This window comes from Nicotiana tabacum, chromosome 19 (assembly GCF_000715075.1).
Source record: "Nicotiana tabacum cultivar K326 chromosome 19, ASM71507v2, whole genome shotgun sequence".
NCBI lineage: Eukaryota > Viridiplantae > Streptophyta > Magnoliopsida > Solanales > Solanaceae > Nicotiana > Nicotiana tabacum.
The window spans coordinates 30,145,321-30,217,409 of record NC_134098.1 but is presented as its reverse complement, the minus strand read 5'-3'; the positions used below and the strand labels follow the sequence as shown (position 1 = coordinate 30,217,409).

Sequence of the window (72,089 nt, the reverse complement as noted above, 5' to 3'; positions counted from 1 at the left end):
GTGTCTAAGCTGGTCCCACTGGATCAGCAATATCCGGAATCTGGTCCTCTACTCGGGTACCTGGTAGCTCCATAGGTGCAGCTCTAACTGTAGTGCGAGCCCCACCTCGGCCCCAGCCTCTCGCGCCCTGACTGGTGGTACTGGTGCTTGCCCCCCCGATCCCGCTGAACGTGTCCTCACCATCTGTGAGAAAATAGAAGAATAAAGATTCAAACTTCGGAATTAATAGATCTGCATGACAAGAATGCAAGAAAGTGATGTTTTTTCTAACAGTTCAATAGCCTCTCGAAGATAAGTACAGACATCTATGTACCGATCTGCAAGACTCTACTAAACCTGCTCATGATCTGCAGAATCTATGAACTTGGGGCTCTGATACTAACTTGTCATGACCCATAACCACCTACTAGTCATTATGGCGCCTAATGCACTTGCTAGGCAAACCGAACATAACAATGACGAATCATAATAACAGAAATGACAAATATTATACAAGTCTAAAGCCATAAATATAGCATAACAGCATCGATACATAATAAATCCCCATGACTAGTAAATACAGAGTCATGAGTTCTAAAATGGAAATACAAGTCTGAAATGCCAAATAAAAATATTGTTTGAATGATAGACAACAGTACAAAAGTGAAAAGAGACGCCAAGACTGCGGTCGAGGTACAACTCTACCTCGTCTCTCCACAGATAATTCAGCAACAAGCCTCAGCTACTGGTGGCTCGGGGGATCTACACAATTAAGTGTGGAGTGTAGTATAAGTACAACCGACCTCGTGTACTCAGCAAGTATCATAACTAACCTTGGAAAAGTAATAGAAGTAAGAATTATAAATGATACTCGCTAATCACCTGTACAGTTCATAAATACAAAACGTATAGAACAATAATATGATCAAGTCATGAATCACAAAAAGAACTACCTTGGTGCATAAAATATCATCCCAAGACACGTTATCCTAGGGTTCAAGACCAAATACACAAGTTGGTAAGGTGATTTCTCTCTTGGAAGATCAAGATCACCTAGTTATCTCTCTACTTTATTGTTTGGGGTAAAGAGCTTGTTTGAGCTTGAAGTAAAGCTTAGTTGGACAAGTATTCTTGCTGCCAAGGTAAGGTTTAACTTCTCTTATATGTATTTAAGATCATCTATGTATATCTAGTTGATTTGATAAAGGGAACTTGTGAAGTAGGTTAAACTTCATGTTGATGTGTTGTAGTTGCTGGACTATTTTGGAGTTGAATTCTTTATGTTTTATGGCTGGAAATCAGTAGAAATAACTTAAGAATACTATTTCTATTGTGGTTGATGTGTTTGGAAGAAGAGAAGGCTTGGAAAAGTGCAAGTTAGAACTTGGTTGTTGGGTGAGATGGTGTAGATTGTTTTGGGGATGTATTGTAATGAATGTGTGTGTGTGTGTGTGTATATATATATATATATATATATGTGTGTGTGTGTGTGTGTGTGTGTGTGTGTGTGTGTGTGTGTGTGTGTATGTGTGTTTATTGACATTCTGGACATATTGGTCTTGTTGTTTGATTTGAGGAAAGTGAAAAGAATAAGGGGAGGTGTTGTCCAAAATTTCGTACACGAGCTAGTCGCTCATTTGTGTTGAGTTCTAGCTTCCGTAAGATTAATAATGATCCCTTATTATTTTTTGTAGATTGAAGTATTAATGGGCTGAACCGATATTGTATGGTTAAGTAAACTACAAAGGTATGTTAAGGCTATCCCTTCATTCCTTTTGGCAAGATCCATATGATACAAATGAATCGAGCAAACGCACAACTTTCACAAATGACACGATTCTTAGAAGTATTAGGGGTGCCTATGTTCTTGATTGCACATGTGTCCTACTATTCTATCGTCTGTTCATGGGTCTCAAAAAATATCATAAGTTGATAAAGTTTATTTCATGATATTAATTGAAGGCATATTGATCTTATGACATCCCGAGAGATCTTATTGACTTGCTTCTTATGCATTGCATTAATTTATACATGTACATTGACCCATGATCAGATGGTGTTATATATTCGTATATTATATGTATATGGGGTATGGGGAAAGGTTATAGTGTTATATACGCACCACCACCTGATCAGCTGGTATACGTAGATGATTTCTCCCACTGAGGCCGAGATGATATGATGAGATGCCCTTAGAGGCTTGATGATGTTATGTACGCATATACCTATACATGATATGACATTTATATGCATATGCATGACATTATAAATGTTTCTTGATTCACACAGCTGTTCAGACTTACAGGTTGAGTCCTTTACTCCATGTTTCTTTCGTATCTTTTATATACTAATTTTCATGCCTTACATACTCGGTACTTCATTCGTACCGACGTTCCTTTTGCCTGGGGACGCTGCGTTTCATGCCCACGGTCCCGTCAGGTTGGAAATCCTCCTAATAGGCTATCAGCTCAGCGAAAGGTATTGGTGCACTCCACTTGCTCCGGAGTTGCCTATTTGGTCAGTATGCTTTGGACATGTATTGATTGGTATAGTAGGGCCCTGTCTAGGCCTTTATGACGCTTATGTACTCTTAGAGTCTTGTAGATAGATATCATGTATATGGATGATTATATGGCCCTGTCGGCCTATGGTTTGAGTGTACAAATCATCATGTCAGCCTTATAGGTCCGTATATCACATGTATAAGTTTGTATTTCATGTTGGGTCGTCTTATGTCGAGTATTCCCTTATGTTCTATGTTGGTTATATTATGACGCCCCTTTTGGCCCATTTACCCATGATGGTATGATAAGAAAGATACGTTACGTTGGTACTCGGTTGGGTAAGGCACCGGGTGCCCGTCGCGGCCCATCAGTTTGGGTCGTGACAAAAGTGGTATCAGAATAGTTCTGTCCTAGGAGTCTACAAGCCATGTCTAGTAGAGTTTTTTTTATAGGTGTGTTGTGCACCACACTTACAAGCAAGAGGCTACAAGCCATTTAGGACTGTCACTCTTTCTTCTTACTCTAAATCGTGTGGTAGAGCTCAGTTGTAAGAATTCAAACTCCTAAATTCTATTTTATTCGTAATACAACGATACCTACATCCAGAAAGATAGTTGGTAAGAGAATGCATGTGGCTGTGGAAAAGTTAAGTAAGAGGAACTCGATTTTGCATCATGCTTATGATGAGTAAATGTTAGGTCTTCAGCAGATCATGTGTGTACTAAGACGTGTAAGCTTCTTGATAAGGAGCCCTAAGGTAAGAATATCTATCCACCCATATGGTAAAAAGAAATAAAAGAATCAGAAGGTAGATACAAGCTTTAGCAAGTAAAAGAAGCAATGTGAAGAAGGGTACGAGGTACCCAGTTAATGAAGATTATCAGTATTTATAATTCAGGCAGAGAAATATAAGCATTTTAAGTTACCTTCAACAGTAACAGAGGTATGTACAATTGGCCACACCCGTCTCAGTTATGCCCTAGGGGAGCTAACAGATATAGTTTATGAGAAGGATGGGATAACAACATCCAGTTGAGGTCAGAGTAACCCTAAATGGTGGATGGATTGTTAGCTGACATTTTCGAAGGTTATTGCAAACGTGGTAATAGTTCTCCTTGTGAGACACCCAGATAGTGCACTCTAGAATAATACAGTTAGATATGAATACTAGAATGTTCAGAAAATTTCAGAAGATAGGCATTGGAATCCAAGAAAAGGATAAATATTTACCTTAGTATGGCTCCCATCCCTAGTCAAGAGAGAATGTTAGGCAACCCGAAAAGCCACTGGATGGAGCAAGGGGAGCTAAAAGTGAAAGAATATTTTGTTGAAGTTTTCAGAATAAAGTGATAGACAGAAATATTAGCAGGAGAATAAGAAGAGAGTAAATCAAGCATTATAAGCAAGATGTGATAAATGAGTGATAACGGTAAATAAAAATATGATAGTATGACAAAGTTTATAGTCAAGTGAAGGGAAAGACAAGAGTGGACATGCCTTGAAACAATAAAAGAGTATAAGCCATAAAGTCATATCCTCATTTCAAGAAATGAGTTGGTGACTCCAACGTGATTACCAGAAGGAAAAGTTAGACCTCCGGAGTAATAGAAATCAGTATGGGTTAGTGAACAAAATAAACTAAATATGAATTAGGGGCCGAAGGATTTTATAATAGTCAGCATCGTGAGAATTTCAGAGATAGCATTCCGGTAATAATAGAATGGACAACAAAAGAATAACCTTTAAAGTTCATTCACGAATAGGCTTCCCTAAAGCAAGCACTGTGAGCAGAGTTAAGATTAAGGGACTAAGTGTGCCAGTTACACTAGGTGTCACCTTCGTGAGTAAGAAATTTCATCATCTTTGGTACAGAAGGGCTACCGCAAGGCGAGCAAGAGTCGATGAAGATGTGAAAAGACGCCAAAGATGAAAAGAGGGGGGAAGATGGTGTGATATGGTATTAAGTCGGAGTTATGTGGTTCGAGTAACTATTGAATAGTAAAGGAAGAATGTGGTAAGAAGGAGAAAAGAATGAAATTGCGTTTATTCAGATCCTGCATATATGTTACGTCTCCAGAACATTATGCAAGCATACGTCGGGAAGAGGCAGTAAGGGTTCCCGCCCAGGATATTATTGATAAATAAGTGTGAATGAACACTTGATACATAAGGAGTTAGTGTGAGAGGTAATCTAAGACAAAGGAAAGAACCCAAGAGAGATTATGCGAAAGACAGATATGAGAATGGACCAACGAGTAGTTAGTAGTTGATTCAGGAAGAGTCTAGTTATGGCTAGACAAGAGGATACAGATAAATTAATAGATCATGCAAGATAAATGTAGTAAACCCCAACATAGGGAATTCAATCTCGCATATATGACATCGTGATCCTTGAGAAATATTCAGATAGGAGTTAGGGTAGTTAAAGGTACCGTACTCTTTTCTGACGATTCGAAATTCTCGTCGTCGGCACCCCCTATTTTACTAAGGCTAGAAAGAATGCCCACCAAGTTCAGATAAGGTAATGCTTTCCCCAACCATTAAAGGAAAGGTTTACAAAAATAATAGAGAGCGACTCTGGGGAGATAGTCAAAATTTAAGTTCAAAAGCAACCCTACTAGCACAAGGGCGTGGAGGTAAGTAACTAAGGATAATTATAGGCGAGGAAGAACATCAAAATTGTCGTCGGGTAAACGATGTAATAAGCTCGTAGCCTTACAAGAGTCAGAGGGTCTTCCCTAAGTAAGACTAGCTGAGAAAATAAGGAGGAAGGCTTCAACCTAAGCATAGTAACTTGAAGAAGAAATGGTCTTGTAACAACAGTCTCACTAAAACATTGGATGCACTCCATAAGAAAGTGGCACCTATCGTGACTTATGAATGGGAAGTAAGTGATATTCGAGATCATATGGGTTGCATGGAATTCCAATATGTGAGGGCACAAAGATAAGCCAAGTATCCATGCAGCAAGTGGCAAACGACCAGGAAAAGTAATTGTTTATGTTTAAAGACAACTGAGAAGGCATGAAAGGAAATCTATGGTGCTAGCGAGTTAAAGGAAGGTTATGAATAGTATAAATCGATATGTGCAGGTCGCAAGCTAAAGTATGGTAGAGCGACAAGGTTTTAGGTAGATAAGAGTAAGTATAAAATAAAAAAAAGAGTGAGAAGGTGACAAGAATAGGTAAGGCCTCGGGATTAAGCCCATCAAAACAAGAGAGTTGATGGTTTCCATAAGTTATAGAAAGCTTAGTATAGCATGAATGAACTTAGAAGAGTCCAAGACTATGAGCATTAGAAGAGACGGAATGCTGCCCTAGTAGTAGAATAAGGGTGTAATTGTGAAAGATAATAGGATGACGTTTAGGCATTTGATTGAGTAATGATCTAAAGAAAAGGGATTTCATGAATTGCACGGGATTATAATACCCCCATAAGATGAATCACATTGGGATGCTATGAAATACAGTTATTGAAGTATAGTATCGTCCCTAGGTGGATAAGGCAAATCACTTCAAATGCTCCTCGATGCGATGTGAGCCCTAGTGACGATATATTACGTAAGAGGTTTCAAGTTATCGGTGGTAGATTATAAATCAACATTGAGGTGAATCAACAATTGATGGATAAAAGTTACAAAGTATGAGATCAGATTAGGCCGACATTCGTAAGATGAACAATAATGAGGAAACATTAAAGGACTTAGATTTATACATATAGGATAAGCAACGAGAGTAACTTGGAGTTAAGTAGCAGGCATCAGTAATAATAAACCGAAGTAAGAGTTATGGTATAGTATGACCTACTTAGAGGTAGTAAAGCCATAAGCATAGATAATCGACGCTATGAAACAAGATATAGCAATAGTCGTAAGTTTGACAAAGTACCGAGTGGAGAACTTCAGTACACCTATAGATGCCCAGAGGGACAGCTTGTCATAGTTCTGCATATGTTCCCAAAGTGAGGCCTAGAGATTGGCTAAAAGCTAGAGGAAAAAGAAGATAAGAGTCTCATAGGCGTGCATATAAGGTTAGAGTCGTACATGTTGTATGACAAAAAGTAGCAACAGTTATGAGATTGAAAGAATTCCGACTACAAGTCGTGGTGTGAGAAAGATATAAAGCGGGGAATATCCTGGCCTTTGGATTTATTCACACAACAGTTGCCTAGATGGAAAGGACAATATTAAAATATTCGTAAGGGTTGTAGGTTATGAGACTGATAAGTGCATCAGTCAACATTCGAGGACGAATGTTCCAAATGGGGGAATTTGCTTAAATTGTGATAACTACTCGATAGGGGTTCAAGAATTACTAAAGAAAAAAAATAAGAAAATCAAGAAACGTGCGGAACCTAAAAGAAAGTAGAGAAACGAAAAAGAAGACAGAAATTAAAGATAGATTGAATTCAAGAAAGAGTTTCTTGAATTCAAGAAGTCAATTCTTGAAGTTGAATCCTAAAAATAACAATTAGCTAACAAAGAACTAATCGCCTTTGATAGAGAATTAAAACAAGAGATAGATTATGAAACTCGATCCTTAGAATAACAAGAACAACAATAAGCCTAAACTTATCACCTTTCTTGGATATCTAGAAGTGATCTAAGATTTCGAAGAGGGTTAATCTTACCACCTTAAATTGAGTCTTGAAGGTTAAAAAATAAATCCAAGAGTAGCCACACACAAGAGTGCAAGAAATAACTCACATTTTTTATTGATAATAGTCTATAATAATATAAATCCAAAAACAAAGAATACACCCCTTATATAGGTAAGGGTTCACGAAATTGAGCCTAAAAAATAAGGAAATAAAGTCGTAAACTAATTTGGACAACATGTCCAACTACATTAGGAAAAGGAAAAATACTAGAAAATAAAAACCAAGTCAATCTTGGAAAGTAACTCCAATAATATTAGGAAAAGGAAAATATAACCTTAAATACCTAGGAACGAAATAAATCTTGTACCAAAATATATGAAAATAAGTTAAAACCAATCTAGGATAGGATCTTGAAAGTCCCAAACTAATCTTGGATAGGATCTTGGAAATCTTGAAGGCAACTTGCAAGCAATTTGGCACCAACTTGCACCGTGGCTTTATGTTAGACTTCTTAGGCTAAAAGTTTGGACATATTTTAGGTGCCAAATAGGTCCAACAACGGCCTGATTTGGACTTTCTTCAGAGGATGTCTCTTGGGATCTAATCCACATCTTCTTGGACATGCATTTGGGCCATAAAATAATTATAACACCTAGACAACTCATATCCTTTATCCTTAAGCTCTTCCTCCCCACTAACAACTTCTTTGTTCGCTCCTGAAGTCCAATGACCTTGTTTTGTAATTTTTTAGCTTGAGATCTTATTAAAGGCCCTCTTTGAGATTCCAAAGCTTCATCCTTATCCTTGAATAGATTTGTGATTCCGAGGATGCTATAACACCCCTTGTTTTCGTACGTAAAAGTACGTCGTAAGTCAATTGATGTAAGCTCGGAAATGAGATCCTCTTTGAAAGTATATAAACATCCCGTATTTCTGCTCAACATACAAATGACTAGGTTGAGGATGAATGCACTTAAACGTGAGAAGGGAGATTTTGGACAAATAAAAATGAGTTGTTTGCTTACCCGACGTGCCTGCTTCACCAACTTACTTTCCTTCCTCCTTGCTTGAGCTACTCGACATATGTCTAAATTATTTAATAAAGATGAGACACGTGTTTCAAAATGGAAAAAAACCAACATGTATCACCTGCTTGATTAAGTAGGTGACAAGTAGGTACATCACCTACTTAGAGTTTGTAAGCCAAATTAAAAGGAAAAGGAAAAAGGATAGAGATGGGTAACACAACCCATCTGCCCAAGCCCTTTAGTAGGGCCATATATACGTAGATATATCTCTATTTCACTTAGAGAACAATTTAGAATCCCTCTCTCTCTATTGCAACGTGAAGAAGATCCAAAATATCATCCCAAAACCTCTCTCAACGTTATCCTAGGGTTCAAGACCAAATCCACAAGTTGGTAAGGTGATTTCTCTCTTGGAAGATCAAGATCACCTAGTTATCTCTCTACTTTGTTGTTTGGGTAAAAAGCTTGTTTGATCTTGAAGTAAAGCTTAGTTGGACGAGTATTCTTGCTACCACGGTAAGGTTTAACTTCTCCTATATGTATTTAAGATCATCTATGCATATCTAGTTGATTTGATAATGGGAACTTGTGAAGTAGGTTGAACTTCATGTTGAAGTGTAGTAGTTGCTGGACTATTTTAGAGTTGAATTATTGATGTTTTATGGCTGGAAATTAGTAGAAATAACTTAAGAATACTATTTCTATTGTGGTTGATGTGTTTGGAAGAAGAGAAGGCTTGGAAAAGTGCAAGTTAGAACTTGGTTGTTGGGTGAGATGGTGTGGACTGTTTTGGTGATGTATTGTACATCTTCAGGTTGTTTGACACTGCTATGGTTGTCGTTTTGTGATATATTGTGATGGAGATAAGGTTTGAAAATGATGTATACATGTTGTTATTGTTGTTTGATTTGAGTAAAGTGAAAAGAATAAGGGAAGGTGCAGTCCAAAATTTCGTAGACGAGCTAGTCACTCATTTGTGTTGACTTCTAGCTTCCGTAAGCTTAACAATGGTCTCTTATTGTTTGTTGTAGATTGAAGTACTAACGGGCTGAACCGATGTCGTGTGGTTAAGTAAACTACAAAGGTATGTTAAGGCTATCCCTTCTTTCCTTTTGGCATGATCAATATGATACAAACAAAACAAGCAACTTTCACAAAATGACACTATTCTTAGAAGTACGAGGGGTACCTATGTTCTTGATTTCTGATATTAACCGAAGGCATATTGATCTTATCACATTCCAAGAGATTTTATTGACTTACTTCCTTATGCATTGCATTCATTTATACATGTACATTGACCCATGACCGGATGGCATTATATATGCGTATATTATACGTATATGGGGTATGGTAAAAGGTTACGGTATTATATACGCAACACCACCTGATCAGCTGGTATACGTAGATGATTTCGCTCACTGAGGCTGAGATGATATGATGGGATGCCCTTATAGGCTTGATGATGTTATGTACGCATATACTTATGCATGGCATGACATTTATACGCATATACATGACATTATAAATGTTTCATTATTCACAGAGTTGTTCAGACTTATAGGTTGAGTCCTTTACTCCATGTTTCTTTCATGTCTTTTATATACTAATTTTCATGCCTTACATACTCGGTACTTTATTTGTATTGACATCCCTTTTGCCTGGGGATGCTGAGTTTAATGCCTGCAGGTCCCGATAGACAGGTTGGTAGTCCTCTTAGTAGGCTATCAGCTCAGCGGAAGGTGTTGGTGCACTCCACTTGCTCTGGAGTTGCCCATTTGGTCAGTATGCTTTGGACATGTATTGATTGGTATAGCGGGGCCTTGTCCAGGCCTTTATGACGCTTATGTACTCTTAGAGGCTTGTAGATAGATTTCATGTATATGGATGATTGTATGGCCTTGTCGGCCTATGTTTTGAGTGTACAAATGATCATGTTGGCCTTATAGGCCTGTATGTCACGTGTATAAGTTTGTATTCCATGTTGGGTCGTCATGTTGGCCTTATAGGCCTGTATGTCACGTGTATAAGTTTGTATTCCATGTTGGGTCGTCCTATGTTGAGTATTCCCTTATGTTCTATGTTGGTTATATCATGACGGACCTTCTGGCCCATTTACCCATGATGGTATGATAAAAAAGATACGTTACGTTGGTACTCGGTTGGGTAAGGCACCAGGTGCCTGTCGCGGCCCATCGGTATGGGTCGTGACAGCATGCTCGGCAGGTCTACAGGAAACACATATGTGAACTCCCTCACTACTGGAACTAATTCAACAATAGAAGTATCAGCTCTAACATCTCTCACGAAGGCCAAATACGACAAACATTCCTTCTCAACCATCTGATGAGCATTCAAAAAGGACATCACTCTACTAGGAACATGATCTAGGGAGCCTATCCACTCCAACCTCGGCAACCCCGGTATAGCAAATGTCACGGTCTTGGTGTGGCAATTAAGATTAACGCGATATGGTAACAACCAGTCCATGCCTAAAATCATGTCAAAATCTACCATAATTAGCAATTAGAGATCAACTCTAGTCTCATAACCCCCAATGGTAACCACAGACGATCGATATACATTATTCACCACGATAGAATCACCCAACGGTATAGATACATGAACACGCATATATAAAGAATCACGAGGCATATCCAAATAACGAGAAAAGTACGAGGACACATATGAATAAGTGGAACCAGGGCCTGAAACCACAATCTGAACTCGATATCATCAAGGTCAACTCCCGGTCAAACTTATGAACATTATAAACCTTCAAATTACCAACTTTCGCCAAATAGTGTCGAAACCTTCTAGAAACATCCAAATGCAAATTCGAGCATACACCCATGTTTAAAATCACCATCCAGACCTACCAGAACCATCAAAACTCCTATCCGAGGTCAAATACTCAAAAGTCAAACTTGGCCAACCCTTTCAATTTAAAGCTTCCTAGTTGATAATCATTCTTCCGAATCACCTGAAAACCAATACCGACTATTCATGCAAGTCATTATACATCATATGAAGCTACTCAAGACTTCAAACAACTGAACGAAATGCTAATACTCAAAACGACTGACTGGGTCCTTATAATTTTCTTGAGATCCTAAGGGGATATGGATACTTGATTATCATCTGGATGTGTAATGCAGTCTTGAATTATGAGTGTGTTGATGGATATTTCAGTTTTTCATTTCTGGATAAAGTAGATTCTTATATCTTTTTGACAAGTGTAGACTCAGGAAGATGTTGTGACCATGGTAGGTCACAAAGAGATGTCGGTTTAAGGATAAGTAGGTGAATTATCTCTTGTAAGAAGGTTTGAGGTTGTGTGATACTTATGAGCTTTCTATAAAGAGTTTTCCTTTTATCCAATCGAATGTATATGCTACAATTAGAGTTCAGATTATTTGAGGGACGTGGCACGACAGCCACGCGGATGAGTAAGCATTGGCAAACAACCTGGAGTGTGTTTTGACTAGTACCATATGATCTTATGAGGAATTTAGCTGAATAAGAGTGCGACAACATGGCAGTTAAGAAGGAAGAATTTTGTGGGTTATCAGATGATGTATTTTGCGACTTTAAGCCAAGTGGGGGAGTCTACTATCGACGATCGGATTGCATGATCATGTGCTATATTAGTTTCTGGACTAAAGGACGCTTGTGGATTAGTTATGACTTGAGGAGGATGACTTCGAGGATGATTTGAGCAAGGAATTTGCTGGATGCGTGTTATATTTTACCCTATTGATATAGGAAGGTTGTGGAATTACTCAAGTTTGATATTCCTCTGTGGATGTAGTGTGCATGGAAAAGGATCCGCTTGCTTGCTTCTTTTTGGGTATTCATGTGCTGGCGGAGCACTAGTCGCTCGGCAAGATCAGATGTGCAGAGTGGGTGACTCTCGAGAAGGTTCAAATGGGTTTAAGATTCTTATGTGGCATCTAAGGATTCTCAGATCTGTGTATGGCTAAGACTTGAGATTTTCCCTGGATGGTGCCGATAGTTGCATTATTTTATATCATTATTGATTATATATTATAGTATTAGAGAGATAAAAGAAATAGCTACGGATTTACAGAAGGTCTCTTCAAAGCGAACATCTCGATTTTAGGAACTATTGGATGCATGTGAGGGAATAAAGTGATTTACGAGTCTTAGGATGATGTGGTTTCATATTGCGACTACTTGGGATGAGTTTTGATTGAGGTCCATGGTGTAATGAGAAAGAGAAGTGTTATCTTGAAGGCAAGTCAAGAGGAATCTGAAGAAGTTAGGTTAGCTTAGTAGTGGTTTGGATCAGCATAGTAATAGAAGTGATCGATTCCTTTGGTATGATAGGGCTTTACAAGTGTTTTGTGGCAATACTTTTGGGTTTGACTCTCTGCGTGGCTTGGTTGATTTAAAGGGATTCAATTTGGCTGGCATGGCTATGTGAAAATGGGTTTTGAAGAGCTCACGATGGTCTCGATCATGACTTAAGACTAAGATCTTCTACAGAATGTTTGTTGCATGTTATGATGTTCTCCTGGATTGAGTTAGGTAGAAGTTTCCTGGTTGATGGAGTGTTTATCCAACTTATGATTCATAGATGATATCCGAGTTATTATATTATCACACAATAGCATTATAAATGCGTTGAGCTGTGTGGGACTGGGATTGAATGATCAAGGTTGCAGTCCAGTTTTGAAAGACAAGTCATGAGTTCTAGATAGAATCAGAGATTTCAGATATTTAAGAGGATGCTAGCACTATCTTGTATAGCCTGAGAAGGATGTATGTTGTAGAAGACGCATTATGTGTTGAGTTGCGTATGCTTGACTAGTACTACTAAAATTGCATGGTTGGTAATCGTTGATGTCAAATTTTGCTACTTGATGTAGGAGATTTATGGGAGTATTCCTCATGATGTGATTGTGTATGTGTGACGTGGCAACTACCTAAGTGGGGGAGTTAGAGATCGGGTATGGAGACTTATGTACTCTTGAGTTTTAGAAATTGGGTTTTCTTAGAGGTGTACTATCTCTTTGGTTGAGGATTATGGAGGTGTGTTAAGGGTTAGAAAATGAATTGCATGTGTTATGGATAGGTCAATGCAAACCTTTGGGAGTCTATTCACCTAATCGGAAGTGTTTGAATCGGTTTGAGGGCATATCAGAAGTCCTAGTGGGATTGTATGTTCTGCATTGGATTGGATTTGTTTACTCAGCACTGCATTTGCTAGGGGTGTGTCATCGGCTATAGTTGATCTTATTCATGCCCTCATATGTTCCATGTGTTACTCTCTTATGCTACTATTTGACTATTCACATGCATGATGTGGTTCTGTTTAGGCCTTGTGGTGATATTTGAGTGAGATGGCTCTTGCGATGTTGAATTACTTATTGCACCTTAGTCGTGCTTTGTATGTATGGGGTATATTGTGCTATCTGTATCTCCATGATTATGGTCATGCACTTTGTATGCTTGCTGTTGATACACATGTTTGTTGAGTATGAGCACTTGAGATCGATGGCTGTTTCCGTGTGGATTGATACATTTGGATCAAGTTGTGTCCCACAACAGAGTTATGTTGGGATATGATTCTTTGTGCTTACCCGTGTGTTTTGCTTCTCCCTTATGGGATGGAATCATAACATTATGCTTTTGTGGTTGTATTTGTTATAGTTATTGCTTGTTTGGTGCATGAATCGCATCGTATGTGGTTTTAGGTAGCATTTGGTGAGGCCTATCGGTCGAGCAACTTGTACTGGGTAAGACGAGGTTGTTGGACCTAGAATTAGTACAATCGTGTATGGATAAGGTCCGCTTGGAAGAAGAATTAGGGCTGTTAAAAACCGAACTGTAACCCTTAACCGAACTGAATCGATGGCTTATTGGCTTATTGGTATCGGGTTATCGGGGTAATGGATGGTGAACGGATTTAGATTTTATAATTAACGGCTTTACAGTTTGGGGAGGATTACTCAATTTTTTAATCGGATAAACCGTTAGCCCGTTAAGAATTACACTTTTACCTCTATATTAATGACAATATGTGTATCTTTGTTACGTAGTTGATTTCTTCTAGAGAAAGTCATGACCTGTATGAATTTTAATTGATTGTATTCTTTTTATCTATCAGGGGAACTGTGAGTTGAGTTAATATTGTCCTTTTTACATGACAAAGCAAAGTAAAAAAGGATAGTAAATCTGACGGAAAGATTACACATAAAGATTAGCCTCGGATTCATGATTAACATAACAAGAAATATACTTCAAATGCAAACTATTGCTATCGACCACAACATACAAAGTAACTAGAATTGATCGTCACTATGCATTCGCTAACTTCGCCAAAATTACCATGTGTAATATTTTCAGATCAAGAGTATCATCAACCTTTTCCAAAGAAAGACCACCCTTCTGCATGTTAGTATTATAAATCACATACACATACCCAGGTCAGAGTATGAAAGAAAAGGCCATCTAAAGGAAAGGCAAATCAGTGCAGAATAAACATACCACTAGCACCTCACATACAACTCCAATGATAGTATCATCATTAGAGTTACGTACATTGACCAAGATATCAGGCAAGAGCCAAGGACCTTTGGTATCCCCACCTGCAATTACAAAGTGATCCACTATTACTCGAAGTTAAAAATAACATTATGAACAACTCCTCTAGATGACTAGGATTGTTCAAAAAATTTCTATTTGGTTTAGCCGATGAACCACCCGATAACCGTTAATCTGATACCAATCCGCCCGTTATCTTATTGGATGGCTAGCGGATTACAAGATTTATAATCTGATAAACGATAAGTAAAACCGTTAAGCGTAATTATCCGCCCGATAAGCACCCCTAAGAAGAATGACATTAGTCAACTCAAAATTTAGCAATGGTTCGTGTTGGGCGAGAGAACTTCACGACTTGTTGATTTAATAGGTGGTTATGAGTTTTTACATGTTTCTTCTATCATCAACAGTGTTGCAAAAGTTTGGAACACGATTTTATTTGATATGAGGTATATTACCGGCACCGGATTTGGTAATGAGCATCTATTGGGGTCCAAAGATATTGTTATGAGTATAGTTATGCGGTACATCAGGTGGTTACATCTTGGAAATATATTTATGGCTCGATGTGGCTTGTAGGGATTGATACAACATTTATATACTAGAATCGGATCTTAGAGGGAGTTCCGAAAGTTGTAATTTGGTTCAGGGGCTTATGTGCCAAGGTTAAAGGAAGAATCTTCAGTCATGATGGTGTTAATGGGATTACGTGGATTGATGTGATGAGATATCACCAAAGGGTATGTGTATGATGAGATATATAGTGATTTGGAATCTTTGGAAACGACTATTGGCAAGTTCGAGGACGAATGTATGTTGAAGTGGGGGAGAACGTAATGAACCAACCGATCATTTTGAGTTCTAGCATTTCATTTTGTAATTTAAGACTTCGAATGGCTTCACATGGGTTTTTATGACTTGTGTATATAGTTGGTTTTGAGTTTTTCAAGGTTTGGGATGGATTTGATAGTTAGATTCTCAATTTGAAAGCTTTAAGTTCGAGTAGTTGACCAAGGTTTGGCTTTTGAGTAAACGAACTCAGAATCAGGATTTGATGATTTCAATAGATTCGTATAGTAATTTTGGACTTGGATGTATGTTCGGATTTGGATTTGGATGTTCCTAGAAGGTTTTGGTTCTATTTGTCGAAAATTAGCAATTTAAAGAATTGGAGAGTTCATAGGTTTGACAGGGAGTTGACTTTGATGGTATCAGATTCATATTGTGGTCTTAGGACCTTAGGTAGGTCCATTTATAGCCTATTTGGCCAAGCTTTGTTTTGGGCCAAAAGTGTATTTTGGCCAAAAAGTGCTTTTTCCGAAAATTGAGGTGTTTGGCCAAGCTTTTAGAAGGAAAAAAAATGCTTTTGAGGAGAGGCAGAATCAGTTTTTGAGAAGCACAAAAGGTAGCTCCTCTCCAAAAGCACTTTTCTGAGAAGCACTTTTCTGAGAAAAATATACTTAGAAACAGTTTTTAAAAGCTTAGTCAAATACTAATTACTGCTCAAAAGTGATTTTCAAATTAATTAGCCAAACACAAACTGTTTATCACCAAAAATACATTTTTGAAAAGTACTTTTGAGAAAAATACTTCTCAAAATAAGCTAATTTTAGAAGCTTGGCCAAACAGGCTATTAGTTGATTAGAACTTGGGTGGAAAGTTTGGTTGTGATCCGGAATGTCTAGGTGTGATTCGGACGCGTTTGGCGAAGTTAGAATGTTTGAAAGTTAAGAGAATGTTTGATCTTTGATTCTTGGTTTTGATGTTATTTGTGGTGCTTCGAGCCTTTGGGTTTTGGATTAGGTATTTGGACTTGTTGATATGTTTAGACATCGTCACAGGAGGGCCTGGTGTATTTCAGGATGGCTCCGGATCATTTTGGGAGTTGAGAGCACAGCTGGTTCTGGTGCATCGCACTTGCAAATGAAGGTGAGTAGGCGCGACATCACACTTGCGAGGTACTGAGCGTAGAAACGCTTGTTTTGTCAGGCTGGGGTGGTCGCAGAAGCGAAGACTTCATCGCATCTGTGGTGGATAGATCGCAGATGCAAGGTTTGACTTGCTCATGTGGTAATGCATATGCGCATCTTGGATGCACCTGCGTTGTCGTAGATGCGGCATGTGCTCTGCAGATGCGATGGGTAACAATTTTAGTAGAGATTGCAACTGCGACATCGCGTAAGAGACATTGTTGTCCGTAGAAGCGGCAATCCCTGGCAGCTAATTATATTTCGTAGTTCTGCTCGTATTTTATTATTTTGAGTTTTGGAGCTTGGTAAGAGGTGATTTTTAGAGGAGATTTTTACTACTACTTTGTAAGTAAATAATTTTAACTTGGATTTGATTATATATATTGATTTCCCATGGATTTACATACTTTGATCATGGAATTTTAAAGGAAAAAATTGAGTTTTTGTCTACACTTAAAGAGAGTATATTTTGGAGATTTGAGTAATAATTTGGGCTCGATTTTGGAATCTAATTACATATTTGGACTCGACAGGTCATGGGTCATCAAGATTTGGTATTGGTGTTCGGATTTCGGGCACGAGAGCCTGAGTTGACTTTTGTTTACTTCTTGGGAATTTTTCAAAGATTGAAGCTTTATGGATTGAGATCTCTTCCTATAACATTGTTTGAATTCCTTGGTTGATGTTTGGCTTAGATTTGCATAGTTTGATGAGTAGAGCAAGGTTTTTGCGCGATTTGAGGTTAAAGGCTATCCCGAATGAGGTAAGTATATTCCCTAAACTTGTTGAGGGAATAACCTTTAGGGTATGACCTTATTTGTATAATTTGTGTGATGGACTGGATTGATAACACGTGAGTGGTCCGTACTATTTGAGTTGCTATAGCACATGAGTTGTCTGTATGGTGATTATGATTATGGCACGTGACTTATCCGTGCAACGTGTCGATAAGGACTCATCCCCTAGGATCGTCCTCTCATGTTTCTCCTTGATGACGTACATGTTGATTATGGAAAACTAATCAGTGGATGGATTTTGTGTATCTTCTCTATATGCGACCCTCGACGTATACATGATTTTTACTGCATATCTTCTCTATATGCTAGTTCTGGAATGTAAACACGCTTGTTATCCATATCTTCTCCATATGCCACATGTTTTGAGAATTGATTCAATGTACATATCTTCTCTATATGTCAATATGTGTAACATGACTTTTTGACTTGCTAAATTATTGATACTTCATGCCTATCTTCTCTATATGCAACTGTTGCTGAATTATTAATACTTCATGCATATCTTCTCTATATGCAACTGTTGATGATTTAATGATGTTAGATGCATATCTTCCCCGTATATTGAGTTGTTAAACTGGTACAAAACCATGCATATCCGCTCTATATGAAATTGTTGACGAGTTATTTTACATCAAATGCGTATCTTTTTTAATGCTGAATTGTTAGTTGGTTTATGATGCTTGAGCATATTTTCTCTATGGGCGTCGATGGTATTTTTTGTACTTTAGGCTTAGATTTCGATATTGTTGTTGTGTACATGTATATGTTATTGAGCTGTACAGATTAAGTAAAGTGAGTATCGCATGACTTGAAAACCTCGTCATTACTTCACCGAGGTTTGTCAGGATACTTATTCAGTACATAAGGTCTGTTGTACTCATACTATACTTTTGCACCTTGCGTACAAATCTTGGACTGAGCTGTTGTTGATGACGAAGGCTAGCATTAGAGTTGCACCAACAAACTAAATTCAAGCTACCACTTGTTCATGATAGTTCAGGAATTGTACTTCTGTTTTTGTATATTCAAACAAATGTTATATTTTCTTCATACCAGCATCGTAAATCTTAATTTTAGTGGCTCATCACTTGTACTACCAATCCTTGGAGTAATTGGATATATTTTTACCTTCTTATTTATTTTTTATTGATGATATTTCATTCGAGTTGTGTTATTTGGCTTACCTAGCATATAGGGATTAGATGTCATCATGACTAGGTGGGATTTTGGATCGTGATAGTTTGATGCTTGTAATTATATGAATATTTTTCACCTTTTGTATTTAAATAAATTTAAAAATATATTTAAAGTGGTAACTTTATGTTTTATCTCTAACTCAGGGAGGTTGCATTGAAATTGAGGAGGTTGCGTTGAAGTTTTAGCTTAATCTAGAATGTTAATTTATTTATTTCCTTTATTATATAAATAAATGTGATATTCATCCCATATGTTTTCACAACATGCTTGGAATTTCATAAGGAGTAAAAAGTTTTACATGGTTGAACATGGTGGAAAATGAGCGTTCAAGAATTATATTTATAAAAATTATCTTAGGTGGTCAGTTTAAATTAAAAGTGCATTAAAATATAAATTATTTTATATTTACATTAATTTAGAATAAAATATTTTTAGTAATCAGCTTCTTTATAATATTAACAACTTTAAGGATATTTTAATTATTTTAACAGAAAAAGTACTTACCGACATTTGTTTACCAAATACTTCAACAGTTTTTTTTCTGTTTCAATATTTTTATCCAAACATATAATTATTTATTTATAAAATCAGCTCCAACACTTAAAAATTAATTTTAGCACTTGTGCTTATAAAAACTATTTTTAAGCCAATCCAAACGGCCTCATAGTTCGTTGTTGGAACTTAAAAGTATGAGGAAGAGGAACTTGTGGTGGGAGCCAAGAGTAAAAAATGGTAAAAATAGCAATGAAGGAAGGATCTACCCTAGTGGATTTATGGGAAAATAGAGACATATAGCGTATGATAGACATGCTTTACACCAGATGACCGATTAGCCTGGTCTGTTAGGCCAGAGTGCGATAGCGCATGATATAGGTAGTTTTGTTAACTCTTGTTTTTTGGGATCTTTACACAAAGAGCCATCCATATTCATTATTTACTTTTTCTATCCATGTACATAGTTTATACATTGATTATACATAATTATATACATATAATACATAAATTATGCACATATTATACCTCCACCGGCTATTTTATTTGGGATAATTATTTTTTTTTTTAAATGTTAATTTGGTTCTTTAAATCCAATTTTGGGTTACTTTGGTTCCGACCTCGTTTTATGTTTTAAAGTAAGTGGATGGACTCATGATCGCACTTATCAAGTAATAGTGCAATTTATGCTATATACCTATCTAACACAAAATAATTACCCATTTTTACCTACTCTCAAACTAGTTACGCTAAATACTTATCCGACCAAATGTATTTACCCGCATACCCATCTTTATAATTTATTCTTCTACTGCAACTGTCCAGCACTTATCCCCCATCTTTTTCTTCTCTTTTTCTCTTTCTTCCCTTTCTCGCATCGCGTCCTTTCTTTTTTTTCCGCTGAATTATTCATCTGTTACAATTCTCTAATTTATCCACCTTCTTTTCCTCTTTTCGTTATTTATTCCATAAAAGAAAAGGTTAGAAATAAAATCTATCAAAAAAGATCAACATTTTTAGTGTTTTAATAGCTTCTTATCAAAATTCTCAATCTCATCGACGCATAGTCATTGTGTGTTGGTGTTTTGAAATTGTAAAATTGAATTGTGTGTGTTTCTGCCTCGAATTGTGAATGTTGCAGGTGTCATTAGAGAAAAGGAAAATACGATGATATTGTCATTGTGTTTTTTGTGTGTTTGTGAGAGTGTGTTCTATGTCATGTGAGTATATTGTTATTATGTGTTTTGTCTGTTTATGAGTGTGTTCGAAAAATTTGGTATTACAAAATTCACCATTGAAGGACCTTGAAACTTGAAATTCATAAATCGAGTTTGATATTTTTGTAGTTGTTTCGTCTAACTGGAGTGTCTTTGAAATGTTAATTGGATGTTGTGGCTAAATTTTGAGTCAATTTGATAGAAATTTTGGAGAAGATTTTTGAATTTTGAGTTGAAATTGAGTTGAACTAGTGAAGAATATGAATTTATACTATATTCTAAAATGTTATACTATATGCCATTTTGGTATGCAATAATTAATTAAATAGTATATAATTAATTACAATAATATATTATCACGGTATATAACATAATGTTGTTGTATACTTTTAGAAGAATACAAGATAGCATTTTGATATATTGTATGTTATCTTGATATACAATATATAATTCAACAGTATACAATTTACTATAACAACATATTGTTATAATATATAATATAATATAATAATATATTGTTATAATTGGATCCTATTTTAGTTTTTAGAAGTTTTCAGGTCCTTTTACAAGATTTTAGACGAAGTTTTCATACTTTTTTAAAATATTTTTTTTAAAATGAAGTATTTGGTGGAGTTCCATGGAGGTATTATCCATGTATAAAAAATAGGTGTAGGAATATATATAAAATAGTAATATACCTACTTGGTATATTTATAAACGTTATCACGTGTGCGATCGGGGCCTATCCGAGCCCTTGGGGCTCCAAACCAAACATGCACACAAGTCCAAAAATATCATACGAACTCGCTCGCGCAATCAAAACACCAAAATAACACCTATAACTACGAATCAGATACTAAAACGAATGAATTTTTTCAAAGAAACTTAAGAACTTTTATTTTAACAACCGGATGTCTGAATCACGTCAAATCAACTTCATTTTGCATTAAAATTTACAGACAATCATAAATATTGAAACAGACCTATACCAAGTTCCGGAATCAAAATCCAAACCCGGTAGCAACAAAGTCAAACAACGGTCAAATTTATGAATTATTTAAGCCTTTTAAACCTATAATTTTTAACAAATTGCGATAAATCAAGCTAGGGACCTCCAAATTCGATTTCGGGCATACGTACAAGTCCCAAATCACGATTCGGACCCATTGGGACCGTCAAAATATGGATCCGGGGCCATTTGCTTATGACGTTGACCAACGTTAACTCAAATGAGTTTTAAAGCACGAATTCACATTTAAATCAATTTTCACATAAAAGCCTTCCGAGAAAAGATATGGTATGTGCACGCAAATTGAGGAAGGTTAAACGGAGCTATTTGAGGTTTCGAAATACAGAATTAAGGGTAAAAACTCTAGATGACCAATCGGGTCATCACAACGAACAACTCACGTGCGAACACCCCGACAATCCTCTCAACAATATCTCGTGTGCGAAAAACATAACAACACAATTTAACAACTCTACCACATGTGTCCATATGCCACAACATTTTCTCAAAATAATTCTAATACCACAACCACACATAGCCCTCGGCTCAACAACACTGAGTACAACAACAACAACGATAACACGGGAGTACAAGTAAATCAACATAAGAATTACTAAACACAAAGAATGGAAGGACGAGCTTACAATGAAAGACATAACAAGTAATAATGGTTTCAAACAAGAATAACTCAACAATGAGAGAGATAGTTGTAACAACGATATCAAATAAGAGTAACTCAATAATAGGAGAGATAACATGTAACAATGACCTCGGATAAGGATAAGTCAACAATGGAAAAGATAACAATAACTTCAAATAAGGATAATCAACTACTGAAGAGATAATAATAACTTCAGTTAAGGATAATCAACAACAAAAGCGATAGCATGGCAATAAAAGAGGCAACAACTTCAATTAAGGCATTTAAGGGTATATTTGGCAATAAAAGGGTAAAACATGAACCAATCAACTTCAAATAAGATACGTAGGGTAAAATTTAGCAATGGAGGATATAACATGATGAGACAACTTCATTTTAATGTACATAAGAACCTAAGAGTCTAAACCGGTCAATTTTTACATATACACACTCGTCACCTCGTGTACACGTCTTTCACGTAGTTCAAATAGTGCAAACAACCAATCCCTACAGGTTAGTTCCCCTACACAACGTTAGACAAGATACTTACCTCAAAAGCCCTCGATCAATACTCAAAAATAGTTTTTCCTTTACAATTCACCTCCATTCGGCACAAATCTAACCAAAATCAACTTAGTAACATCAAATAGTGTAAGAGAAATCAATTCCAATAAATAAAGCTATAATCTTTGCACAATTCCTCAAAAGTCAACAAAAGTCAAACCCGGGAACGCCCAGTCAAAACCCGGGTCCAAGGATAGATTTCGACTACCCATAACCCCACGAGTCAATATATGTATTTTATTTCAAAATTCGAGTCCAAAACGACTCTCATAACTCAAATTCTCATTTTTTAAAATATAGACAAAGTTTCTCAAATTTTCACTTTGATTCTCATAATTTTGATGTTAAAACTCACATATAATCATGTAAAATAGTTGAAAACTGAATAAAATCACTTACACAAAGATTGTAGATGAAAATTCCTCTTCAAAATCGGCTTCTACCGAGTCTAGGGTTCAAAGATGAGAAAATTAGACTAAAAATCCCGTCCTCAGCTTTTTGTCCAGGTGCAAGTGTCGCAATTGCGACCTGGAATTCGCAAATGCGAAGCCCCTAAATGCGATAAAATTATTGCAAAAGCAAAAATCCTCACACCCCTGCTATCATCACAAAATGCGACGAGAAGTTCGGAATTGCAAATAGTGGACCATCGCAAAAGCGATCAAGATGATCGCAAATACGATCACTGTTAATCCCAAACCCCTTCACAAATGCGAACATAGGGTTCGCAAATGCGAACCTAGCAGACTCAAGCCAAATATCGCAAATGCGATCCATATCTCGCAAATGCGAGACCTGAGGCATTTGTGCAAAACCAGCAGAACTCAAACTCTATCAAACACTGTGCAACGTGTCTGAAACTCATCCGAGCCCTCGGGGCTCCAAACCAAACATCAACACAAGTCTAAAAATACAACACGAACTCGCTCGCGTGATCAAATCATCAAAATAACATCCGAAACCATGAATCAAACCTCCAAAACATATGAAATCAACATGAAACTCAAGAACTTCTAAAAACACAATCGAGCGTCTGATTCCTATCAAATCAACTCAGAATGACACCAAACTTTGCGGGCAAGTTCCAAATGACAAAACAGACCTATTCCAAGTCCCTAAATAGAAATCCAAACACGATAGCTATGAAGTCAACCTACGATTAAACTTATTAAAATTTTAAGCCTTTAAATTGCCAACTTTCGGCAAAACAACACAAATCAATCTATAGACCTCCGAATTTGATTTCGGGCATACGCCCAAGTCTAAAATCATGATACGAACCTATCGGATCCATAAAAATATCGCTAAGGGATCGTTTTCACAAAAGTTAAACCTCTGTCAATATTTTCAACTTAATCTTCTAAAGTGAGAATCACTCATCCGAATTCATCCCAAAATATCCGAAAATCAAATCCGATCATGCACGCAAGTCATAATACACAATATGAAGTCACTCAAGACCTCTAACCACTAAACGGATTGCTAGAGCTCAAAACGACCGGTCGGGTCGTTACAATACCATTTTGGTGTACAATGTATTCCAACAGTATACTTTTACAGTATACTATATAATGTAATAGTATACTATTACAATTTGGTCATTTTAGAACTTTTTGAAATTTTTATTGAGTTATTTTTTAACTTTTCAACAGAGTTCTCATGTTCTTTTAATTTTTTTCTTAAACCAAAATATTTAATTTGAAATATTTGATTGAAGGTTATGGCTAAAGTTTGAGTCAATTTGGTAAAAATTCTGGAGTAAATTTTTAAAATTTAGGTTGAAATTAAGTTAAACTAGCGAATAAGACTAATTTGTGCTATATACCAAAATAGCATATTGTATACCATTTTGGTATATAATATTTAATTCAATAGTGTATAATTTATTCTAACAGTATATGGTATAATGTAACAATATAGTTAAATTTGGTATTTTTTTATTTTTTCAAACCAAAAATTCAATGGGTCCTTTTTCAATTTTCTAACAGAGTTCTCGATATCATATACCCCGTTAGTATATGATATATAACATGCGAGTATCATAGTATACTGTAATTATATACTTCAACTACTACTAATATATTATTTTTGATATATTATATGTTAAAGTAAGTTAATTTTTAATAATTATTATTAAAAAATATACAAATAAATAATAAAACAAAAATAAAAGGAGCCAAAAATGTGTGCAAAATTAGATTATAAAAAATAAAAATAAAAAATGATTTAAAATAATAATAAATGAAATTAAAAAATAAAAAATAAATAAAAGAAAAGCAAACAAGAGAAGAGAAAATAGTTATAATGTATAAGTTGTTCTAATAATTGAATTAAACAAAACAAATAAGGAAAAAAAAAGACAAAATGTATATTATACCAGTTATATTAAAAAAGGTGAATAAATATTTACTGTATCAGTTATCTTTTTTTATTGTATAACAAAAGAAGAAGAATAAAAAAGAGCAAAAAAAAGAAAATGAAATTAGATTATGAAGAGAAAAAGAAAATAAAAGAAAAAAGGAGTTAAATGAAATTAGAAAAGGAACGGGAAATAAAAAAATAAACAAAAGAACAACAACAACAACAACAACAATAAAGCAAGTAGTTTTCCACAAGTGGGGTCTGGGGAGGGTAAGATATACGGAGCCTTACCCCTACCCCTGGAAGGGCAGAGAGGCTGTTTCCGATAGACCCTCGGCTAGAGAACGACTGAAAAAGAAAAGGTAATTGCAACAAGTAGGAAAACAGCAAGATAAAATAAGTTTGAATCCAAGAATGCACTCAAATTCTAGGTAGTAATAGTCATCTATGAATAAAAGATATCATACTAACTCTAATGCTAGCGAATTGAGCAAGACAACGAGAAACGCTCGACTACCTATGAACCTTCTACCCTAATCTTTGATCTCCACACTCTCCTGTCTAGGGTTATGTCCTCAGTCAACTCCAGCTGCGCCATGTCCTGCTTAATAACCTCTCCCCAAGACTTCTTAGGCCTACCTCTACCCCTCCTGCTACCCACCGAGGCTAACCGCTCGCACCTTCTAACTGTGGCTTATATACTTCTCCTCTTAACATGCCTGAACCATATCAACCTCGCCTCCCGTATCTTATCCTCCACAGGGGCCACTCCCACCTGTCACGAACCAAAATTCCATCATATGCGTCGTGATGGCACTTAGTCTCTAAGACTAAGTAAGCAGATTACAATTACAATTCAAGCCAATTTGTTTTTAAAAAATAGATAATCGAAACCAAAAGCGGAAACAAATATAAAAACCTTCCAAGACTGGTAATACTGAGTCACGAACTCTAACTGAATATATGAAATTATTTTAAGGATCGAATACTCAATATTGTTTGATTATTAATTAACAGTACAATAAAATAGAAAAACTCCAAGGGACTGCGACGACCAAGCAGCTCTACCCTGAATCCTTGTGATCACACTTTAACTCTGTTCGAGTCCTATATCTCTAACACCTGGCTCTGCACAAAAATGTGCAGAAGTGTAGTATGAGTACACCACAGTCGGTACCCAGTAAGTATCAAGACTAACCTCAGTGGAGTAGTGACGAGGTACAGTCAAGACACTCACTAGTATAATAACATGTGCAATATAGCATACAGAAATAATAGAAAAATAAATAACAATAATGGCAACACTAATCAACCAGTGGTATACACAGTAGGGCAACAAGAACTCCATTAATATTACTCAACAAATAATAAATACAAGTACACCCAATTAATCAAGTCATTCAAATATAAATCTTTCACCTATATGCTTCTCAAATAATAATCTTCAGGATATAATACTTTTCAATAAATATATTTTGGATATATTCCCTTCAAACAAATATCTTTCAAATATAATTCCTTCAAATAAATTTCTTTCAAATATAATTCTTTCAAATAATTCTCTTTCAAATATAATTCCTTCAAATAAATATCTTTCGAATAAAAGTCACCTTGTGACACCTCATTTCAAAATCATAAAATACGGGTCTCAGCCCACTTTCATATTTTCACGGCATCTCGTACCAATTTCTCTATCACAATCGCACGGACAATTCACGTGTCAATATCATCATCATTTAACCACGTCACTTCGTGCCAACATTTCATATCACAACTGCACGGACAATTCACGTGCCAATATTATCATCATTTAACCACGGCACTTCGTGCTCACATTTCATATCACAACTGCACGGACAATTCACGTACCAATATCATTATTATTTACTCACGGCACCTCATGCCCACATTTTATTTCATAATCTGCCTGGCAATAGTCACACACTCCCAATTTCAACATAGATCAGACTATTATCAAGTTTACCGAAACATCAAGATAAATTGCACAAAATATAAAGACAAACATAAGTAAAATCACAACATCACATAAAAATTACCAACGTAATAACTCCACATCATCGCATATCATCCCTGACAATAGTCACACTTATCTCTCTTATAGCCACCCTTATCACTCTGCCCAGACAATATCCCAACATACATAAAAACAGAGAAATGTCACCCTTATACCCACATAATATCAACAGTGAAATGCCACCCTTATATCCTCAAAATAATAACTCAAATAACACAACAATTTACATGGAATATTATCACGGCAACATAACAAAATCAATTCATATCACAATTTGCCCGATGGCCACAACCAATTCTAAAGATATAACAAAATCAATTAATATCACAACAAATAGCCCAAGGCTGCACACAATGTGTATAAAATCTCAAAACAACAACAGAGATGAAAAATACTCAGTATAGGGCAACGCCTTCATTAATCCAAATTCCTGATAATTATATTAACGCCTCAGTTTAAACTTATTTCATTAATTATTTGCAGATGTAAAATCCATGATGTAGTTATTTCCAGGAAATATCAAATCACCAAACTCACGGAATTCACATAAATATACAATTAATAATCACATCAAATTGTCATATAAAAATAAATTCAACAAACGCGAATTGAGGCATGACAAATGGATGATTTAATAAATGCCAATAATTATCCAATTTACCACACAATATGCCTAAGACTTTAACCCAATAAATTTTGCACATATAAGCCCGAGTACGTACTCGTCACCTCGCGTACACGGCTTTTCACATTTCACAAATGGCACATAAGACTCGATGCCTAAGGGGTAATTTCCCCACTCAAGGTTAGGCAAGATACTTACCTTTTTTAAGTTAGGCCGATATTCTAAAATAGTCTTCTTGCTTGAATTGACCTCCGGACAGCTCAAATCTATCCAAATTAATTGTATAACTTCATTAAAATTCATCGAAAATAATTTCGGATAATAAAATACCAACTTAAAATTTTATTCTAAAAGGTCAACACGGGGCCTGCCCTTCAGAACCCGACAGAATTTTTACGAAATCCGAACACCCATTCCGATACGAGTTCAACCATACCAAAATTATCAAATTTCGATAACGGATCGCCCTTCAAATCTTAAATTAAAGTCTAGAGGATTTCTAGCACTTTTAACCCAATTCACTAATTTAGTGATAAAAACAGTAATAGATTCATGTAATTTAACCAAAATCAAGTTAGAAGTTCTTACCCAAATGTTTTCCTTGAAAAACTCTCAAAAAATCGCCTCACCCGAGCTTTCTTGGTCCAAAAATGGAAGAATAAGACGAATTTAGACTTTATTCTGCTGCCCAGGGGTTTGTTCTTCGCGTTCGCGACCCTTCCCTCGCATTCGCGATGAACAAATTCTCCAACAACCATTTTCAAACTTTTCTTAGACAGCCTCTAGTATAATGGTCATAACATTTTGTACAAAACTCCAGATGATAAATGATTTAACTTTCTGAAAATTAGACTCCAAGGACTATAACTTTCATTTGTTGCTTATTTCCCAGTTTCTTATAGATTGCGAGATATAAGCTTCCAAAGTCAGCCCTATGCAATAGAGATTTCCAAACTCTTCCCAGATAACCTGTAGTATATCTACCATAACTTTTCGTACACAACTGCAAATGATAAATGGTTTATCTTTCTGAAAACTAGACACAAAGGGTTACAACTTTTAATTAGATCATCTCCAAATTCTTTATAGATTGCGAGATATGAGCCTCCAAAGTCAGATAACGGACAACAAAAATTTCTTCTTCGCGAACGCGGAGAACAACACTAGAGCCAGCAACCAACAACATCAAAACACCCAAACTTAGTCCGGAACCACCCCGAATCAAATCCGAGGCCCTCGGGACCCTGTACAATTGTACCAATCAGTCCCAATACATAACACGAACCTGCTCGAGGCCTTAAATCACATCAAACAATATCAAAATCACGAATCACACCCCAATTCAAGCTTTATGAACTTTAGAACTTCAAACTTCTACATTCGACGCCGAAACCTATCAAATCAAATTCGATTAACCTCGAATTTTGCACACAAGTTATAATTAATATTACTGACCTACTTCCACCTACGGAATCAGAATCCGATCCCGATTTCAAAAAGTCCACTCCCGGTCAAACTTCTCAAAAACCTTCACATTTTTAACTTTCGCCAAATGATCCCGAAATGACCTACAGACTTCCAAAATCCACATCCGGGCACTCCTCTAAGACCAGAATCACCATGCGGAGCTATTTCCAGGCTCGGAATCCCAAACAGACATCGATAATATCAAAATCCACTTCAACCCAAACTTATAGAAATTTTAAACTTTAAAAATACCAACCTTGAGTAATAGGCGCCGAAATACTCCTGAGCCACCTGATACTCGACCTGAACATACGCCCAAGTCCGAAATTATCATACAGACCTATTAGAATTATCAAAATTTTATTCCGAAGTCGTTTGCTTAAAGTCAAACTCCGGTCAACTCTTTTCATTTAAGCTTCAAAAATGAGAATTGTTCTTTCAATTTAAATTCTGAATCTTCTGAAAATCAAACGACCGCACACGCAAGTCGTAATACGTATTACGAAGTTGCTCGGGACCTTAAGTAGCTGAATGTGGCATATATTCTTAAAATGACAAGTCGGGTCGTTACACCACCTTTTCCCGAATAACTTCATTCCTAATCTTATCCAATCGGGTATGCCCACACATCCACCTCAACATCCTCATCTCAGCTACTTTTAGCTTCTGGGTATGAGAGTTCTTGACCGGCCAACACTCTGCTCCATACAATATAGTCGGTCTAACTACAACCTTGTAGAACTTACCTTTAAGTCTCAACGACATATTCTTATCACACAAGACACCGGAAGTGAGGCTCCACTTCATCTATCCTGCTTCGATATGATGTATGACATCTTCATCAATCTCCCCGTTACCTTGTATTATAGATCCAAGATACTTGAAACTACCTCTCTTGAGGATGACTTGCGTATCAAGCCTCACCTCCATATCCCCTTCATGGGTACTGATGCTGAACTTGCACTCTAAGTATTCCATCTTAGTCCTGCTCAACTTAAAACCCTTAGACCCTAGGGTCTGCCTCTAAACCTCCAGCCTCTCGTTAATACCACCCCGCATCTCGTCAATTAAAACTATGTCATTAGCAAATAACATACATTATGACACCCCAACTTGAATGTGTCTCGTCAATGCGTCCATTGCCAAGGAAAATAGGAATGGACTAAGAGCTGATCCTTGGTGCAACCCCATCATATTCGAAAAGTGTTCCGAGTATCATCCTGTTGCCCTAACCCTAGTCATACATGCCTCCAAGCATTGCCAGAACACCTCTCTCGGCACTTTGTCATATGCTTATAGTAAATAAACAAAAGAGAAGGAGTCAAAATTGTGTGTGAAATTTAATTATCGTAAAAATGATTATGATAATAATATGATTTGGGCAAAAAAAAAAATGAACAGAAAAGGAGAAAAAGAGAAAAAAAAGAAGAAAACGAGAAAAAAGAGAAGGAGAAAAAGAATGAAAAAAGAAAAGAAGTAGAGAAACAAAAAAGAAAAGAAGAAAAAGGGGGAAATTATCCATAAAAACCTATCGGTAGTAAAGGTAATTAATTAATAAATGGGTAAGCAAACTAAATAGTTTTGTTTAATTATGCCAGCTAATAAGAAGCCTTACAAAACTAGGTGTAGTTTATAGGTGTCCACCATGTCCAATTTGAAACATTCAGAAAACACAGTCTAAAACCCTAACCCTAAAGCCAAAACACCTCTATGGCATCAATGGTGAGTCCCAGTCCTTAAATCCAATCATATACCCGAAAACGAAGAAGGAAGGAAGCCCCATTTTTTTCTTAATCTCTAAAGGGGCATCTACCAATGGAGACGGATTCATCTGACGAAGATATCTCCAAGAAGGCCGAGGATACGTTACGCAAAGTCACAAGTGGTCCGTTGCCATCTACCATTGGGAAGCTGTCTGGCTCTTCAAGAGGAATACCCACCGATAGAGACTTTCATTTCTACAACAATTTCAGCGAATTCAGGACCCCCATTTCAGAAATCGACAAGAAATCCAAGGAAATCTTGGAGAGAGTCGGGGCATTGTCGCAATTATGGGGAAAACCTATGTCGTTTCCGGGGGAGGATCCGGATGACGTGGAAACCGGAGATTGGCTGGTCCACATAAACGACGACGTGTTTGAGAAACTGGCATCATCCTTGGATGAGTTTAGGTTGTTGAGAGAGAAAGAAGAGGAGAGTGGCGTGAAGAATATGGAGGACGGGTTTCAATTGGTGAGTCGAAAGAAGAATAGAAAAGTAGAACATAATAGTAATGTAAGTAGCGTGGAGAAGGAGAAGGGGGTGAAAGTGGCTACGAAAGTGAAGCCAAAGATTCCGTTTCATATACCAAGCATCCCGAGGCCGCAGGACGAGTATAAAATTATTGTTAACAACAAAAACCAGCCTTTTCAGCATGTTTGGTTGCAGAGGACCGATGATGGTTCCAGGTTTATGCATCCTCTGGTTAGTTCTCTTTTTGAATTTATTTATCTTTCTTCCACATTAATTAATGGTATAGTACCTCATTGTTTTCTTGGACGATCGGGTCCCTTACAGATCTCTTGAAATCTTTGTTGAGGTTTATTTTGTACATAGAAAATGCATTGTACGTTTGTAGAGCTCTCTTGTTTAGTAAAACTTGATGGACCTTGTTTCTAGTTTGAGAAATTTGAGAACCTCTAAGGCAAGACTAAGTGATGCTGATTTTTAGCAACTTTGGTTTTTTGAGGGCAGTTTTTGTCTGTCAATGAAAAAGCAAATAAAATTAGAAAAATCCTTACAGAATAGTGATAACTATTAAACTTTAATCTTGAAGTAGATTAGCTATTTGCTTTTGTTTGAAACTAAAATAAATAAAGAGTGTCACATTTTTGTTACTTCAATTTTCCTTCAATATTTTGATAAATACAATAATATTAAGTGTACAATTGGAACAAAACTTTAACTTTTGGATGATAGCATTGTTTTTAACGTCCTAATAACAATAAGGGATGTTTGTGCAAGGAAATATTAAGCTAGAATATAGTTCTTATATAGCTTGTCAAACTAGAGGAAGTTGTTTAGTTTTGATAAACTAAATATCACCCAATGCTTTTAATGGTGTAGTGTAAGTATTCCATGACGTGGGTTCGTGTTATGTGCTGCAAGGTTTGTGTCATAGTACATGTTCATTTACCAATGTGTGCTCCTACTCCGAAGTTTAAGCAAAATTTTTCTCCATCTTCTTAAGTTGTTGATTTAATCTCAAATAAATAACTAAACAAAGATTTGCGTGCTAATTTCTCTAGCCATGCAATGCAGGAAAAGTTTGCTCCCTCAGACTTTGTTGAGAGTGCTGGCATCATTGAGCCTGTCAAACCTCCTCCATTGGAGATTACCCCATTCAAGTTTGTGGAAGAGGTCAAAGATCTGAAGCAGTTAGCAGCCAAGTTGCGTGCTGTGGATGAGTTTGCGGTAGACTTCTGACTATAGTTTCTTATTTTTGTTGGTTTTTGAGGATGCTATATGAAGATTTGATCTACTTAGAAAATGTGTGTTGTTTGCCTAATTTTAGCATTATTTTGTACTAGCAAGTACGAGACATTAGCTATGCTCGTGCATAGCTGATTGTAGTAAGCTAAATTATTTTCTAGAGATGGCAAAAAGTTACATTCAGCATGCATAATCTGCATCTTGAAGATTGAAGTCTCAAAAGCTATATCTGGATGAGATGTTATGTTGATTTCTGTATTATTTCAAAGCTTATTACCTTGCAAATTTCTTCTTACAATTTAGTGCAAAGCCCCCGTGTAGCAATGCATCTACCTATATGCATAGCTTGACTCGCCCTTTGACACGGAGAAGAAAACTAAAGTTTCTGATTGTTGTTAGATAGAAGAGGACAAATGTTTCAGAATATAAATCTTAAAATTTTAGGTCAGTTGGAATATGCTGCTTTGTCTGTTATTACTAAATGCATGCTGACTTTGATGATCTTGCTAGATTTGGTTGGCATGTAATGTATCTAAGAAAAGTCCAATTAAGATTAAAAGTTTAAATTACTCAGAGGTGCAATAAGTCTGTGGATTGGTGAGAAAAAAAGTCTAGAAACTATACTGCTGAATTTTTTTTAAATAGCCTGGAAAAATATGCTAGACATAATTTGGTATTGCATTACATTGTAGATAAGTTTTCTATCAAGTTGATAACTTTAGGTAAAAAAAGTACTTGGGAAGTCGGTCATGTGATATTTGTTAGATATGTTCTATTATCAGGATAGCCTGAATTATGATATTTGTTACAAAGTTGGTGGAGAAATTATGTGTGTGGAGAGGAAAAACCTTATAGAATTGGGGGGATACAAAACAAACAAGTTTGAGAGTTATATAAATATTTTTTCTAATGATAGTAGTGTTCGGGCTAACTTGCGCGCACCTTCATAATCCACCAGGTGCGAATGTCATAAATTAATTGTAGGTGGGTATCTTATATTGATTCTTTTTAAGAAGGAATTTTATAATTTGATTCTAGAAAGGAACCAACCTGTTATTTTTGAGAATTTTTTGCACAGTCCAGGACTTACGAATTTTACAAAACTATCCTAAAGTTGGAATTTACAGAACATGCTATAAGTATGAGAAATGGAGAAAATAAAGACATGCACAATTTTAATGTATTATTGGGTGTTTGTTCTGTATTTTGTAGAAGTATCGGACCTCCATGGTGCCCCTCCTCTGCAATTTTCCTTGCTATAAGACAATGAAATACAACATGAAGACACAGACAATTTTTTTTTTTTTTTTGCAACTCTAACTACTCATTTCAGCAGCAAATACAGATGAAAGCAAGCTTCTGAAACTCTCTATATGATTTCTGTTGTCTTTTCCTGCATGACATCCTTTGTAGTCACGGGTTCTTGGAAAAGCTGTTATGGTAATCTGGGTTTCAGTACTTCATTCTTGTAAAAGCTGTGCGAGTGTTTGCTGTATGCACTTCTTACCTTCCACTTCCAGCACACAGATGGGGAAGGAGGATAATAATACTTTGAAGCAAGAATGATTAGTTTAGCATTTATTACTGTGTGTCTGAACCAATATTACATGTTTCCAAGGCCTGGTGTTAATTCTTATGATCTGTCTTTGTTTAGGTTGATTTGGAGCATAATCAATATAGATCTTTTCAAGGATTGACATGCTTGATGCAAATATCCACTAGAACTGAAGATTTTGTTGTTGACACTCTGAAGCTTCGCGTTCATATTGGCCCATATCTAAGAGATGTTTTTAAGGACCACATGAAGAAAAAGGTAATTTTCTGAATCTTATGTCATTTCTGTATTTGACAAAGCATTATTGTGACAGCACTTTACTTACTAGGTGATGCATGGTGCTGATCGAGATATTGTGTGGCTTCAACGTGACTTTGGCATATACGTCTGCAATATGTTCGACACTGGGCAGGTTTTTACCTTAACTGTTTTTGAGCCTTGATCTAGAGATAGATTTGAACACACACACACACACACACACACACACACATGTTATATTATATGCATATTATGTATATATATAAATATATCACTATTATTTTACCTATTCTTCTCTTTTCTGAGTTTCTTGTGATTATGGACTACAGAAAAGTTTGTTTTCTGGGGGGAGGGGGTTTCACTGCTATGCAGGGATAAAACGCACATGAGCCAGCTATAACTGTTTGATGGTAGCAGCCTTTTGTTTCTTTTTATGACCCGCAGAACTCACTTTCCTCCTTGTTGGCATAATCAGTTTAATGCAAAGTCCCTAGAATAAATGACAGCCAAAAAGATGCAGGAGGTTTTGCATTTGTCTTTTAAGTAATGTTGTTGTAAATGTTGAATGTGAAATAGTCAGTTCTTGTGCTGATTCAAGATTCCCCATACATACATTCTTACAGAAGACATTACTAAGGAAATGAAAACTGAGATATGATGAAATGACAACTGATTTAATGTTCGACCTCTTTTATGTAAAAAGAACTAGGCTAATATTTTCAAGTGTTCTTTGGAGTGTCCTGAGGGGGATGAGGTGGTGGGAGATGGTCTGTGCATCTTCTATGAAATATGCCGGCATCAATTTTGTTGTGTTTACTTTTGTTTTATATTGTTCGTTGATGGGGGCTGAATGAATAGACGCTAGCATACCCATGACGGAACATTTTCATTGGATTCATGAGGATATTAAAGTTGTACGTTACTACATATTACTATATTATATGCTAAGTTGCTTGGACACGGGTGCGGGTGTCCGACACGGGTACGGATCTAGATATCGGATCCTTCGAAATGTAAATTCTAATATTCGGGGATATGGATCCTAATACGGATACGGGTGCGGGGATCCAGCTATAAATAATTTAAAAAAATAAAAATATAACAATATCTATAAATTATGAGAAATTTTGTGGAATACTTACGTATAACTTGTAAAATGTGGATTTTTTTTGTTCTCAAGTTGTTGATAAGTAAATGATTGATTTCCTAGATAAGGTATGGTATTTTCTTCAAATTTACCCTAGTTTTGGTTCTGATTTCGGGAATCAAATTGTATCTCATCTCGAATTTTCCGTTTGTCGTGGTCAAAGTATCCAAAATTGTTTGACCATATCTAGTACGGATCCCATACCCACAGTCCCACACCCATACTAGGGTCGTGTTGACACGAGTGCGGCACCTAAACTGCCGTGTCGAAGCAACTTAGATTATACGAAAAAAGACCAGTCCCTTTAATATCAGAAATTAGTTATCAGTAACCTCCGTTATACTTTCCTTCACTATCCACCCTTACCGTTACCTATTTTAATATTTTTGCCCCCACAACTATCAGACCATTTTAGTTTGACATGTGGCACGATCTGAAATAACCTAACCATCTACCCATTTACCCCACCCAATCAACCCGACCCGATAGCCCCAATTCAGCAACACCAAGAGGTCCAACAATGTCAATCGCCTCCCTCTTCTCTGATTCCACTGGCACCTCCAATTGTCCCCAAATTTCATTTTAACAAATTTCACCACAAGCTGCAAAGCAGAGTTCAGCCATTCACAATCATTCTTAGGTCCTAAGATATAGAGCAATAACCAACGATATCCTAAATCTATTTCAATCAATATGATCTTCTAGTTATTTATTTTCTGAGCTATAATAACCTTTCAGTTCTAATTGCTCTTTCCCGTTATCCTTTTTTTTCCATTGCCACCACCTCGTCGTGGCCTACTCTCCCCCTGTGTACAGACACGACAAATGTTTAACCACACAATTTCCTTAAGCCATGGTTTACCACCGCCTTCCATGAAAAATAGAGAATTCACAAAAAAATGAGCTAAAATTCCATCTTGGGGGAAAAAGATAGAAAAAGAAAAAAAAAGCACAATCATGGGAAACCATACAACTACAAAGCAATCTTCTATTCAGGGAGGAGGGTGGGGATGTGGTGGTGGAAAATTTTGTTTTACCTCACTCTCTCGAGTCTAATGAAATCTGGTAGTCTGCTTGTACTGGTTATGCTTTTACATTTGCTATCACAAAAAAAAAACAAAAAAATACTCATGCGGGCAGTTCGAGGTTTAAGTTTCAATCTCAAATTCTTTCGTCTGTACAATACACTGCCTTTCTTTGCTTGTGCTGAAATTTGTTAAAGTGGAATTTGAGGGCAGTTGGAGGCGCCGGCGGAATCAGAGAAGAGGGAGGCGATTGACGCTGTTGGACCTCTCTTGGTGTTGCTGAATTGGGGCTATCGGGTCGGGTAAATGGGTAGATGGTTAGGTTGTTTCAGATCGTGCCGCGTGTTTTACTAAAAGGGTCCGTTAGTTGTAGGGGCAAAAATATTAAAATGGGTAACAGTAGGGGTAGATAGTGAAGGAAAGTATAACGGAGGTTACTGATAACTAATTTCCGATAGTAAAGGGACCGATTTGGCCCTTTTCCGTAGATTATATGTACTGGGATTGGCTTTATTGATTAATAAAGTGTTAATATCTGGCTTTGGAAATACAGAACGATAGCTTGTATGCACAAAGACTAAAGAAGCAGTTTTCTACTCACAAGGCGTAAGAAATCAAGATATGAAAAAACTAAAGCACTGACGATTTTCAGCAAAATGAAAGGTGTATTACCATGATTTGTCACTCGATACATATAGGAAAATGTTCTGCACTTCTGCTAATCAGTGTATTTTTGAAGATTTTAGGGTTTACGTCCCTCCTAAGTCATACTTGTCATTTTTTCTCCTTTGTTGGTTTAGCACTTGTAGCTAGCAAAAGCATGTTCGCAGGTCTGCTTTATGCTCTTGTCCTGCTTCTTTTTTAACAATGAGATTGGGTTGTCATGAATCCTTAGTTGTTCATTTTTGGGTATAGTAATATTGATGTTTTCTAAATCCTTAGGCCTCAAGGGTTTTGAAACTGGGAAGAAACAGCTTGGAGTATCTGCTACAACATTTTTGTGGAGTTACGGCAAACAAAGAGTATGGCCTTCCTGTAATTACTACTTTTCTAATCATATCCTGGATATCATCCTCCAATTATTAGATGAAAAACGAAAAGAAATCTCATCACCCCTGCCTTCTGTAACAAATAAATGGATTTTTTTCCTAAGATATCAAATAATGGATGGTGGAATGCCAACAATTAAATGGATTTTTTTTCTAAGATATCAAATAATGGATGATGGAATGCCAAAAGGAATAATGCTATTGTTTTCCTCATATATTTTTTGCAGGTATCAGAATGCAGATTGGAGATTACGCCCACTTCCTGTAGAGATGATGAGGTATGACATGTCTCATTCTCTAGTTTCCTTAAGACCGCTTCATATTATAGTTGTGAATGTTTATCTCTTATATATATATATATATATATGCATACACTCACTCACACACACACACTCCCTCCGTTTCAATTTACGTGACGTAGTTTGACTCGGCGTGGAGTTTAAGATTAAAAAGAAGACTTTTGAAACTTGTGGTGTTAACAGTTTAAAGGGTAAAAGATTTGTGAGGTCATAACATTTGTGTGACTATAAAACTTCTCATTAAGGGTAAAATAGAAAGTTTAAAGATAAATTGTTTCCAACTATAGAAAATTGTCTTTCTTTCAGGAACGGTCTAATAAGAAAAGTGTATCACATAAATTGAAGCTGAGGGAATAGTTATGAATATTGCATATTTTGTTAGTTTGAGGTGTTAAATTTTTTTGGGCATCTGATGGACCTTTTCTTCCCAGTACGTGCAGAGTAAATATGATAATGCTCTTTCTTCTTATTTTTAATGTAGATAACTTTGGATTAATATTACCATGTGAGATACTTGATACCAGTGTGAACCACCTTTGTTTAAAATCTACTGTACTTATAGGTACAATTCTTAGGAAAAGGTACGCATTTATATCTAGTGTAGTTACTTATTAGAAAGTTAAAATGTACCACAAAATGACGGTTGGACATTTTAATATCGGGCTTACTTATGATCGAGGCGACTTTAGATAATTTTAGATGTAAATGCGACTATGTAGCTTCATGTCACTTTGATGGTGAAATAAGGAGAATAAACTTCCATAGATATGTTTTCTAGTTACGTGCCAATCCTTTAAGGATTTGCATATTCTTAGGGACTTAATGATGGTGATTCAGATGATCTTCCAGATTACTGATTCATTTAACTGCTCCGTCTCTGTGCATGATTGCTTCTTCCTCTAATATTATATTTTGGACTCTGGAGTATGACATATTTTCGGTGGATTATCTCTCTTTTCTTCCCTCGTCTTGCACAAGACTCTCATACTTCTTCCATTTTGAATTGCTTAGAGGCTTTCTTTGGTCTTTTTCTTGTAGTAGATACAAGAGAAAGACAAACAACAGTTAGTGGTGTGAGCCTAATAGATTAGTGTCACCTGTTCCATCTAAGCCGCTCAGTGAGACTCATTTTCAAATTCTTACTGTTTGCTTTACATCAAGAAGCTTTAGTGACTGCCTTCATCAAAAAAAGAAGCTTTAGTGACTGCAGTTGGATTTTTTGTACGCTACATTACTTTGGACTATGAGGAAGCTTCTTGTTAATTATGCGAAATTCTTGAAGTTCTTTGAAGATATTCTGTTTGGTGAAGTGCTAGGCTTTTCCCAGAGTGCCTAGATCAATAGTTGTCTTCATTTTGGAGGAGGATGAGGGGTGGGGTACTGTTGTATTGTCACCGATATAGTGCTATAGATCCTTTTAATGAGATATTATCGACTGTTTAAATCATTCTTCAGTGTTTTTCCTTTCATTCCTTCATGTAGCTTTTCTCTTTCTTAGTTGCTCAAGGTTTTCATCCAAATGATCCTTTATTGAAATAGCCTAAACATTTGATAAAAGACTTACCAAACACAACTTGAACATAACTAGAAATGAGAGATTCAATTGTCATCTGTAATAGAGAGCTGAGAATGTTATTGACATGAATGCAAGCATCACTCAAGCTTTTAAGAACATCAGATGTGGAAGTTGTTGTGAAATATGCTCATGCCCATAGCCTACTGATCCATTTATTTATTTCATTGTAAAAATTCAAGGACAGCAACTGATTATTGCTGATGGAGTCTCATGTTTACTTGGTGGTTGCCCTGGTGGACGACTCAATGACATTTTGGCTGTAATTTAAAATAATGCCATATTGGATGATGCATGGAGAAGAGTTCAATCATTCTGGGTCTGCGTTAATCTGGTGTTTTTAAACTACTTTTTGGTGACTATCATTTTCTACTCAATCAATCAGGACTGTATGATTATGTGTTGGTGTTACTAAATGGAACATTTCCTATATTTTGTAGTGATTTTCGGTCTATGCTTATTGTTCTTTGTTTATTACCCATAAGCATACAAGTTTTTTGGTTAATTATGGATTCTTGTCCTTATTACTCAATTTCGCGCATATACTGTAGATATGCTAGAGAAGATACACACTATCTCTTGTACATTTATGACGTTATGAGGATGGAATTGCTCTCTTCGTCTGCTGACATTGAATCTCCTGATGCTTCTCTATTAGAGGTGAGTATCTGTGTTTTTGTTTCCTGTGTTGCTCCAGGCATCAGATTTTTCCTTCTTTCCTTGTAAAATAAGCATCTTTTAGTGTTTAGAAATCATTTATATGTCATGCTAGGCTTAACCTTTTTTCTTTTTCTTTTTAATACTCCCTGTTTTCCACTTTATACGACACTATTACTATTTGAAGAGTCAAACAAGATTTTCTTTGACTCTAACTTCTCACATATTTTGAAAATAATTGTAATCATAAATATTATAAATGAAAAGTACTTTTGAACTAGTTGCTAATTATGTACACATTTTATTTTAAAAAGATTAAAAAACTGATGCTCAAATGGAGAACAAGACATGAAGGTTTGACTCTCGGGAGTACCTTCATTATTTAAAATGGAGAGTAATAATTATTGGGAAACATGTTGGCTAGACTTGCAGAAACTCGCACGAGCTACTGTTTCACGTTGTTTCAACTTCCGATCAAATTGATGGAAGTTATATATCTTAAATGTGTCTTACAAGTTAGTATAATTTTATCACGTCTCAGAGAGTTTAATGACCAGGTAATCTATTTTGTTTTTCTTCTGTTTGTCTAAGATCTGCTATTGCATGCAGGTGTACAAGCGCAGTTATGATATATGCATGCAGCTGTATGAAAAAGAACTTTTGACTGATAGTTCATATCAACACATATATGGGTATGGTTTTCACCAGTTATTTTCAATATTTCACGGACTATGAAGTTATGTTCTACATTAACATTCTCCCATATCCCATGGACTGAAGAGATTTTTTTAACTATTGATTTGGTAATCTTTCATTCTGCATCTCTTTCATTGTTTTTTTTGTTTGTTTTGACGTTTACGGCAAACTCTTTCAAATGCAACTGCAGATTACAGGGAGCTGGATTCAATGCTCAGCAGCTTGCAATTGTTGCTGTGAGTTTTTGCCTACCCACTGGTCGTATTATTTTTTGATTGTGGGCTGGTGGTACTAGTCGGTTCTTGGCATTTCTTTTGACCCAACATCTGGAAATTTCAGGGGCTGTATGAGTGGAGAGATGTTATTGCCCGAGCAGAAGATGAGAGTACTGGCTATGTTTTGCCGAACAAAGAACTTCTTGAAATTGGTATGTTTAAAAAGTTGTTCTCTTCCTATGTACTGGTGCTCATAGGCTGCAGATGTTCTAAACATAGTACTCTGTTGCAAAAGCTAAGCAGATGCCTCTTACCACAAGCAAATTAAAGCGATCGATGAAATCAAAGCACCCATATGTTGAGCGTAATCTTGGTGCTGTTGTCAGCATCATTAGGCAGTCTGTTCAAAATTCGGCTGCATATGAAGCAGCTGTGGAACTTCTGAAAGAAAGGCGCTTAGAATTAGTAAGTAATGAGTTGACACATTTTGTTTGTCTAATTCGTCTCGGTGGCCAAATTCTTTTCCCTCTCTTTTTGGTTAGGCGCCAAGAATAAAAAAGAAAGAAACCAGTTTCTCTAAAGCAGATGACACAACCTTGCTTCGTGTGATTTTCTGGATTTATCAAAGCAATAATGCCAAATTCGTTTTCTTAATCTTACTTTGCATGTAAAAGGGTGGATTCTGTGCCAGTGACTCGCAGATGATTTACTTTGTTTCTCTGCATGTTAGATTATATGATATTCTAAGTAGTGTCTAGAATTTGGTAAACCATCTTAATTTTAGAACTATCCTTGTATGTTCAAAACACAACCAATTATTATTCGTCCTAAGTATGGTCTACATTTTGTGCAGCCAGCTGAAGAAGACATTGTGGCTACTGAGGGCGCTGAAATGTTAGTTGAAACTTCTGAGCCACTGAAAGCAGCAACAGGGGCAGAAACTTCAATTGTTTGTAGTTCACCTGAAAGTGCTGTCACCAAAGTTGGTTTTAATGGACCCGGTGACACCTCTGAACATCGTAGTGAGCATGGTGGTTTAAGAGCTACTTCTTCAGGACAGGTTGGCGAACACCTGTCTGAGTCGGTTTCCATCCTTCTAGAGCGCTAGATTCTTTCTTCGCATGGTGATTTACATAGATGCTTCTTATTTTAGGTTGAAGTAACTATTCAGGCAATTAAGAAACCCAGCCGTGGTCTTGGGATGTTACTAGGGAGTGCAGCAAAGAGGAAGCTGCACCCTGATAAAAAAGTATCCTCTGCAACCTTGAATTATGATTTATCTGTTTCTTATTAAGTAGCCTACACTGTTGCATTGTCATATACTAAGCTTCGGAAGTCCAAATTGCTGTAATTAGTTGGACACACTTCATGTACTTCTTTCCTCTATAGCTCAGTTCAATTATGTTGATGCTTCCCCCGAATTGTTTAAACAAGCAGGAGCAGGAAGAGATCCAAGTGCAGCAGATCAAGTCTTCGGTGAGCCTTCCATTCCATGCATTTTCAGGCAGGACTGAACAGTTGCAGCAAGCTGCAACAGCACCTGCTAAAACATTACAAATTAACCATAGAGAGGAACCTGTTGCTACTAATTCCAAGTTAGATGTTATAACCCTGGACACTGATTCAGATGACGGGAAATCATTAAAAGGTGAGCTATCAATTGGAGAACAGGAAAATTCCTTTGCCATGCCGGTAGCTACTTCAAAGTTAGAAGATGTTATCTTACTGGACACTGATTCAGATCTTGAGGGATCAGTCAAAGATGACTCAGAAGCTGCTAACAATCCACCTGAGTGTGGGGAAAACAAAATTGCAGGTTCTGCTGAGGAGATGGATGAAGGGGATGAGAACATGTCCCTGTGTGATCTTTCCTCTAGCTTCAAGAAGTGTTTCCATTCAATAAGTCAAAAGAGTAAGGCGCAGCTCACTGAGAAAGCACAAGCACATGAAGGCCAGTTGAAAGTCCAGCCTTTTGACTACGAAGCAGCAAGGAAGCAAGTGTTATTTGGAGAAGATCCAGGTAAAAAAAAGCCGGAAACTGAAGGTGATGAGCATCGTAGGAGTAGGACTGGTAAAGGTGATAAGAAGAAGGATTTACTCTTAGGTCAGCCGCCAAATATTGAAGGGACAGCAGAGTTCCAGCAAGGTAGAAGGCGTCAAGCTTTTCCAGCTACTGGAAATCGAAGCTATACTTTCCGTTAGAAGTTAAAAAACTTTATGAGCTCGTAAGTGAAGCACTTTGTCTATGAAGCAGAGCAACCTCATCTTGCTTGCTTTTGGCAAAGTTTTGGTCAGTACTTTTGGCTCTAGCGAAAGGAAGGAGAAATCATTATTCAATGTTTATAGGATGAATGTAAAAATTTGGATTTAGTTTCAGTATTATTGTTAATTTGCATTTACTGTGTGGGTGCAGTATTTTATAGAGGTGTAGTGCCTTATATACTATGCATCCCCCTCCATGCTAAACTCTAGGTGTGGAGAAGAAGGTATAAGGGATTTTATGAGCTATGTCGGCAATGATCAACCAGATGCTCTTGCAAGTTACTCCCTCCGTTTCAATTTATGTGAACCTATTTCCTTGTTGGTCCGTTTAAAAAAGAATGACCCCTTTATAAATTTGGAAACAATTTAGCTTAAACTTTCAATTCTACCTTTAATGAAAAGTTTTTATAATCACACAAATACTCTGGATCCTTTTTTGATTTGTTTAGGATCACAAATTTCAAAAGTTTCATTATTTTTTAAACTCCGTGCTCAGTCAAACAGGTAATGTAGTAAGAAGACAGCATGATAGTACCCTTTCCTTTTATTTTGAGAAAGACGGAGCTTATATTAAATACTAGTACAGTTTCATATTACGTCCCATAGTAGTGCTGCTTAGAATATTAAAGTTTCCAAATGATGCTAGCCTATTACAATCACCTTTTGATATACAACAACAACCCAGTAAAATTTTACTAATGGGGTTTGGGGAGGGTAGTGTATACGCAGACCTTACCCCTATCCCAAAGGAGTAGAGAGGCTGTTTTCGAAAGACTCTCGGCTCAAGAAAACAAAAAGACAAAAAGGACAAGGAGACAATATTAGTATTACCACAACAATCATAGGAAAAATAGGAACACTATGAAATGCAGAAGAAAGATGCAAAGCAAAAGCGATAGCTAGTAAATAGGACATGCACTGAAAAGCGAAGTAGTAAAACACAACATTGTCACTAGCTATCTTAGACAAAAACCCTACATGGCTAGTCCCACAATGGTACGAAGTAAGTCAAGACTCAACTACATCCTAACCTACAACTTTAATACTCGACCTCCACATCTTCCTATCAAGTGTCATGTCTTCGGAAATCTGGAGCCTCGCCATATCCTGTCTGATCACCTCTCCCCAATACTTCTTAGGCTGTCCTCTACCTCTTCTCGTGCCCTCCACAACCAGATGCTCACAGCTCCGTACCGGAGCATCGAGCTTCTCCTTCTGATATAGTTTTCGACAAAATGTATCCATGCTACTTCTAATAAGAATATTATAACCTATTTGGCCAAGCTTTTAAAATTAGTTTATTTTGAGGAGTGCTTTTCTCAAAGGTACGTTTGGTGAGAAGCAGTTTGCGTTTGGCTAATTAATTTGAAAAGCACTCTTGAACAACAATTAATGTTTGACCAAGCTTTTAAAAAGTGCTTCTAAGTGTATTTTCTTAAAGAGTGTTTTTCAAAAAAGGTATTTTTAGGGAGAAACTACTTTTGTCTGCTTCTCCAAAATCGCTTCTGCTTCTACTCAAAAATACCTTTTGTTTTTCTAAAAGCTTGGCCAAACAATTCAACTTTGAAAAAAAACTAATTTTTTAATTAAAAAAAAGTGCTTTTGGCCTCGGAGAAGCTTCACCAAACATGCTATTACATTGGTAGGGGCATATCATAGTGCATAATATTATCTAGGCCAATTACATAGACAGACACTGGAACTTGGCAGCACTTTTCATTTTGATACTTAAAGTTAGTCTATTTTCTATTGGACACTGGAACCCATCTCAAATTGCGCCAAATAAACAGAAAACGACGATATGGCAAAAAAAGTGTTTCTTACTCTCCTTATAAGCGCATGAATGAATCTATAATAATAATTTTTTTAATTCCCTTAAAAATTTCAAATTTCTATCTCCATTGTTGCCACCATCCTCCCGCTATTGACACCACTGCCGCGATCTTTTTTTTTTTTTTTTTCCAGATTTGACCATCGCCACCATTAGCAATCAGACTCAAATTTTTACCTTAAATTAATCAGTTTCTTCAATCTTTTATATTTACCCACTTTCTTCTTCTTCTCTTGAAATTCTCTCAAAGTCTGGTGTATAAAAATATGGGAAGGGGATATGGAATAATGAAGGGGGAAGAGGAATCTGAAATTTGTGAATAACTGAAAATGGGTGGGAGTGGGGGCGGGGAAGGTCCTGCAAGAAGACTAAGAAGAAAGGGCACGAGTGACATCGACGATGAGATTGGAGATGCCGGGGTGGGGGGACCATGGCAGGTTGGGGATGAAAGGGGGTATTGTCTTTTTCTTTTCTCAAAAAAGTTTTTTTTGTGTCAAAGCCACACATTTTTTTTATTTGGACTAATTTGCCATATCATGCGTGTGTAATCTACACAATATATCCTTTTGACTGGTTCGTACTTTTGTGTTTAACTGGCACTGTTTGAAATGCGTTCCAGTGTCTAATAGTAAATAGATTAACTTTAAGTGTTAAAAAAAAGTGCTGCCAAGCTTTGGTACATGTCTATATATTTGGCCTATTATCTAGCTTGACTTCTTGAGAGCTTCATTTGATAAAGTATGGGCTACTTGCTTTTCTTGCCTAAAGTTATGCCTGATTACCGGCCACACCTGGCACAACAACCACCTGCAATCAGTAATAATATTAGTGTTAGCTGGATATCCAATTCTTAAGTATTTAATTGCATCAGTGTCCAACTTTATTTTGAGAGGCATCAAATTTAAATCTAATGTAACTTGTAGACCCTGCCCTAATGCTAACAATTATGCTTGTACTGGTGTTGAAGCATGAGTTTTGCGTGCAAAACCTATTACTTAAAACTCCTCCTATATCACATTGCAACAAATTACTGGAGAAGGAACCGCTAGTATTTAATTTGTACTAACCTGATGGTGTTTTAACTATCTAATACTTATTGTGCTCGTCTTAAGTATATTTGATAACCTGGCTGTCACGATCCAAAATTTCCCTTAAGGTCGTAATGGCGCCTAGCCGAACTTACTAAGCAAGCCAACCCGATGATAATAAATAAAATCTATTTTTATTATTTAACAGAGATATATAGCAATAAAAGATAGAAATAGTCTCAAAAATAGTGATAGTATCTAATAACACCACAAGCAAGGCCTAAACACGGCCAATACAATACGCCTCTAAGACTATGTGGCACAAGTACACGAGTAAACTACGGAAATGAGATCAAGTTTGTATACATGTGAAGCTGTCTGAAGTAGAATAAAATACAAATATAATAAGGAACTGGGAGTCGGGAATTGCAAAGTAGATCAATCAAGTGTAGCTCACCCTAAGTCTCCGTAAGATCTCCTAGCCCAATCGTGAAGCTCTGCTAGGACCCACATGAGGATTTGCAAAAATAATGTGCAGAAGCGTAGTATGAGTACACTACAGTCGGCACCCAGTAAGTATCATGTCTAACCTCGAAGAAGTAGTAGCGAGGCTAGATGCTTCTGGATACATACCACACAAGTATAATAATAGAATTTAATAACTGAACAATAAGTAATATCATGAAAGACAAGAGTCACAGATATTAACGGATAATCATGCTTTTCTAGCATAGAATAACCTTATCGCTTCTCAGATATAACAATGAAAGATTACACGCTCAAGTAACGGAGCCGAGACTCCCAATTAGCATATAATGATGTCAAGTACCAATTTAAAATAAACTAAATACTTCAAAATGAATCAATAATAAGAATGCATGCTCAACCGGTACAAGATCCATGTACCCTCATACAAAATTCATGTATCACATAACGCGATACAAATTCATGTATCGATCCGGTACAAAATTCATGTACTGACCATGCTCACAGGGCCCAAAGTAGTATGAGTTATCACCTGACTCGGGAGGGACAGATCCAAATCCAAGCGCAAGAGGGGTATAATAGCATCCTTTATAAATCAATATCCGATCATCATGTCCAATGTGCCATAACTGTTTCTCACCCGCGCGCTTACCCCTCGTGCCAAAATTCTCATGTCCAAATCACCTATTCATTATTGAAAATATATATATGCATATGCTCAAGAATTATAGATAGAAGGTGCCCAAGGACTTAATAAATATCATACGGATATGTGCCCATAAAATCTCCATGTGACTACGGATAATTATGCATTTTCAACATATTAAGAATAAGTTTCCATGCCTTCACAATTAGTCATAAGCGTAGGCATAATTTCTAATATGAATAAGAGAGCAAACATAGTCACATAAGCCAAATAAATCATGAATCGAATGAGCATATAATCAAACAAAGCTTGGAATATTCCAATTTCTACCCCTGGTTATGATATAAACACGGTAAATGCATATACACTTGCCACAACGTATATACACTACCACCAATACCTTAAACACATAACAAACAAGTTAATCCTAGGGCTCTCCCTGTTAACAAGGTTAGCCAAGAGACTTACTTCCACCCGGTAGCCTCTAATCTCCCAAAAATAGCATTTTCTCTCAAATCAACATCCGAACGAGTCAAATCTATCCAAACACAACTCAATAACGTCAAAAAAGGCCATATAAATCGAACCCAAACAAGTCCTCCTCCCGGAACCCGACAAAATTCACGAATCTCGAACATCCATTCCAATACGAGTCCAAATATATAAGTTTCATCCAAATCCGACTTCAAATCGGGATTCAGATCTCCACCTTTCACTTCAGAATTTTTTTGCCAAAACCTCTAATTTTTCTCACTTAGATTCACCAAATGCAAAAATCAAAGGTAAAATCATAAGTCAAGAACACTTGCCCAATCCAAGCGGGTGAAAATTGCCTAAACAATTGCCTCAATCCGAGCTCCCAATATCAAAATATGATAAAATGAGTAAAAGTCTCGAAAAAGACATCTTAGAGCATTACCCAGTTAAACCCTTCGAGAAGCCGACATGTGCCTTGTATTTGCGGAGCACAAAATCATTGCTAGAATAAAAATCTCCTTCTCGAACGCGACAGGAGCATCGCGAACGTGAAGGCCAAAGGCTCCCTTCCCTTCGCCAACGCGCCCGGCAGCCTCGCGAACGCAAAAGCCTGTTGCATAGTACCACTCCCTTCTTCGCGAACGCAACTGCCTTACGCGAACGCGAAGAGCAAACCTTCCAGCTCCAAATCCCTTCATTGTGAACGCGATGCTCCTACGCGAACGTGAAAGACATCAGACACCAGCAAAAATCTGATATCCAAAACACATGAAAATGGTCCGAAACCATCCCGAAACATAGCCGAGCCCCCCGAAACCCCATCCAATCACACCAACAAGTCCAAATACCTCCACCAAACTTATCCAAATTCTCAAAACATAAGTTATAATATTAAATCCAAGAATCGACGATCCAAACACATATTAAGCTTCTCTTAAGTTCATTAACTTCCAAATTTCAAACCAAGCGTCCGATTCAAGCCTAATCAATGCGAATTAAATCCAAATTTTACACAATTTTCGAATGATATAACGAACCTATTCCAACTCTCGGAACAACAAAGCAAACCCGATAACACCAAAGTCGACTCCAGGTCAAACCTATGAACCTTCCAAACCTTCGAATTTTTAACTTTCTCCAAATAGAGCGAAATCAACATACGAACCTCCAAATCCAAATCCGGGCATACATCTAAGTCCAAAACCATCATACGAACCTATTGGAACCATAAAAACATCATTCTGAGATCTTTGATATAAAAGTCAAACCTCGGTCAACTCTTACAACTTAAGCTTCCATAAATGACATTAAGTGTTCCAAATTACTCGGGAACCTTGCCAAACCAACCAACCCAGCAAGTCACAAAACAACAAACATACATACGGAAAACATCAAATAGAGGAACGAGGCTCAAATACACAAAATAACCGGCCGAATCATTTTATTCTTCCCCTCTTAAACAAACGTTCGTCCTCGAACAAGTTTAGAAATATACCTGGAATATCAAAAAGATGTGGATATCTGCTCCACATATCATGCTTGGTCTCCCAAGTTGCCTCCTCAAGCGGTTGACCTCTCCACTGAACCTTCACCGATGCAATATGCTTCGGTCTTAATTTCCGAACCTACCTATCCAAAATGGCCACTGGTTCCTCCTCATAAGACAAGTTCTCATCTAACTGCACCGAACTGAAATCTAACACATGTGATTAATCCTCATGATACTTCCAAAGCATGAAACATGAAACACCGGATGAACTCCGGACAAAGTTGGGTGGCAAAGCAAGCCTGTAAGCTACCTCACCCACTCTCTCAAAAACATCAAATAATGTACCGAGGGCTCAACTTGACCTTCATACCGAACCTCATCATGCCTTTCATAGGTGAAACTCTGAGAAGAACTCTCTCACCCTCAATGAAAGCCACATCGCGAACCCTCCTATCAACATAACTCTTCTGCCTGGACTGCGCTATACAAAGCCACTCCTAAATCAATTTCACCTTCTCCAAAGCATCACAAACTAGATTAGTGCCCAACAACCTAGCCTCCCCAGGCTCAAACCTACCAACTGGAGAACGACATCGCCTCCCAAATAAGACCTCGTACAGGGCCATCTGGATACTTGATTGGTAGCTATTATTGTAGGTGAACTCTGCTAATGATAGAAACTGATCCATCTAGCCTCCGAAATCAATGACGAAGGCTCTCAGCATATCCTCCAAAAATTTAATGGTACGCTCGGACTGTCCGTCCGTCTAAGGATGAAATGCCGTACTCAACTCAACCTGCGTGCCCAGCTCTCCAAAATTGGGATGTAAACTGAGTGCCTCGATGAAATGATAGGCACAAGCACACCATGCAGGCGAACAATCTCTCTAAGATAAATCCGTGCCAACTGCTCAGAAGTTTAGGAAGTCATGACCGGAATGAAATATGTAGACTTGGTCAGTCTGTCCACAATGACCGACACAACATCAAATCTCCTCAAGGTCTGTGGAAACCCAACCATTAAATCCATAGTGATATGCTCCCACTTCCACTCCAGTATATCTAACCTTTGAAGCAAACCACTCGGTCTTTGATGCTCATACTTAACTTGCTGGCAGTTCAAACACCGTGCAACATGCTCAACGATGTCCTTCTTCATCCTTCTCCACCAATAATGCTACTTCAAGTCATGATACATATTCATAGCACCCGGGTGAATAGAATACCGCCAACTGCGAGCCTCTTCAAGGATCAACTCCCTCAAACCATCCACCTTCAGAACATAGATCTGACCTTGAAGCCTTAACACCCCATCATCACCAATAGGCACTTCCTTGGTACCACCTCGTTGCACCGTGTCCGTAAGGACAAGCAAGTGGGGATCATCATATTGACACACCTTAATGTGATCAAACAATGACAATTGTGACATAACACAAGCAAGTACCCTGCTGGGCTCTGAAATATTCAACCTTACAAACGTGTTGGCCAAAGACTGAACATCCATAGCTAACGGTATCTCCATATCTGGTATAAAGTCCAAACTCCCCATGCTCTCTGCCTTTCTACTCAAGGCGTCAGCTACTAGATTGGCCTTCCCCGGATAATAAAGAATGGTGATATCATCAACAACTCCAATCATCTCCGCTGCCTCAAATTCAAATCTTTTTATTTAAATAGATGTTGGATACTCCGGTGATATGTATATACCTCACAGACATGCCATATAAGTAATGCCTCCAAATCTTGAGCGCATGTACAATAGCAGATAACTCCAAATCGTGCACCGGGTAGTTCTTCTCATGAGGCTTCAGCTGGCGCGACGCATAGGCAATCACTTTATTGTCCTGCATCAATAGACATCCAATACCAACCCTAGAAGAATCACAATAGATCGTATATGATCCCGATCCTAAAGGCAAAACCAATACTAGAGTCGTAATCAATGCTATCTTGAGCTTCTGAAAGCTCTCCTTACACTCATTTGACCATCAGAACGGAGCGTTCTTCTTAGTAAACTGAGCCAATGGGGCTACAATAGATGAAAACCCCTCCACAAAGGGGCAAAAATACCTAGCTAAGCCTAAGAAACTCTAGATCTCAGTAGCGGTAGAAGGTTTGGTCCAACTATGAACTGCCTCAATATTCTTCGAATCCACATTAATCCCATCACTAGATACCACAAGACCCAAGAATTCCACCGAGTCTAGCCAAAACTCACACTTGGAGAATTTAGAATATATCTTCTTCTCCCTCAAAATCTGGAGCACAATTTTCAGCTGCTGTATGTGCTCCTCAGCGCTATGGGAGTACACCAATATATCATCAATGAGCACAATAACGAAAGAATCCAAATACGGCTAAACACACTGTTCATCAAATGCATGAAGGCTACTGGGGCATTAGTCAGCCAAAAAGACATCACTAAAAACTCATAGTGCCCATAGCGAGTTCTAAATGCAGTCTTGGGAATGTCTGAAGACTTGATCTTCAACTGGTGATACCTTGATATCAAATACCTTTGAGAACACCCTAGTACCTAGAAGCTGGTCAAATAAATCAAAAATGCGAGGTGGTAACCTTGTTCAATTGCCTGTAGTCAATACAATCCTCATGGAACCATCCTTCTTCTTCACAAACAACACTGGCGTACCCCACGGTGATACACTAGGCCCGATGAACCCCTTATCTAACAACTCTTATAGTTGTTCTTTCAGTTCCTTCAACTCTGTTGAAGCCATGCAATACAATGGAATTGGCATGGGCTGAGTGCTCGGCACTAAGTCAATGCCAAAATAAATATCCCTATCGGGTGGCATGCCCGATAGGTATGCTGAAAACACATCTGAAAACTCCCTCATAACCGAAACTGACTCAACGGTAGAAGTATCAGCACTAACATCTCTCACAAAGGCTAAGTACGCCAAACACCCCTTCTCAACCATCTACCGAGCTTTCAAAAATGAAACCACCCAACTAGAAGTATACCCAAGAGAAACTTTCCATTCTAACCTTGGCAACCCCGGCATAGCCAACGTCACGATCTTAGCATGACAATCAAGAATAGCATGATACAGAGATAACCATTCCATAACCAAGATCACGTCGAAATCCACCATACTAAGCAACAAGAGATCAACACTAGTCTCAAAGCCCTTAATAGTAGCCAAATAAGACTGATATACATGATCCACCACAATAGAGTCACCAACCAGTGTAGATGCATGAACTGGAATATCAAGAGAACTACAGGGCAAACCCAAATACGATGTAAAGTATGATGACACATAGGAATATGTACAACTAGGATCAAATAGAACTGATACGTCTCTATGAAAGACAAACAGAAATATTGAAGAATCAAGATGAGCGCAGAATCACAAGAACATATATAGAAGGCACTTAACATTGAGTCATATTATTTCAAAAAGATGAAAGTGTTATCATCATCAAGCTAACAATGTCACTGCTTGGATTTCAGAAAAGGGGTAGGGATATTATCACATTGAGGAAATCTATCAAGCATGTCATGTATAGGATTTCAAGTATAGTGGAACTTGGTTTTAGCATCTTAACTAAACAAATAGAATACAGAACCTGCACAAACCTTATGACTTAAGTCGAGTATGTAGTAATCTTCAAAATACACACACAAAGATGGTACAATAATCTAGTATGCTCAAAACATGCTTATACAGTATGATCAAACAACCATAAACTTATCAGAGAGTCAATGATCTTCTAAGAGTTGACGAAATTACAGAAGTATGCTAGAAGGGAAGGATAAGTTCAGATATTATAATCTGGCATCCCCAAATCAAGATGATAATCTTATCTTATCTCTAACAGATTCATATTTGTTTAACTCTGATTTGTCGAGTGAGTTACTACAAATATAAGTAATACTTAAGGCAAGTTTGTATCATGACAGTGCTTAACAGAACATCAAAGAAATCCAAAAAAACTAGATATCTGGATAGTTCGAGAGTTATTAGGTTGTTCTTAAGACTTAAAAACAGAGATAGGTCATCAAATATTCATTGGAATCATTACATAACTTAAATTTCAATAACTAGAGGAAATTTATGATCTGAGAACCTATTTTACAACCATATATCATTAACAAGCATATAAAACAATCAACCATTAATACATTATTAACAATATCATTCAGTAACAAAATAATTCATACTTAGTAATTCAAACGAACAAAGAATAGGGTCGAGGTTTTACAGACCTCCTTTGGGGCAGCAAACCAAACGAGTACTGAAATTAGACGTTTAGGAAACCAAAAGCTCAGCTTTCAACCAGTAACAAACTCTGAGCTAGAAAGAAAGAGAGAAGCAAAGATTGAGTAAAACTCGAACTTCAAACGAAAATTTCTAAGCAATACTCTACTATATCTTAATTTCTCAGAATGTTAGGTATAGTTGATGTCGTTGGTGTGAGCATGTAAGACTGCTATTTATAGTGACCATTGAGCCTTAGGGTTTTAACAGATTCAAAACTTGTGAGTGGAAAGTGATGATGAATTAATGATGTGAGCATAGTCGGGTAAAATCAGAAAGAATAGAGGGAGAATCATTGAAGATTTTTTACCTGGTCATGTGAAGATCAGGGATGATCGTTGAAATGAAAAACCACCGGATAAATTCCAATGTCCAGAGGTCACTACATTTGACCTCTGGTCATCGAATAACATGATGAAACTCTGAGAAAACCTCACGCATGCTCCGATTTGATGGAGCATAAGAGAAATTAGGAGATTTAAAGTTGCATTCTTTGGTCTAGGGTTGAGATTATGGGGATTTTGAATTCTATCGGTGAAATGGGAAAGACTCAACGGGAATCGCGGGTACATGAGGTAGGAAGGATGAATCTCTGTATGGATTCATCACCTTGCACGAATTTGTGCAAGGTCTTCGATTGATTTGAACTGTGGGGTTGATAGAAGATGGAGAGAAAAGGGAAAGGGAGGTGGCCGGGCTTGTGGGGGAAATGATTAGGGTTTCTGAGAAAGGGGGGTCGTCTCTAGGTTAAGCTTTGGGGATAGGATCTAGGCCGTTGATCTGAAATCCTAGTATTTTGGTGTTAAAATGTTTTTGTGGGAAAACTTTGTGGCTGTTGGATCCTTGTGATCCAACGGTTAAGATAAATCTTTGGGTGTTAAAAATTAAAAGAATATTGGGTTAAAAATCGCGGGCCCTTGATCTAAGAAACGGATGACCCAGATTTGTTGTGTTTTTTTTGTGAGGATGGGAGACGGGCGATGTGGCATGAGCGGATTGGTCCAATGGGAGTGGCATGGATTGCCAAAGTAGAGAGTGAGGGTGGGCTTGGACTGGGTTAATTACGAATTGGGCCTGTGTATTGGGCTAGAATTAATTTAAATGGTAGCCTTTTGTGTTTTGATTATGAATTGCAATTATAGCCTTTTAGCCTTTTAATCCCTTTTGAAATTAAATTAAATAAACTTAATTATTTTCAATAAAATATAGTAAAAATTATAAATATCAAATATACTACTAATTATTGTAATTAATTATTTATAAAATACTTTGTTTACTAATTTCAAATTATCAACATAGTAATCTAATTAATTAGAAATTAAGGAGTGATTCGTTAAATTAATTATAAAGCCTATGTGATGTATATAAAAGTTACTTTAATAATCTTAAAATAACAAGTATATTTGTGATTACATAATACCAATACTAAATTATTAATTTCAAAACTAATACTTAGTTAATTTTGTAAAATAGGTATTTATTGATTGAAAATACTTTCAAAACATTTATTGCAAATTATTAAGTATAAATAAATTAATTTAAAGAGGGAGGGTCAAAATTGGCCGTCAACAGCTGCATCTCTTTGACCGGAGACGATGAAAGAGTTTTCAGGCAAAGAAATTGAACCAAAGCCAATTTAGTCCTGACATTAGGCATGCATTGCAGGAATAGCACGAAGATTATGAGTTGTAGTATTAGGAAGATTCTAGGAGAATTTTGGGGAGTTAGGGCCGAATTCTGGCTTTGAATTGCTTACATACCTCAGGCTTGACGAGGATTAGACCTCATGTAGTTCTGGAGTGTAACCTTTGAGGAAGCGATGCTTGATGGAATTGCCCAAGTATCGCATTATGACGATACTGCGAGGCGGAAGGTTTGGCACTCATGATAACTTTGAATTTGCGACTTGACTTGAAAGATTTGAGGAATTAGAGTTCTACTGAGTGCTTTGAGTTTGAGCTTGGATACTTGGCCTGCTAATGAGTTTGTTGTCCCTCATAGAGTTGTAGCTTGGTTTGCTGCTTAGAAGAAGTTTCACGCTGCGATGTTTGTTCCTGCAAAAAATGAAATACACACATACCCATATATTGCAATGCAGAAGATGTTAAGATGTGATGTAAATGATGTAGGAATAATAATGCCTGGCTGCCGGCTAGCCGTTATTTGGGATCGGGATGATGGGATACTTGAATTTGACTCAATTGTTAGTCGGGCTATGTACAGTTCCGCAGATGTCGGATCATTGAGTCTCCTCGTGTCGGGAGTAGTTGTAGAATGCATCTCCGCTTGCTGGGAGAGTTTTGCATTGAAAGTGTCTCCGCTTGTTGGGAGAGCTTTGCACTGGAAAGGTAAAGTATCTCCACTTGATGGGAGAGATCGACTTGTAGAGTGCGTCTCCGCCTATTGGGAGAGCTTTGCACTGAAAAAGTAAAGTATCTCCACTTGATGGGAGTGGTTGACTTGAAAGAAAAATGTAATCATGGCTGTAAGCTGCACGAGCAAAATGTCAAAATGTTCAAGATAACAATCAAGGAAAAGACAAGCATGCCCAAGAGATACTCTTGACTGCGAGGCTAAGTTGCGGGCATCGATTGGCAAAACGTTGGCGATAAGATTTGTAGCTGTCTACTCTGCTCACGATGTGACGGAACAATGGTGCGGATCGCTCATGTTGGCAGAGCGAACAATTTGCTATATACATGGCTTCGATTGGCGAAGCCGACGTTTACTTTGTATAGGGCGCTCCGATCGATTGAGTTAGCAATTTTCTATATACAGGGCTTCGATTGGTGTAGCCAACGACTCATTTTGTACAAGGTTCTTTGATTGGTTGAGCGGACTATTTGCTATATACAGGGCTCCAATTGGTGAAGCCAACGACTTGTTTTATACAAGGTGCTCCGATTGATTGAGTGGACAGTTTGCTATGTACAATATTCCTTGTTCGTGTCAACAATCTGATTCAAATATCCCTGCAAAGTATTCAAGGGTTAACTTTAGTTATACCAGAAAGATTTAAATAGAGGAAGAGGGGTGATAATCCTGAGAGAGCGGCAGATCCGTCAATTGCCCTAGTATATTTCCAGCATTTCCTTGCGTCATGTTGGCCCTGCACTCAAAGACAAATTCTTAGCGGGAGGGGAGTTGGTTTGTGTCGACCATAGTACTGGCTTTGCCCATTCCTGGTAATGTTACGCCATGAAGTTCAGTAGGTGGAAAAAATTATGATATTTTACAAAACAATTTTTAGATTTTTTTTGTTTAAGGCAAATGCCGTCGTTCCGGATTATGACATGCTTCGAAAGTTCCTTGAGTGCGAGCGTTGCTTCTTGAAAACTCTATCCCATTGATGTCTGTCATGCCCCAAACTCGGGGAGCGCGACCGGCGCTCAACCGAGAAAATGCGGCCGAGTAAGCCCGTTAGATTTCCTTCTACCCAAACTCATCCATGAATAAAGAGGAGATGTACTCCATTAATCAAACACTGAAATTTTTTTATTAACAACTTCCTTTTCATTCCCATTAGCAGCATCATTCATAAATTCCAAAATATTACGAATTTATAGAATTAATAAAAAATATGATTTTCAAATACTAACATTTCTAGTTCAATTCCCCACATCAATCACAACCCACAACCTGTCTACGGAGCCTCTAAGTACAATAGAAGAGTAATATGAAAATGCCGGCAACAAGGCCCCGGCTATACCTCAAAATGCAGTACATAAGAAACAAAAGATACATGACCCCGAAATGGAGTGGGGCTCACCAAATCAGCTAGAAAGAGTGTACTGCTATCACTGATCAATGCCGCCTGCTGTAGAACCACCTGCATCCATTAAAGATGCAGCACCCCCGGCAAAAGGGACGTTAGAACTGTCGAATAGCACTAGTATGTATAGATAAAAGTCCTCTTTCAAAATAGAATGCCCATATAAGTAAAGGCAACACATAGAAACAACAATTCATAATCAACAATATCCAAATGTCTAGTTAAAACATAATAATTTTCAAAATACGAACTTCATATATAATTTTGGTTGGGAGATCATTAGCACCGATATACCACCATCTTTGTTAGCACGGAGTCCGATCACGCCCGATCGGCTAGGCCATCTCCCCACAAACAATGTGGTTTGACATGTGATGCGAAAGAAAGTTGTTACCAAGAGTAGTACCACCATATCCGCAATATGGCATCTCATCTCCTCCCGATCAGCTAGGCCGCCTTCCCACATATGCCGTGTGGGTTGACTTTTCCAATCCACACTTTTTACCAGTTTCATCCCAATTAAGGGGAATAATATCATAATTTTACCAATATTTCAATTTCATCCCAAATAAGGGGAATAATCACAATCGACCCCTACACCGACACGTGTAGTTTCAGGTGTGGACCTTATGACCCACCCTTCCTCGGTTTTGCTAATGAAGCTCCCAAAATATTTTTGATTTGATTTGCACATAGAGGTAACATAAATACAATTGTACTCACCTCAACATCTTTCACATTGTATAAATTCTCATTAGTATTTCCAATCATTCACAACGACAATATTTCCTTGGCTCATTTGGCCATTCACAAGATTCTTTATTCCTGGTACGATGACCGTATTTCATATTCCACACTTTCACCTCTTTCAATTTCAAAGATCACCATCAAATATCAACATATAAAATATTCCGAAAATCACAACTTTAAGTTCATTAGAAATGAACAATTTAAGCACAATAGATGTTTTTCCGAAAAATAGAGTAAACTAATTGGCAATTGATGCACAAGTTTAAATCATCAACAAGTGACACACCATTTATTCTTGAAATACTTTTTTCCAAAAAAGGCAATACACAATTTCCACTCATAAATATGTAAGAATGCAAAACACATTGAAAATGTTCACAAAGCATAGTATTGTTAAAACAGCCACATATGGCATGACTCGAGTACAAAAGCTTTTAGACAATTCTATTTTCGAAGTCATTTTAAAACAGTTGAGTCGAGGCTCATTTCATAATCCTTATCACATATTCTCATTTCATTGGCACCACTAGCCATAACTATAAATTAAATTCTTGGCACATTGGCCACACTCTATTTCTTCAATTTGCTTATTTCATTTTCAAGCATCTTTAAAGATTATCAACAACAAGACACTTTCAATCAAGACTTTAGGTACATATATGACCAATTTTGAGTCTTAAGCATATCGAGTTTTTCTCACCCAATTGGTATACTAGTTTTCATTTAAAACACGACTCAAAGCCACAACATTTTAATACGCAAACCATACTTTGAACATCTATCTTTCTACGTAAGGCTCATTCGGAATAAACAAGTTTATAGGGAATAACCCGGAATATAGAAGTTGGGAATCTTGAGCCAATCATACTTGATCTTACTGAAACATTATGGATATCTATTCTAAGAGAGAAAGTTTAGCCAACATACCTCTCTTTGAGCTTTCCTTAAATTACTACAACGTTTCGGAAATTATAGCAATCCCAATCTATTTTGAGACATAACAAAATTGAACCATAATTAGGAAGATATTCATGGTTTCAGCTCATTTGAGCATTTTATCAAACACTAGGTGTGCAAATTTAACTACAATGTTCTTTTACAAAATTTCCTTCACTCCACAACCTAATCCTTACTTATTTAAGCTCAACAATCTTCCCACAAATCTTATTGGTACATGCATGTATAAATAATACTCTCATACCCAAGAATTATACTCCTAATCAACCATCTTCTACCCAAATTCAAAATTTAAAACTAGGGTATGGAATCTTACCTCTTAGATGAAGAACTTGTGAGATTTCCTTGTTAATCTTCCAAGATTTGAGCAAGAATTGATGAATAAATTGTTGAGGAACACTTTCTCACTCTAGGGAACTCTCTAACCCTTGAAATATCAGATTTTTGCTCAAGAAATGAGCCATTGCATCTATTTAACGAATTAGGGTCGGGTTATAAAAACCCAAAAATGAAGCTCCAGAACAGGATATGTGGTCGCATAGCGATCACATAATTGATATGCGGTCCGCATATCAGCCGCAAAATTGGTGCCCAAAATTGATGTCGCATGCCTGGGTCTACGGTCACTATGCGGTCCGCAGAGTGATTCTGTGTCCGCATAGTGGGCCGCAGAAATGCATTTTTCTGCTCAAATTTTCCTTTACTCCGGCACCACGAAACCTTAAACTCATTTGCAAAATTTTACGTGGCTTTACACTCAAGTAGTTCAAAATTTTCCGGGGTGTTACAATGTCGATCTTCCAAGATACTTCTGACGACGTGGCTGCTTGCCGTTGCGATCACGTCCTAATCTAATCTAATGCATTACAAAGGTTTCCTAGGGTTATGACCGAACCCTTCCAGGTTGCCTACGTATCCAAACAGAATCAGATCTGCACGTAGTTCATGGATGACGATAAAGAAAATATGATAAATATGACCGAGCCTGACTCAGGCAGCCTACGTATCCAAATAGAATCAAGTCAGGACGTAGTTCGATTACAAAATATGCGCAATGATGAGATTAAGAATGGAACGGCTGAGTCGAACTCAGACTGCCTACGTATCCAAATGGAATCAGGCCAGAACGTAGTTCAATTTCAAAAGACGACTGAATCCGATGAGGATTGCCTACGTATTCCTTCCCAAGGAAATCAAGTCGTGGCGTAGTTTTGAGCAACATACAAAACAATATTTGGATTTTCTATTACAAAAGAAAGGGGAGAGAGAAACCGAACCCTACGTGGGTTGCCTACGTATCCCTTAGTGGAAAGTCAGGTTGAACGTAGTTCTGTTATAGCAAAAACCTAACTCTATTGCCTTCAAACGTAGTATCTCTTGATTTTGTCTGAGTTGATTGGCTTCGTGCTAACTCTTCCGTCCATTTTTTCCAAGATTAGAGCTGCACCCGACAACACTCGCTGAACCACGTAAGGACCTTGCCAATTCGGTGGGAACTTTCCTTTGGCTTTTTCCTGGTGGGGAAGATTTTCTTTAGAACCAATTGCCCCGATGTAAACTAGAAAGGCTTCACCTTTTTATTAAATGCACTGGCCATCCTATTCTGATATAACTGACCATAGCATACTGCATCCATTCTCTTTTCGTCAATGAGCATGAGTTGCTCCTGTCCCGTATCCACTCTGCATCGTCTAACTTGGGGTCTTGGATGACTCTTAAGGACAGTATCTCGACCTCTGTGGGTATCACAACTTCTGTGCCATATACCAACATGTATGGAATTTCCCCAGTGGATGTTCTCATGGTGGTCCGATAACCCAGCAAGGCGAAGGATAACTTCTCGTGCCATCGCCTATGATTGTCCACTATCTTTCGCAGAATTCTCTTGATATTCTTGTTGGCTGCCTCAACTGCTCCGTTCATTTGTGGTCTGTAGGCTGTGGATTTGCGGTGAACAATTTTGAGCTTCTCGCAAATTTCTCTCATGGGATCACTGCTGAGGTTAGCTGCATTGTCATTGATGATTGACTCGGGTATCCCAAATCGGCAGACGATGTTGTTTCTGACAAAATCTGCCACTACCTTCTTTGTGACGGCCTTGTAGGTAGATGCTTAGACCCATTTAGTGAAGTAGTTGATGGCTACCAAAATGAAGCGGTGCCCGTTTGATGCAGCATGCTCTATTGGTCCAATCACATCCATGCCCCAAGCGGCGAACGACCAAGGTGAACCCATCACATTCAACTCATTGGGAAGGACCCGGATTAAATCCCCGTGGATATGGCACTGGTGGCACTTCTGCACATACCGGATGCTATCGCTTTCCATGGTCATCCAAAAGTATCCGGCTCTCAAGATCTTCTTGGCTAATGTGAAACCGTTCATGTGAGGTCCGCACGTTCCAGCATATATCTCATCTAATAGTCTGGTTGCCTTAATGACATCTATACATATCAACAAACCCAAGTCTGGGGATCCTCCTATACAGGACTTCCCCGTTAAGGAAAAAGTAATTTTCCAACCTTCAGAGCGCCCGCTTCTGACTATTAATAGCATTCTCCTGGTATTCTCTTGCTTCAAGGAATCTTCTGATGTAGTGGTTCCATGGTTTACCGTCTGTCTCTTCATCTATATGAAAGCAATACACATGTTGATCCCTGATCCCTACCTCGATAGGGTCGATATAATTCTTATCTGGATGCTGAATTATGGATGGTAGGGTTGCAAGAGCGTCGGCAAACTCGTTTTGGGTCCTGGGAACTTGCTTGAGCTCAATCTTCGTGAACTTCTTTCATAACTCTATTACATAATGTAGGTATGGAAGGATCTTGACGTTTTTGGCAGACTACTCCCTTGGACTTGGTGTATCAATAGTGTCACGCCCCAAAACCGAGGAGCGTGACTGACGCTCAACCAAGTGCACCCGACCGAGCAAGCCTGTTAGATTTTCTTCTACCCAAACTCATCCACGAATGAAGATAATACATATTTTCACTAATTAGACAAAAATGTGATCATGGTCTACAATACCAACTCATTACTAATAGTTTGCATCATTTTTAAAGTCTCAAATGGGACAAGTAATACAACCACAACATAACATAGTTTGTTTTTACCAGCACTAATACACAACCCACACTATGTCTACGGAGCCTCTATAGATAAAGAAGAGCACAATGATAATGCCAACAACAAGGTCCCGGCTATACCTCAAACAAAATACATAAAGAATAGAAGATACATGACCTGGGATGAAGTGGGGCTCACCAAGTCAGCTAGAAAGATGGTGTACTGCTTTCACTGATAAATACCTCCTGCTGTGGAACCACCTGCATCCATTTAAAGATGCAGCGCCCCCAGCAAAAGGGACGTTAGTACCATCGAATAGTACTAGTATGAAAACCAAACACCAATTTAAGAATTTAGAAATACAATATGAATATGATGAATCAGGGCGACAATAGCAATTATATAGCTAACCGTTTAAACCATAGCAAGCTTATTAAGAGCTATCGATAACATTTATAGGATTTAAGATGAGATCCTCTGTAATTATCTTCACACAAAGCGGCCCTGTTGCCTCACCCGATGTATGCGGGTCGTGGTGTAAGTACAATACCACAACTCTACTCAAGTGGCCCCACCGCCTCACCCCAATGTATGCGGGTGGATGTATAACCATAGTACCAAGAACATACACAAAGCGGCTATGCTACCTCACCCCAATGTATACGGGTGGAAATGCATCAACGATACAAATACCAACACAAAGCGGCTATGCCGCCTCACCCCAATATATATGTGGGTGGTAGTACCACAAAAATACCAAAACTATACACAAAGCGGTCATACCGCTTCACCCCAATGTATGCAGGTGGAGGTGCAGTCCCACAATACCATAATCCCCATACAAAGCAGTCATGCCACCTCACCCCAATATATGCGGGTGGAGGTATATCACAATCACAATCTCTACACAACTTGGCATAATAACTTTCACATAAATCACGACTTGAAATTATAACATGTGGATACACAATCCATAGTTTGGGACACATCCCTCAATTTATAATGCAATATGATAAGAGCATTTGAAACAAGAATTGAACATATATCTTCATCACAAAACTTATCGGAATACTCGATTTGTAATCAACATCTCGGAACTTACAAGAAAAATGGGAATTCCAATTCTTAAAGAAGGGTTTAGCCAACATACCTCACTTGAGCTTCCTTACACTCTAAATGTTCCGAAATTTTTAGCAACTTTAATCTATTTTAGAAATATAACAAGTTGAGCCAAAATTAGGACGATGATAATGATTCTAGCTCATTTGAGCATTTTATCAAACACTAGGTGTGCATTAAGGTTTCAAGGTCCTTTTATGGAGGATTCCATCATCCCACAACCCAATCTTTACTATTTTTAGCTCAACAATATTCCTACACCCTTTTATAACACATGCATGTAAAATAAACAATTCTCATACCCAGAAATTATCTTGCTAATTACCCATTTCTAGACAAAATTCGAAATTGAGGGTTAGGGTGTAGAATCTTACCTCTAGGATGAAGACCTAGTGAGTTTCCCTTCTTAATCTTCCAAAACTTGAGCAAGAATTGAAGAATAATTATTAAAGAACACCTTCTTACTCTAGGGCACTCTCTCTCACTCTAAAATGTCAAATTATAGCTCAAAAATGGCCCAAAGAGTGTATTTAATGAAGTAGGGTAGGGTTTTAAAAACCCAAAAATAGAGCTCCGGAACAAGGTCTGCGATCGCATAACCGATATGCAGACCGCATACCGGTCGCATAATCGGTGACCAAAATAGCCAGAAACCTGTCCGTGTCTGCGGTCACTATGCGGCCCGCAGACCTGTTCTGCAGTCGCATAATCGACCGCAAAATTTCATCCAAACTGGCCCTCTCCTGCCTATGACCAAAACCTCTTTGATGTTCATGTCGACTGCCATTCTGATCCCAAGGATTCATGCTTCGTACTTGGCCATATTATTGGTGTAAGGGAATCTTATCTCCTTTGAAATTCACCACTCCGTCGAAAAACATTCTCCATCCAGGGTATGATTCTGCGATATATTCTCCGGAAAATAATACCTCTTCGTTGGGAAGGTACATAGTGAGCGGCTCATAATCCTTGTCCATTGGATTCTCTGCAAGGTGGTCGACTAGAGCTTATCCTTTGATAGCCTTTTGGGTTATGTACATAATGTCGAATTCGCTTAGAAGAATATACTATTTAGCTAGCTTTCTTGTAGGCATCGACTTCTGAAATATATACTTGAGTGGGTCGAGCCGAGATATCAAATGCGTGGTGTACGGTGACATGTAATGCCTTAATTTCTGGGTGATCCAAGTCAAAGCACATCAAGTGCGTTCTATCAATGTGTATTTGGCCACGCATGGCGTGAACTTCTTACTTAAGTAGTAGATGGCATGCTCCTTTCTTCCGATTTTGTTGTGCTGTCCCAACACACATCCAAAGGTGTTATCCAAAACTAACAGGTACAACAACAGTGGTTTCCCACGCTCGGGGAGAACCAACAATGGTGGATTTGACAAATATTCCTTAATTCGGTTGAAGGTTTTCTGACACTCCTCTGTCCACTTCGTGGCAGCATCCTTTTTCAGCAGCTTGAAGATAGGTTCAAAAATTACTGTAGACCGGGCTATGAAATGGATGATATAATTCAGTCTGCCCAGGATTCACATCTTTCTTACTCTTAGGTGGTGGCAACTTTTGAATGGCTTTGATTTTTGAAGGATCCAATTCTATCCCTTTTTTGATTATAATGAAACCTAACAATATTTTAGCAGGGACTCCGAATGCACATTTTACTGGGTTCAACTTCAAGTTGTACCTTCGCAAGCGTTCGAAAAATTTCCTCAAGTCGTCCAAATGTTCTGAACTCTTTCGAGACTTGATGATGATGTCATCTACATATACTTTGATCTCTTTGTGAATCATGTCATGAAAGAGGGTTGTCATGGCCCTCATGTAAGTAGCATCAACATCTTTGAGGCCGAATGGCATGACTCTGTAGCAATAAACTCCCCAAGGTGTGGTGAAGGCTGTCTTTTCTACATCTTCTTCGTGCATCAGGATCTGGTGGTATCCAGCGAAACAATCCACGAACGACTGCAGTTCATGCTTCACGCATTTGTCGATAAGGATATGGATATTTGGTAAAGGGAAGTCATCCTTTGTGCTGGCTTTGTTGAGATCTCGATAATCCACACATATCCTGATCTTCACATCTTTCTTGGGTACTGGGACGATATTTGCTAACCAAGTGGGATTATTGGTGACCCTCACTACATTCACCTCTATTTGCTTGGTTACTTCTTGTTTTATCTTCAAACTCAGGCCAGGCTTGAATTTTCTGGGTTTTTGCTTGACTGGTGGTCTAGCCGGATCGGTAGGCAATTGATGCGAGATGATGTCAGTACTTAATCCAGGCATGTCATCATAAGACTATGCGACCACATCGATGTATTGCCGGAGGAGCTCAACCAGTTCTTCCTTCTGTTCTGCCTCTAGATGGATGCTGATTCGGGTTTCTTTCATGTCTTCCTGGCTTCCGAGGTTGACCACCTATGTTTCTTCGAGATTAAGCTTTTTCTGGCTTTCCAGCTATTCGATCTCTTGTGGGAGATTGTCTGGCATCATACTCTCATCGTATTTCTTGTAATCTGGATCGTTTTGCTCGAGGGTTTTGTTACATGTCACAATTGCGAAACCTAGTTTTTTATCGTTTTGATTACTGAAAAGAAAAACTAAGTATAAATGAAGTGGTAAATAAAGTTGCAATAATTTTAAGAAAGCAATTCTTTTTATCTCATCAAAATAAAAACGTCTGAGCGTTCAAAGAGGCAAATGGAAAAAAGTACAGATACGGTTTAGGCCTCAATTGACCGTGCGCTTTTGTTTTTCAATTTTTTTTTTAAAATTCCACACTACCAAGACTCCCTGCGAACCAAAGACGGGCTGGCGATCCAATTCCGCAGATCCTATCCTGGTTCGGCATTCCGAATGGTTGGTGTCTCGATATCTATTCCTTCATAGCATTCCTCAATCATGGTCACGAACAACTTTCCTATCCCATTGACGATATCATCCTCTGGTGTTGAGTTCTAGACCATACCCAAAATATGCTCTGGCACAAAAGCCTTTTTCCCAGAGCTACCGGTATAAGTCTTCCCAATCGGAGGCTGATACCCTATGCCAGCTCTTCCTTTCTGCCCATTCGGCTCAATCGGTTATATTATCCCATCTGATCGTGCTCCCAGCCCGGTTCCTAGTCTGTATCCATATTTTATCATTTCCCTTATGGCAACTTTGATCTATACGACGATTGCATTCCCAGGTTTTGTTCAGTATCTTCTATTTTGGTGGTTTGCATGATCTCCACTGCATGGAAGGCGACTCCGTCTAGCCCTTATATGAACGAGACTGTAAGTTTCAGATAAGCTGATTGGCTCCATTCACCGTGGACCACGATCTCTTGACAACCCCACTCGAATTTCATGCACTGGTGTAGGGTGGATGGGATGACCCCTGCCATGTGTATCCAGGGCCTTCCTTGCAGTAAGTTGTATGAAGAGTAAATATCCATCACTTGGAATAATATGGGAAACTTGACTGGTCTGATCTGTAAAGCCAAATAAATTTCTCTAATGACATCATTCTGCGACCCGTCAAAAGCCCTTACTTTTATGTGACTTTCCTTGACTTCTCTCAGGTGGATACCCAACTCTCGTAGAGTAGAGAGTGGGTAGATGTTTACTCCTGATCATCCATCAACCAGTACTCGATACACTACCTTATCTCCACATTTGACAGTGATGTGTAGAGCTTTGTTATGACCCACACCTTCGATAGGAAGCTCATCTCTTCGGAAAGTGAACATATTTTCTTTGACCATTTTCCAATAGTAGCTGCCAGTGATTCACTAGTGGTATTGCTCGGCACACTTACCCCACTTAGCACTTTCATCAGGGCATCTTTATGACTGTCAAAACTCATCCATAAATCCATGATTGATATTTGTGCCGGAGTTTTCTTCAGTTGTTCCTCCAAGGAGTATTCCTTGGTTGATATTCTCTTCTAGAGTTTTGTGGCCTCGGGATCTGTTATATTTCTTCTTTGAATCTGCTCCCTTCCCAGATTCCCTCGATTTGCATCCTCAGGAGCATAACACCTTCCCGACCAAGTCATACCATGGGCTACCGTGGAATCTATCATCTTGGCCTTTCCCTTATGCTGATATGTCTACGGGACGGTTTTATAATCCTGATCTTCTTCGTCCACGGTAGTGGTGGTGGGCTATTACTGGTAAGTCTGAACCATCACCGTAGGTCACAATTGTACTATGACCATCAGAGTCCTTTGAGGTGGGATCCTTGTGGCCTCTGCATTTCCTATCATCACAATGGTTCCTTTCAAATTGTATTCTTCATCCAAGGTGATAATATTGATCCCTTGATTCCGGTGATTCGACAACGGATTGCGGTTCACATTGGGCAGTGCCAGAGTGCGCTGAATGGCTCTGCTTTTGATCAGTGATTCAATTTCATTTTTCAGCTTAAACCAATCTTTAGTATCATGACCAGGCATGTTTGAATGGTGTCGCGCCCCATTTTCTTGCAAAAGCGTGTATCGACATGTGGCAACTCTTTTACATGGGTATTAAAAGAGGAGAGTCGCCACCTAATAATTTTTAAGGTGCGGTAGGGCACCTATTATCAAATAACTCTATTTTAACTAGTCCGTGTCGCCAAAGATCGGGAAAGAATCAAATTACCTCAAAGCGAAGGGGTTAGGTTCTCTTCGAGGTCCACAAATGTGGTTCCCAGCCGGATTTTATGCTATGTGGGGTTATTTGAATTATAATTGTCCTATGTGATCATGTAAATTAAAGGAAGATAGGGAATATAAATATCCAACTACGATGTAAAACAAGTATAAAGAAGATTGCACATATGAAGGAATATACTATACATTAATAGATGATTGGTACAAGTCTTTGGAGATTACAAGGTACAACCTAATTTGTTCTAAATCCGAATAAACAAAGGTGTAAGTAGTAAACGTATAGGGGGGGGGGGTCCTATGTTTCTTAGCCTAAAGGATCACCCTGCGCAACATAAATAATACTTCGTAACTCCCTTAAGGTAGGAGTTGCTCATATTATTCAGTGGGCATAGACTATCATCTCCTCTACCCAATTACTATCTTAAAGTTGTCTACCTAAAGCGCTCTAGTTCAATTCTAAACCGCGTCCTATGCGTGCATTACCTATCCCATGCCTATGGTCCAGGTGCCTTGGACATACTACTTGGGTGGTTCTAGACTTTAGTTAGGGTGCTCAAAATGATAAAAACTAGGCGCACATTCAAAATAGATAAGACTTCACATAATAGCAATAAAGGGCTCAAGTTAGCCTCCATACATAAGCACAAATACACGCCAAACAGTCACATATTTTATGCTAACTAGGTTCCAGATTATGCAGTAAATGGCCATAGGCAGTTTTGGAATTGAAATGTATTAAAGTTGTTCAAACCTATAGACATGGTTTCTATGTTATTGAATGGCTTAATAAAATCTCGTAGACTGTACTTCTAGTCGGATTATCAAAGCTGCTGATTATAATCATTATTAAAAGCCTATAGGCATGATCTCTAGGTGATTTGAACTTGGGCAGTGAAATCATTGAAAACTCAGAATTATTCGTCTTTGATCCTATAGGCATGCTTTCACAGTAAGTAGCAATACCCTATAGGCATGCTCTCTAAACAGTTGGTATTTGAACACGTACTCGTTTTGTTTATCCCTGTAGGCATGTTTTCTAGGCAGGCAGAGTGATAAGAATAGCTACAACGACAATTTAATTAATCAATTAAGGTCCTATAGACATGGTATCTAGATGAGTCATGTGGCTGGAGGAAATACTAAATGGAAGCAAGTCTTAACTACTTAACGCAATCCTATAGGCATGATATCTAACAACACATAGCAACAGAGCAAGTTGAGAAAATAACCAATGATGTTTAAATCCTATAGGCATACTATCTAATAGCATATAGAGGTGGAGCATGTGAACAAGTGAAACACTTAGGTTTCTATAGGCATGCTTTCAATCAATGTATAGAAAAAGAGCATGCCAAACAAGATAGCAAATAAAGCATTTAGACCCTATAGGCATGTTTTCTACTCATTCATGTGAGAATTAGAGTACCCCAGCCCCCTTTTGACTAATTCCCCCATCACTTGTTATTACATACCCAAATAGCACAATTACAAGCTCTATAGAATGATCACATGCCCAACTAGGATCACTACATGCCCACCCTAAATACAAAATACCCAGGGGTGCTACTGGGCCTTTGATTAAGCTTGGAACCTTGTGTGGATGAGCAGGCCCATACTCCAGATGGCTGTTGATGTGCTTCAACTCTCACTACCAAACAGGCCCAACAAACATGCCCAACAAACATGCCCAAACAACTGCCTTGCTTACCCATTTGAGTACTAAACCAATCGTAATAACAAGTGACAAGCTATATGCTAGGCCAATTTAACAACTTTGAAATCTAAGAACTTATTCCTTAAGGCTATAGTTAACAGAGAAACATAAACCTTTCAAACCAAAGGCACACATGCAGGGTTATACAAGGTCTCATCAGACATAGCATATACAAGATCGATACAAGCTATATTTCCCAGGGAACAAGTTAAGATATAGTAGGCCAAAGATAACAGAATTTTAAAGTAGAGCATAGTTCAGAATTAACCTAAAGGGGACTCTTAGACATAAGAGTCTTAACAAGGACATTTAGAGGAGTCCAAATTAAGAATACAAGTAAGGAGCAGTTATACAGGAAAGCCTTAAACGTGAGAGCCTAAGGAAAACATGATTACAGCTAACTTGCACCCAAGCAGAATAACAAATAGATTAGTAGACATGGGAATAAAATCACTTAGTTTGAACATGAAAAGCTTAACATTGTCAGGAAGATATCAGTCATAACACGAGGCTCAGAACCTTAAAGAAAACACAAGGACTCATGGTAGGTGAAAGCATGCCAACTCCAAACTAACATGTCAAACATGCATCATGACTTATCCCAGTTGATCATATGGGAAGAATATGCTAAACATATTCAAATTTATCCCTGCAATCTTAAACAATCAATGAGAACATAACAACATTAGAGTTTACAAACAGCAGAGAGGCCTAGCTGGGACACTATTGGTATCATGATGTCACGCCCCAAACTCGGGGAGCGCGACCGACGCTCAACCAAGAGAACCCGGCCGAGCAAGCCTGTTAGATTACCTTCTACCCAAACTCATCTATGAATAAAGAGGAGATGTACTCCATTAATCAAACACTAAAAAGATTTTATTAACAACTTCCTTTACATTCCCATTAGAAGCTTCATTCATAATTTTTAAAATATTATGAGTTCATAGAATTAATGAAAAACATGATTTCAAAATACCAACATTTCTAGTTCAATTCCCAACATCAACTACAACCCACAACCTGTCTACGGAGCCTCTAAGTACAACAGAAGAGTAATATGGAGATGCCGACAACAAGGCCCCAGCTATGCCTCAAAATACAGTACATGAGAAACAAATGATACATGACCCCAAAATGAAGTAAGGCTCACCAAATCAGCTGAAAAGAGTGTTCTGCTATCACTGGCAATGTCGCATGCTGTAGAACCACCTGCATCCATTAAAGATGCAGCGTCCCGGCAAAATGGACTTTAGTACTGTCGAATAACACTAGTATGTATAGCTAAAAATCCTCTTTCAAAAATAGAATGCCCATATAAAAAAAGGCAACACATAGAAACAACAAGTCACAATCCACAATATCCAAATGTCCAGTTAAAACATAATAATTTTCAAAATACGAACTTCATATATAATTTTTGGTTGGGAGATCATTAGCACCGATATACCACCGTCTTTGTTAGCACGGAGTCCGATCACGCCCGATCGGCTACGCCATCTCTACACGAACAATGTGGTTTGACAAGTGATGCGAAAGAAAGCTGTTACCAAGAGTAGTACCACCATGTGCGCAACATGGCGTCCGATCTCCACCCGACCAGCTAGGACTCCTTCTCACATATGCCGTGTGAGTCGACTTTTCCAATCCACAATTGTTAACAGTTTCATCCCAATTAAGGGGAATAATATCATAATTTCTCCAATATTCCAATTTCATCCCAAATAAGGGGAATAATCACAATCCACCCTTACACCGGCACGTGTAGTTTTAGGTGTAGGCCTTATGACCCACCCTTCCTCTGTTTTGCTAATGATGCTCCCAAAAATATTTTTAGATTTGATTTGCACACAAAGGTAACATAAATACCATTGTAACCACCTCAACATCTTTCACATTGTATAAATTACCATTAGTATTTCCAGTCATTCACAACGACAGTATTTCCTTGGCTCATTTGACCATTCACAAGATTCTTTATTCCTGGCATGATGGCCGTATTTCATATTCCACATTTTCACCTCTTTCAATTTCAAAGATCACCATCAAATATTAACATATAGAATATTTAAGAAATCATATACTTCAAATCCATTTGAAATGGGAACTTCAAACACAAATGGTTTCTTCCCAAAGAATGAGGCATACCAACTAGCAATAGAAACTTACATCAAAATCATAAACAATCAATACACTATTTATTCTTGCAATACTATTCCTCAGAAATAACAATGTACAATTTCAACACATGAGTATATAGAACTCGAATCACACTGGGTATATTTATAAAGTAAAGCATTAGTTAAAGCAGCTACTTATGGGCATGAATTGAGTACAACAACCTTTAGGTAGTTCTATTTTTGAAATCGTTTTTAAACAATCGAGTCGAGGCTCATTTCATATTCTTTATCGCATTTTCTCTAAGAATTTTCACTACTAGCCACAATCATAACTTAAATTCTTGGCACGTTGGCCACACGCTATATCCCCAATTCAATTATTTCATTTCCAACCACCTTTATAGGTTATCAACAATAAGACATTTCCAATCAAG

The 72,089-nt window shown here is 37.7% G+C and overlaps 2 protein-coding genes across 2 annotated transcripts; one reads left to right on the top strand and one right to left on the bottom strand.

Annotated features, from left to right (window-relative positions):
• Positions 1-30,490: 30,490 nt before the first annotated feature.
• On the top strand, positions 30,491-43,543 carry LOC107823544 (protein RRP6-like 2). Its single transcript, XM_016650223.2, has 14 exons — positions 30,491-31,517; positions 32,355-32,507; positions 34,180-34,338; positions 34,409-34,492; positions 37,453-37,532; positions 37,787-37,837; positions 39,983-40,091; positions 40,698-40,780; positions 40,975-41,020; positions 41,124-41,211; positions 41,295-41,464; positions 41,853-42,059; positions 42,153-42,248; positions 42,437-43,543. The coding sequence occupies exons 1-14, from the start codon at positions 30,870-30,872 to the stop codon at positions 43,199-43,201; spliced, it is 2,739 nt and encodes a 912-aa protein (XP_016505709.2). The 5' UTR covers positions 30,491-30,869; the 3' UTR covers positions 43,202-43,543.
• Positions 43,544-50,395: 6,852 nt separating this feature from the next.
• On the bottom strand, positions 50,396-50,860 carry LOC142173425 (uncharacterized). Its single transcript, XM_075239012.1, has one exon. It carries the CDS (start codon positions 50,858-50,860, stop codon positions 50,396-50,398), a length of 465 nt encoding a protein of 154 aa, XP_075095113.1.
• Between the last annotated feature and the right edge of the window lie 21,229 nt (positions 50,861-72,089).

What these genes read in the sequence shown, in the direction of transcription:
- LOC107823544 (XM_016650223.2), top strand. Translation starts at nt 30,870, where the DNA reads ATGGAGACGGATTCATCTGACGAAGATATCTCCAAGAAGGCCGAGGAT. An exon ending in GGAGTTACGGCAAACAAAGA is followed by an intron (nt 37,533 to 37,786) that starts GTATGGCCTTCC and finishes TATTTTTTGCAG; the next exon opens with GTATCAGAATGCAGATTGGA. An exon ending in AGCAGCTTGCAATTGTTGCT is followed by an intron (nt 41,021 to 41,123) that starts GTGAGTTTTTGC and finishes TGGAAATTTCAG; the next exon opens with GGGCTGTATGAGTGGAGAGA.
- LOC142173425 (XM_075239012.1), bottom strand. Translation starts at nt 50,860, where the DNA reads ATGATTGGAGTTGTTGATGATATCACCATTCTTTATTATCCGGGGAAG.